The sequence below is a fragment of the Lathyrus oleraceus genome, chromosome 6, assembly GCF_024323335.1.
Source record: "Lathyrus oleraceus cultivar Zhongwan6 chromosome 6, CAAS_Psat_ZW6_1.0, whole genome shotgun sequence".
NCBI lineage: Eukaryota > Viridiplantae > Streptophyta > Magnoliopsida > Fabales > Fabaceae > Lathyrus > Lathyrus oleraceus.
The window spans coordinates 289,617,675-289,689,530 of record NC_066584.1 but is presented as its reverse complement, the minus strand read 5'-3'; the positions used below and the strand labels follow the sequence as shown (position 1 = coordinate 289,689,530).

Below are 71,856 nucleotides of genomic sequence, written 5' to 3'. Positions count from 1 at the left end.
AGGTCAATATGATTAAGTTTATTCACAAGTTTGACTTAAGAAAATGTTTTGAAAATCAATGGCATAAGGCCAAGGTTTCTACTCATTAAAACAAGTCTAAGTTGAAAACACAAACAAATAAATTTTTGAAATGAGAGAGAGATTTTGAAATTTAAGAAGTAAGAGGAGATAAAGGGACTATCCTAGACAATATTTAAAAGTTTATAGTTGAAAAGATCTAACCAATGGGAAGCACCCACAAGACAAGAATGTCAGATAGGAACCCATTTCCTTTGGACTTTTTAGCAAGCAACAAGCATAATCATCCAAACAATTAATACGAATACCAATGGTATCAAATAAAGATAACCAAACATCCAAGCAAGCGCTCCAAAAGCAAGCAGTCTTCAATGTCCTTTAGATGTATCAGATGAAATAATCCTTGAAACATACTCAAAGGGAAAGTATCATATAATCACAATAAGATCAAAATAACAAGTTAAGCACATAGACAAAGATGCATCAGATAAACCAAGGGAGTTCTTAAGCTTCTATCAAATGAATGGCATTGGCCAAGAAAGGTCTCAGAATAATGGCATTGGCCAAGTTACCAAAGCATGAGGATGTTGCCTACTCTAAGACCAAGGATCAAACCAAATCACAGACAAGGGTCCAACAGTCCACCAACATATTTTTTAGGGTTGTTGTTGTTATTAAGTGTTTTAAGGTCCTAACACCACAAGCAAAACAAAATCACAAGCATACAATATAATACAAGCACAAAATATGGCTCAAGTGAGCAAAGTGAAAATGACTGAAACATAAACAAATTGCATGAATGTAAATGACAATGAATGATAAAGTGCTAGAATTTAAATTGCATTAAAGGTAAATGACATTAAAAGTAAATCAATAATAAAGAGATGTTAGTGAGGAATAAAATTGTTTAAGTCATTCTTTGGAGAATACTGAACCATCCACTCACAAGCATGAAGATATGAACCTAGACATCAATCATGAGAAGGGCTTCACTTTGGATAAATCAACAAGTATGCCACTAGCTCTCATAAAAGGAAAAAAAGGTAAAATATTCACACAATACCATGATAAATGGGAGACTTGCAACCTTACTTACAAATATGATATGCCTTTTGGGACAAATTTAGCTCTATGTTAAGCAATCGTAATTGGACTTATGTAGAAGTCACAACTATCGGAGGTCGGGCAATAAAAATATTGGTGTTAATGCATGCTAGAGACATGGTACAAAGAAACAAACTCCTAAATCATACCACACACACAAAAAAATGGGATGGACCTGTAAGTCTGAAATCAGTCTAAGAGGGGGGGGGGGGGGTGAATTAGAAACCTTGAAATTTTCTTGTTGTAAGGATTATTTTTCTGGTTTATAATGGTGTTTAGGAAAGTGGTAAAGTGCAGAAAAATAATGACACGGAGATCTATCCTGGTTCCCTTCACAATCCGAAGGTACATCCAGTCCCCTTTCCAACAAGAAAGAGATTTCCACTATTTGTTTGGACTTGTACAATAACCAACAAAGACCACCAAGAACAAACTCTTGGATTTCCAACAAAGTCCACTTATGAGAACAATCCTCTCAAAGTGACTCTCTTGTTTCTAAACAACAAGGAAACCTTCTTAGTGATAAGAGAACAATCCCCTCCTATGCACCTCTTACTATCAAACAAGTAAGGATAAAACACTCACTATCTTAATTCCACTAATGCTGGAAAAAGTAAGATGTGAAGAACAACAAGTGTATAATTTAAATGGAAGTTTGAATAATCTGGAAATATCTACACATCAATCAAAGGATTGATCTTCTCCTTTTGGAATAATCAATCTCACAATGTTTATAGAAGTGTTCAAATGATGCATATGAATTTTGGACACTTATCTTTGAAAATAGTAAACAAAGAAAGATTGTGAAAATTAATTTTTAAGGAGGTGATTTGCAATCTGAAAATTTTTAGTTTAAATATCTTTCTATGAACCTCTTTAACCAGGTGCAAACAACCAATGGATGCCATGGTTCATAGAGAAGAAGCATGAATTGAAAATATGAAAAGTTGCAATTTTTCTACAAAAATTCCCAGTAGTAACCGGTTACCCAAATTGTGTTAACCGGTTACATTAATTGTAACGTTAAGAAAAAATCAAATTTTAAACTGTGTAACCGGTTACCATGAAAATGTTAACCGATTACATGCTAACAAAATCTGCCCAGAAATTGAATTTTGTTTCGGGTTAACCGGTTACCCTAAAAGTGTTAACCGGTTACCACTATTGAAAAAAGGAAAAATTGAGAACTTTTAAAAGCTGTAACCATTTTGATTAAATTCTAAGTGTCCATATCATATTATGCATGCAACAATCAATTGAACACTTTATATATAAACATTAACTAAGATTAAATTCCAATACCTTTGTGATCAATTTCTCGAGCGACTTTGAGCTATGTATGATTGAAACATTGTGTGAATTTGCTCTATTGAAGTCTTGATCCATTATTTGATGATTGACCCTGTACGTGCATCGTTGTCTTCATCAAAATACTCGAGAAGCCATGTTTTCACATTCTCCCCCTTTTTGATGATGACAACCCGATTCAAAAGGCGATTCTTGAAAGAGTCATCGGACTTGATGTTCTAACACGTTTGCTCCCCCTATGATAATGCTCCCCCTAAATTCTTGATTTATTTGGAGACTTTGAAATTTTGAGTTCCTGCAAGTTTGTTAGATACATACAATATATGCTAGAGAATCTCTTCTCCCCCTTTGTCATTATCGAAAAGGATGGGACAAGACATATTAACAGTTTGGAGATCATGCATATAAAAAGCATACAAAACATCATATAATTAAGAGCCATAATATTTAAAAGATATGAATTTAAAAAAATGAAATTTATTTTTCAAAAAAAAAAACAGAACAGCAGCGAGGTAACCGGTTACAGGAAATGTGGTAACCGGTTACGTTAAACAAAAAGTAACACAGAAGTCAGAAACGCTACTGGTTAACCGGTTAACAGAAATGTGGTAACCGGTTACCTAATAGAAAAAATGCCCCATAATTCAAATTTGCTACTGGTTAACCGGTTAATAAGGATGTGGTAACCGGTTACTTATTAAAAAATTTGTAAAAAAATAGCAATTAAGAGTTCAAAACACCATTTTTTCTATTCTTTGGTAAGATAGTAATGTTTTTGCGTACTTTTTCCCTGGTTCATCATAAGACAGGTTATGACGAGTTTATATGTCACCTTCATCCAATATTCCAAGCTCTCTTCGAATTTTGTAAAACAGTTCCTTTGCGAGAGGCTTGGTGAAAATGTCAGTCAGTTGGTTATGAGTATCCACAAATGTAACTTCAACACCCCCTTTGAGCACGTGGTCACGAAGGAAGTGATGACGGATGTCGATATGCTTCGTTCTTAAGTGCATGACTGGATTTTTCGTAATGTTGATGGCACTTGTGTTGTCACATCTTAGCGGAATACCTCCGAGATCTATTCCGAAATCTCGAAGTTGTTGCTTTAGCCAGAGTATCTGAGCACAAGAGTTGCCTGCTGCTATATATTCTGCTTCGGCTGTACTCAGAGAAACACACGCTTGTTTCTTGCATGCCCATGAAACTAGTGCATTTCCGAGAATGTGACATGTTCCACTCGTGCTTTTCCTATCTGTTTTACTTCCTGCATAATCCGCGTCAGAGTAACCAATTAAATTGCACATACTACCTTTAGGATACCATAGGCCAACATTTTTCGTTCCCTTAAGATACTTCATGATTCATTTGACGGCGGTGAGATGTGATTCCTTTGGATTAGCTTGAAAACAAGCACAGAGACATACACTAAACATTATGTCAGGACGACTTGCCGTCAAATACAACAAGGAACCAATCATACCTCGATATTTGGTGATATCAATTGAAGTACCAGATTCGTCTTGATCAACATAAGTTCCGGATCCCATAGGGGTAGACATTTGCTTGCAACTATCCATGTCGAATCTTTTCAAGAGTTCTTTGCAATACTTGGATTGATTTATGAAGATACCATCGTCTAGTTGCTTGATTTGTAAGCCGAGAAAATAATTCATTTTACCCATCATGGACATCTCGAATTCTCCTTGCATCATTGAGGAGAATTCTTCACACATATCTTTGTTTGTTGATCCGAATATGATATCATCAACGTATACTTGTACCAACAATGTGTTGTTCTTGATTCTTTTGATGAAGAGAGTTTTGTCAACCTTGCCTTTTTCAAAACCTTTTTCACAAAGAAAGTTGCTAAGTCAATCATACCAAGCCCTATGCGCTTGTTTCAATCCATAAAGAGCCTTGCTTAGCTTGAAAACATGTGAGGGATTCTTGAAATCTTCAAAGCCCGGGGGTTGCTTTACGTAAACTTCTTCGTTGATGTAGCCATTAAGGAATGCGCGTTTGACATCCATTTGAAAAAGCTAAAAGTTTAGTGAGCAAGCATAAGCAAGTAAAAGGCGTATAGCTTCTAACCTTGCTACCAGAGCGAATGTTTCCTCGAAATCAATTCCTTCTTCTTGGTTGTAGCCTTGTGCGACCAACCTTGCTTTGTTACGAACAATGATGCCATTTTCGTCAAGTTTGTTTTTGAAGACCCATCGAGTTCCAATGATGTGTTTATTGCTAGGTCTCGGAACAAATTCCCAAACTTGATTTCTTTCAAATTGATTAAGTTCTTCTTGCATAGCAATGATCCATTGGTCTTCTCCTAAGGCTTCATCAACTTTGGAAGGTTCAATTTGAGAGACAAAAGCCATGTTTAAGCAAGCATCCTTTAAATTCAATCTTGTTGAGACTCCTTGACTAATGTCACCAATAATCTTGTCGATTGGATGGTCTCTATGAGTTCTCCATTCTTTAGGTAGATCATTGATGTTTGCGTCTTGTGGATCTTGTTCTTCATGGTGTTCCGGTTGATTTTCATTACCGGATATGAAATCTATCTCTTGAGGAATATCTACTAAATCATCATCATTATCAACAATAATATCCTCCTTGGAGGGGTTAGTTTCATCAAATGATACATGCATAGATTCCTCAATAGTTAAAGTTCTTTTGTTATAAATCCTATAAGCTTTGCTAGAGAGAGAATAACCAAGAAATATACCTTCGGCGGATTTTTCATCGAACTTACCGAGATTATCTTTGTCATTATTGAGGACAAAGCATTTGCATCCGAAGATATGAAAGTAGGCTATGTTCGGTTTTCTTCCCTTGAAAAGTTCATAAGGAGTTTTCTTCAAGATAGGTCTAATATTGACTGGATTACTTACAAAGCATGTTGTGCTTACCGCATCCGCCCAAAAGTATTTTGGAAGATTGGAGTCGCTAAGCATTGTTCTTGCAAGCTCAATGAGAGACCTATTCTTTCTCTCCACCACTCCATTTTGTTGAGGAATCCTTGGTTCTGAGAAGTTGTGAGAGATTCCATTTTCATCGCAAAATTCTTCAAAGGAAGTATTTTGGAATTCTCCACCATGGTCGTTTCTTATGGAGGCAATGGTTAGTGACTTCTCATTTTGGATTTGCTTTGCATACTTCTTAAATGCTTTGAATGCGTCATTTTTCTGCACTAAAAAGAGAGTCCAAGTGTATCTAGAGAAATCATCAACAATGACTAAGGCATAAATATTACCTCTGAAGCTCCTTGTTCATGATGGACCGAATAAGTCCATGTGCATCAGTTGTAATGGCCTTGAAGTGGTCACTACATTTTTGGATTTGAAAGTTGATTTATGTTGTTTCCCCTTTTGGCACGTATCACAAAGTCTATCTTTGATAAACTTCATCTTGGGCAAACCAATGACGATGTCATGCTTGATCAACTTATTCAAATGTTCCATATGAATATGTGCGAATCTTTTGTGCCAAAGCCATGAATCGTTGTTGTTTGCCATGAGACACTTTACCTTTAAAGACAAGTCATTAAGGAAAATCATAAAAATATTGTTAAGGCGTTTACCTTTTAGTTTAACCTCATGTGTGACTTCGTCTTCTATTAAGCACTCATCTTTAGTGAACTTGATCTTGAAGCCCTTGTCACATAGTTGGCTAATACTAAGAAGATTGTGCTTTAGTCCTTCGACATAAAGAACATCTATAATGGATGTGAAAGGTGGTGCATCAACCATGCCTTTGCCAAGAATCTTTCCTTTGTTGTTATCTCCATATGTAACAAAACCCTTGGCTTTAAGCTTTAGATTTGAAAATTTGTTGATGTCTCCCGTCATATGCTTGGAACACCCACTATCGAGATACCATAAGTTTTATGTGGATTCCAAGCAAGCCTACAAAATAGATTAAGTTTTGTTAGGTACCCAAGTTGCTTTGGGTCCTTCATAATTAGTGCCTTTCTTTACCCATACGTAATGCTCATTAGCAACACTAAAGTTTCTAATATAGCAAGCATTAGGTGTATGGCCTTTAATAGCACAATAAAAGCATGTTGGTTCAAAATTACTTCTATACCTAGAAGGATAAGACTTTTTCTTAACAAGGTTTTTATTTTTAGGATAATGATGAACTATTTTAGGTTTGTTCACTTTCTCTTGGATTGGTTGGTCACTTGCCTTAACAAAGATTGTCTTGTTTGAGCTTGGTTTTGAAAACTTTGAGTAACCAAGCCCACTTTTATCATTTGAATATCTTTGTTGGCTAAGTACACCTTCCAATCCAATTTGTCCTTTTTCGTATCTTTCAAGAACTCTTTTTAGTTGGACAATTTGAAAAGAAAGTGACTCACATTTATTGCATACAAAATTTTGTTTTTGATCACTAATCATCTTTTCTTTTTCAACTTCAAAACCTTTTTCCATTTTCTCAATTTTCTCTTCCAAAACTAAGATTTGTTTCTTTTGAGATGATATAGTTTTATACAATATTTTGCATTCATTTAATAATTCATCTATGGCACCTTGCACATCATTATCAAAAAGCGAAAAATCATTACTAACCTCATTTACTTCATCATCGGAATGGTGTGAGACCATTAATGCTAGGTTTGCACTTTCATCACTATCCGAGTCGGATGACGAGCTTATTTCGTTATCTTCCCATGCGACATAAGCCTTTTTGTACTTGTTCTCCTTCTTGCTCTTGAATCCACTTTTCTTAGGTAGTTGAGGACAATCTGGTTTTATGTGGCCTTGCTTACCACATTCATAACATGTTACCTCTTGCATTGAAGTGAAAGCTTCTCTTTTCTTGAAGTGTTTCTTTCTTTTCGCATAGAAGGAAGGTTTGTCATTCTTACCGAAAATTTTGCCTAGCCTTTTAACAAGTAACAAGAAGTTTTCATCCTCCTCCGGATTATCTTCTTTCTCAACATCTTTGGAGTCAAATCTCAGAGCGATGCTTTTGGACTTCTTATCTTGATTCTCATGTTTTTCAAGTCTTCCAAGTTCCGTCTCATATTCTTGAAGTTTTCCAAACAATGTAGCGGAAGTCATTGTGGATAGACTTTTCTTTTGTGATATTGTCGTCACTTTTGGTTGCCATTCCTTGGTTAAAGATCTAAGCACTTTAAGATTCAATTCATCATTACTTAAAGTCTTACCTAGAGCTTTTAGATGATTTGTCAAGTGCACAAATCTTTTCTGCAAGTCAAGGATGGATTCTCCGGGCTGCATTCTGAACAACTCGTATTCTTGACTCAAGGTATTTAATCTTGATCTTTTAACTTCGGCAGTTCCTTCATGAGTTTCTACCAAGGTATCCCATATTTGTTTTGCCGTTGTGCATGCCGAAATGCGAAGAATTCATCCATGCTGAGTGCACTTTGAAGAAGATTTATTGCCTTTTTATCATAGAGGACCTTCTTCTTATCATCATCATCCCATGAGGTTTTAGGCTTTGATGAACCAACACCGTTAACAACCGTTGTAGGAACAAAAGGACCATTTTGGACAGCATCCCATATTTCTTCTCCTTGTGCTTCTAAATGAGCCTTCTTCCGAATTTTCCAGAAGTCAAAGTATTCACCACAGAATAGTGGAGGGTTGTTATTGCTACCACCATCTCTGAAGACTAGATTATTATTTGTGGAAGCCATTTTGGATCGTCTAGGAACAGGTTACCTATAACCTGCTCTGATGCCAATTGTAAATCTGAAATCAGTCTAAGAGGGGGGGGGAGGTGAATTAGAAACCTTGAAATTTTCTTGTTGTAAGGATTAATTTTCTGGTTTATAATGGTGTTTAGGAAAGTGGTAAAGTGCAGAAAAATAATGACACGAAGATTTATCCTGGTTCCCTTCACAATCCGAAGGTACGTCCAGTCCCCTTTCCAACAAGAAAGAGATTTCCACTATTTGTTTGGACTTGTACAATGACCAACAAAGACCACCAAGAACAAACTCTTGGATTTCCAACAAAGTCCACTTATGAGAACAATCCTCTCAAAGTGACTCTCTTGTTTCTAAACAACAAGGAAACCTTCTTAGTGATAAGAGAACAATCCCCTCCTATGCACCTCTTACTATCAAACAAGTAAGGATAAAACACTCACTATCTTAATTCCACTAATGCTGGAAAAATTAAGATGTGAAGAACAACAAGTGTATAATTTAAATGGAAGTTTGAATAATCTGGAAATATCTACACATCAATCAAAGGATTGATCTTCTCCTTTTGGAATAATCAATCTCACAATGTTTATAGAAGTGTTCAAATGATGCATATGAATTTTGGACACTTATCTTTGAAAATAGTAAACATAGAAAGATTGTGAAAATTAATTTTTAAGGAGGTGATTTGCAATCTGAAAAATTTTAGTTTAAATATCCTTCTATGAACCTCTTTAACCAGGTGCAAATAACCAATGGATGCCATGGTTCATAGAGAAGAAGCATGAATTGAAAATATGAAAAGTTGCAATTTTTCTACAAAAATTCCCAGTAGTAACCGGTTACCCAAATTGTGTTAACCAGTTACATTAATTGTAACGTTAAGAAAAATTCAAATTTTAAACTGTGTAACCGGTTACCATGAAAGTGTTAACCGGTTACATGCTAACAAAATCTGCCCAGAAATTGAATTTTGTTTCGGGTTAACCGGTTACCCCAAAAGTGTTAACCGGTTACCACTATTGAAAAAAGGAAAAATTGAGAACTTTTAAAAGCTGTAACCATTTTGAAATAAATTCTAAGTGTCCATGTCATATTATGCATGCAACAATCAATTGAACACTTTATATATAAACATTAACTAAGATTAAATTCCAATACCTTTGTGATCAATTTCTCGAGCGACTTTGAGTTATGTATGATTGAAAGATTGTGTGAATTTTCTCTATTGAAGTCTTGATCCATTCTTTGATGATTGACCCTATACGTGCATCGTTGTCTTCATCAAAATACTCGAGAAGCCATGTCTTCACAGGATCTATCTCAATCAAGCTCATGTTGATTCATTTGACACAAGGTCATAGATGAATCAACTAACATTTGATATTTGAGAAGTCATTGGTCAATGAAAGATTGGGGAAGAAGGAGATGAAGATGAAGATATGAAGTGAAAAGAATAATCCCAAATTGATCAAGGGATGAACCTCAGTTGATCAATACTATCCATTCATCTTAAGGGATGAAGTTCATACTTCATCAACCCCCTAAATCCAATAGTATTGATCAAATTGAAGTCCAATTCAACTAAGATCAAGGCCAAATAGAAGATGAGTCAACACAAAGTCAATCAAATAGCTCAACATAATTTTAAAGAAATTAAACAATTAAAATTCAATTTTTAAATTAATAAAAATGCATTTTAAAAGATGAAAAACCTTAAATCCCTTCAAATCACCAAATAAATGACCAAGGGATTTATCATAGGTCAAACAAGGTCAAAAGACCTTAAACTAGTTTTTTTTGGCATTTTTTTAAAGTCAGAAGTATTTAAAATCAATTAAAAACAAGTCAAAAATCATTAAATTCACTAAAAATGTCAAACCCAATCCAAAAAATAATTTTAATTCAGAAAATGGAAGAGGAAATTATTTGATTTTTTTGGGTGAAAGTACCATATTTTTAGGATTAAAATTGGATTTATAATGAATTAAATGAGAAAAGGCTATTTAAAGTATTAAAACAGAAAATCATATAAATCAAAAAAACAAGAGTCATCAGATCTTCCTCATTAATTAAGGTGGCATATCTAATGGCCACGCGCGTGTCATCTATGGTGCACCCTAGTCAACGCATGTGTATGGATGATAATTAAATTGGATGGAGGAGATTAGAACATGGACCAAAGATCAGATGGTCTAGATTGAACCAGCGGATCACCGGAGCCATAGCTCCGATCATCTTCTCCGGTCACCCTCACCGGACTGGTTCATCAAAAAATGTTCACAAAAATGCATGATCCATATACTATTTTAAAGAGAAAAATGTCAGGATCTCGAATCTGACCTCCAATTTCTCCAATTCACACTATATAGGAAGATATGTGGAATTGAAAAATGAGGTATGTAAACTGAGTTGTTTCGATTCAACCTCAAAGCAACTCAATCTTATTGCTTATATTGGTAGGGCTTCAAGAAAGCAAAAATTTAAGCAAAATTATGGAGAAATGAGAGAGAATCAAAGGCTTGAAAATCTAGAAAAATCACCTTCGAGTTGCAGTGTTTAGGCTCGATCTCGATGTAATTACCAATGGCCTTGCTTCCTCTTGCTTGCAGAAAATGTTTGAGATGAAAAAGGTTGTGAACCCTTAGAGTTTTAGCTCATAAACATAATTTGAACTAAAAATCGATTTCAAAGAAATCTTCAAGGTTGTTCTTTCAATGGAGGTTAGGAGAATTGCAGGGTAGAGCTTGGGTAAGGGTCCTCCTCAATTCTGAGGCCAATGAGCTCATTATATAGGCATTGCAAAGTGATTTTTACACCATTCAAAATTGAATCCAAAAATAACAAGTTGTGTGTATGGGTGCATGTACATGCATTTAGGCCCACATGATGATTGTAATAAGTCCAATTTAATGCACAATTGATGTCGAGATCACTACATGAAGCCATGCAAAGGTGTTTGAAAATTGAGTTCAAACGTTTCCAAATTGGGCCATGCAAGGAAACCATATGCAACCCCTTCAATTCTTATCGGAATGGAATGATCTTGGACTCTTTGGAAAGCTAGCATAAAAATGGAACAACTTTGATGTTGGAAATATTTCTATTTGAAGCTTGGATCATGATGAATTTTGGTGTTAAAGTTGTAGGAATCAATAATACTTGAAAATTTTCTAAGTTAAAAGTCAAATGACCCATTTTTCCACCTTGAATAACTTTTGTTATGAGCTTCAAATGCCTTTTGTTCCTTATTCAAAATTGTATATATTTCAATCATTTTCAATTTTGTCATAAATGTGACACCATTTGGAGCTTTCATGATGCAGTTATGGATTTTAGAAGTTGAGGAAAATTGCTTGTTCAATGATAATGGCTAAAATGGACCTATAATATTTCCTCCTGGAACATGCCCTTGCAAGTGGAATTTGACTTTTCTCAAAGAATCAAAGTTGGAGAATACATATTAAGTTTAATCATGAAACTTATATCATCTTCATATCATAAAAATTGAGCAAGTTATGGTTCTTAGAAGTTGACCTTCTATCTAGGGCACATACAAAATGACCTATAATATTTAACCATAACAAATGACTTTTCAAGCAAAATTGGCTATTAATGCCAACATGAAAGTTGTTTGGAATGTCATAAAGAGTAATGTTTATCTTGGAATAATTTTCATATGACAAAAATTGTAGGAGATAGGGTCTGGGGAACCCTAGATTTGACCAGTTAACCTTTTATGGTCAACCTCCTTGATCCAACTTGCAAACTTGAAGTTATTTTTATCTTTGGGGCTCATGGAGGATCACATATTCTTAGTATGATGTTCAATTAAGTGTCCCATGATATCTTTGATCAATTTTTGAAGAAACTTGCTGAGGAAGGCACATAAGATACCTAGATGAAATAGGGCTTCCTTAACAAACAAGCTTCAAACTCTTGATGAATTATTGATCAAAATAACAAATGAAGAACATGAGGATCCATATATGATGCTTAGAACTCAATTGGATCTTGTCTTGCTTGATACCTTGCACTGAGGGTCTCAAACCCTAGTTGTGAGCTTGGTGAGGCATAGGTGGATGCATACACTATCTACAAAAGAAAAAAAACTACACTAGACATATTTTTGGTATTTTAGTTAGTAAACAAAGAAGAATAAAGTATAATACAATCAAAAATGCTTGGTGATCTCTCCCAATACAAACCCAATGAATGATAGGTGAGGAGGATACCAAGATGTGATCCCAATGCCAATGCAAATATGATGAGATGGTATGAGGGATATTAGGGTCAAAATTGGGGTCTTGCAGGCTATAAGGAGAAAGCCATTTTCATTCCTACTGAAGAAGCTAATCCAGATGATGTGATGACCACCCTTTTGGAAGATATGTTTAACATGATTGATTGTTTGTTTGAGTAAGAAAAATCCTATATCTTGATTCTCACTATGGATTCAACTAAAAGGAAGGATATGTCAATGATTCGTATAGTAAGTGAATTTATTGAAGTATTCCTAGAGGATATCATTTCTCTACCTCTTGAAAGATAAGTGGAATTACATTGATCTAGTTTCGAGAACTGCTTCAGTTTCCATTGCTCTATATAGTATGTTTCCCCCTGAGCTAAGAGATTTGAAAAACCAATTGGAAGATTTACTAGAGAAGAATTTCATCCTCCCATGTGTATCCCCTTGGGGAGTTTCTATCTTGTTAGTGAAAAATAAAGATGGTGGTATGCATTTGTGCATTGACTACCGTCGGTTTAACAAAGTCACTATCAAGAATAAATATCCTCTACATCTAATTGATGACCTCCTAGATAAATTGAAAGAAGCCTATGTGTTCTCTAAGATTGATTTATGGCCAGGATACCATCATATTCAAAAGAAAAGATCTGACATACCGAAGACCGCATTCAGGACTCAATATGGTCTTTACGGATTCCTTGTAATGCCTTTGGAGTGACCAATGCTCACGCAATCTTTATGGATTACATGAACCGGGTTTTCCAACCATATATGGATCAGTTTGTGGTAACCTTTATAGATGATATTCTGATTTACTCATGTACTCCACAAGAGCACAAGGAGCATCTAAAGATTGTGCTATCGGTTTTGTGAGAAAAATAACTCTTTGCAAAACTCAATAAATGTGAGTTCTAGATGTCATACGTGAAGTTCCTTGGTCATGTTATTTCTAGAGGAGGTGTAGTTGTAAATCCTTCAAAGGTAGAAGCTATAATAAACTGGGATGGGCTTAAGAATGCGTCTATTACTGAAGATTCATCAGGGATTATATTAGTTGGCATTGCTTTTGATAATGCTTACTCGTAAGGAAGTTCCTTTCCATTGGAGTCCGGAATGTGAGCGGAGTTTTTGCAAAATCAAAGAAAAGTTAACAACCGCTCCCATTCTAATAACTTCCAATCTAAATTAGCCAAATGAAGTGTTCTGTGATGATTCGAAGAAAGGGTTAGGATGTGTTCTCATGTTGAATATCCAAATGGTGGCGTATGCATCTCAACAATTAAAGACTCGTGAGGAAAACTATCCAACACATGATATTGAGCTAGCTGCTATTAAATTTTCATAAGGTGTGGCAAAATATCTTATATGGAGTACACTTTGAAATATTTAGCGATCATAAGAGTTTGAAATATCTCTTTGATCAGAAGGAGTTGAATATGCGTCAGTGAAGATGGATGAAATATTTGAAAGATTATAACCTTGAGTTTAAGTACCACCTAATGAAAGAAAATAAAGTAGAAGATGATCTAGTAGAAAGGAGATGCATATAGGTGAGTCGGTGATGCTATATCATGATTTGTTGGAAAGATTATGGAACTTTGACCTACAATTTGCATGGACTTAAGCATGAGTTCTAAACACCAGCCTGAGTATCACATATGACCTGAGGGAAAGGGTACGGCAAAGCCAATTGTCGGATGTCGAATTTCAATCTAGGTTTGATCATCCCGACTTCACTCAAGCCATGGATGAAATTATCCTATTTAATTAGAGGATATATGTACCAAATGATTAGGAGTTGAGAAGAACAATCCTAGAAGAGGCGCATAAAAGTGAGTTTACCATTCACCTTGGTTCTTAGAAAATCTACCAAGATTTGAAGAAGAATTTTTTATGGCCTGATATGAAGAAAGACATTGCAGAATATGTGGCTGAATGTCTAATTTTCCAGCAGGTGAAGATTGAACATCATAAATCGAGTGGTATGCTACAACCGTTGGAAATTCCCAAATGGAAATGGGAAAGTTTTTCGATGGATTTCATCACGGGGTTACCTCGTACAGTTGGAAATCATGATAAATTTTGGGTGATTATGGATAGATTAACCAAATCAACCCATTTATTATCCATAAAGACTACATATAAGTTCCTTCACCTAGCAAGGTTATTCATTGCATATATTCTATAATTGTATGGTGTTTCGTCTAGTAATATATTCGACCAGCACCTGAAGTTTACTTATAGGTTTTGGAGAGCAATCCATCACGTGATATGGACGAATTTGAACCTAAATACATCAAATCATCCTCAATCATATGGTTCGACAGAAAGAACCATATAAATCGTTGAAGGTATGTTGCAAGCATGTATCTTGGAAAGTGGGGTAAATTGGAAGGACCACTTACCATTTATAGAATTATCCTACAACAATAGTTACCACTCAAGCATCAATATGACTCCCTATGAAACCTTATATATAAGGAAATATAGAACGCTTTTGTGTTGGGTGGAAGTTGTCGATAAAGGGATTCTTGGACCGGAAGTAATCCAAGAAACCACTAAGAAAATAAGGATGGCCAAGAGAAAATGAAGAAAGCCCAAGACCGTCATAAATGTTATGTGGATTAGCGGAGAAGACTGTTGGAGTTTGAAGAGGAAAACCACATATTCTTGAAGGTCACCCCGAAGCTAAGGAGAAAGTAGTTGTTCAAGGCAACGAAGTTGTGTCTGAGGTACATTGGACTGTATCATATCATAAGTCGGGTAGAAAAACTTTTGGTTGAAACTCCCTGTACATAGACCTTAATATTTTGTTAGCACAATCTTTGTTAGAAAATATTTTTCCCAAATTGCTTAGTTTGTTGATTAAGTGGAGGAATCGAGTTTGCATGGAATGCATGGATTCTCCGGGTTCCATACGAAATAGTTCAAACTCCTTTATAAACATGTTAATCTTAGAATCCTCGACATCATTCGTTCCCCCAGAAAGAGTTTGGAGAGTGTCCCACATAGCTATAGCGCTCTTATGACGTGAAATTGAGTAAAATACTTTTGTGCTTAAAGCTGGTATAAGAATGTTCCTTGCTTTCAAATCTTATGAAGATTGTTTGGTTTCATTATCTATTTAATCCTTTGGGTGTTTAACAATATTGTCATTTCCCTTAGGAATAAGGTCATTCGGGGACGGATACCCATATATTTTGCCAACTGGTAGTAAATGTATAAACATGTTCTCTTTCCAATAAACATAATTCCCACCTTTAAAAATAGGTGATCTATTATATGCTTCATTTGGATCATCATCGTCTGCCATTTTCTCAAACTTTTGGAGTCGATTAGACTTAATTAAAAAATTGGCTCTGATACTAATCGTTAGGTGAGAATATGGAGTAGATAAATAGTATAGAGGGGAGGGGGAGTGAATAGACCCTTATTAAAACAATTCAATCAATTTTGAAAAATAGAATATCACAGGCTTTTCAAATTTGCATGCGAAAGTCTTAAAAGCGAAAATAGAGATCTTATACTTGTATTGGAATTCAACCACGTTGACACGCACACAATTCATAAAATTCACAAATTGTTCAAAGGAAATGATTAATTGAGTAATTGTAGATTACACGAGATGTGCCTGATACAATTGATACAATTAATATCATATTCTAACAACACTAGTTTTTCCAGAATTTAATCTGCACTAAATCTCAATTAGATATCAATTCTAACAAAACCTAACCTTACGTAATAAATCGCTACCAACTGAATAAACTATAAACTACACTAAGAATTGAAAACCTAAACATGCAATCATCCTACAAAAATTAAATGCAAGTGTGTGTGTGTGTGTGTGTGTGTGGGCGTGCGCGCGCGTGTGTGTATGTGTGTGCGTGTGTGTGTGTGTGTGTATGTGTGTGTGTGTGTGTGTGTGTGAGTGAGTGAGTGAGTGAGTGAGAGAGAGAGAGAGAGAGAGAGAGAGAGAGAGAGAGAGAGAGTATACATCGAGATATACAGTGGTTCGACGTCCTTCCTCACTTTGCCTACTCCACTCTTTAATGGTTTCCCATTAGAACCCATTTTGTTCCTTTTTATTTTGAAATTTTTTATAAGAGTTCATACAATCACTAATCTAAAATAATTTTGAGAAAAATAAATCTCTTATCTGGATCTTAACTTGTGTACATCGTAATGCCAAACTCTTATGTGAAATCTTTACTCGATTCTCGCAATCTACGTGTGTGGAAATCACCCCCTTGATCCCATCGATTTCTTGAGTGATGAAATATACGAATATTTGAGATGGACTCCACTTTGTCTATAACCTTCCACACAGTCACTACTAAGGTAACCTGGAGAGAATAACCATCTTCTTTTCACTGGAATTTGGCAACCTCAATCTTACAAGCTTCCTGAAAAACTTTACCAAACTTTCAAATGAGCATGTGAAGTGGAATAAGAAAACATGAAGAACTTGATCCATTTCTCGTGTGATTCGAATCACTTTATAACTCTTATTCGAGTTAGGGAGACTCATGATTCAAATCAAGTACAAAGCCTAATTCGAGTCAATTTGGATAGAGGCAAATTGAGAAATATGAAAAACTATCTGATTCGAGTCAAGTGTAAAGTATGATTCAAATCAAATGAAATAGAGATAACCCCAGTGTTTCTGATTCAAATCAAATGCATCTTGTGACAATTCACAAAGTTGTCTGATTCGAATCAAGTGAAAAATCTTATTCGGGTCAGAGTGTTTGAAAAACTTTGGTTTTCCTTAGTTTAGTTTGATTTGAGTCAGGATATAATACATGATTCAAATCATGCACACAAAATCTCAAATTTTCATGATTTTAAAATACCTTAAGATTTTTCTTTCCACCTAACTTGAATCAATAACACATATGATTTTTGTTTCACTAACTCAAACAATTAACTAAAAACATCATGATCAAATTCATATATAACAATTTATTTATGCATGCTAAAACAAATCGTTTCAAAACTTGATTCAGAGACGTGCAATTATGAAGGAGACTCAATAAAAAAAATGAAACGAAAGGGATAAGACAAATAACAAAACCGTTTTGGGATTCTCCCCCTGAATGTAATTGGGACATGCAACTCGAGTCTCACTCTTTTTGATACTTGACAAGCTTTCACTTGGAATTGAGTCAACTTTAAGGCAAAAGCAAAACATTTATGCTCCCCCTGAAACATTGTACACAAACAACACAACATAAGGCCACATAAAACAATTCTAGACTCACATTAAATTTTTTACCCCATTGTCAACATAAAAAAGAGATTGAGCGAAATGAGTCTAAAAATCAAATAACCAACCAAAAACGAATATTTCCAGATGAACACATGAGTTAAACAACTAAGAAGAATATACAAGAACAAAGATCGGATATGGAACATGAAGATAGACATCATACACGAAACAAAAATGCAATATAGGCATGCAACAACATTCAATGACATACCATTAAGTGATCAAAACTTATGAGATATCAAGTCTTTCCATAAGTACAAATATTGTGAATACTATTTATATTGGATTAATCCATATTAATAATATTAAAGAGTAAATTATTTAAATGTCTTAAGTTATTCTCATAATAATATGGATGTATGTCACCCTTCAATTTGAAACCATGATGGTACCTACAAAATGAGTTGATTATTTTAGTACCATAAAGTCGGTTAGCTAAGTACCCACGAGTAATGAAGAGGGACATGGATGGCCTAGAATGAATTTTCCTATTTTACATATGTCAGAGTAATGTATATGGACTCCTTAATCGAGTATGATTGTAAAATATATGATCATAATCCGTAGTTATTTACTTTAACAGTCAACTAGCATCGATGCATTCTAAAGTTGTATGTACTTAGTAAAGACCCTAAGTTATCATAGTGTTGATGATTTTTATTTTCATTGATGATTCTCGTAGTTCAAAACGATCTTGGCATAGGCATATTTTGTTGTTGCGAATGATTTTGAAAGAACTTGTATGAGTCAATCTCTCGATTATACAACAAAATAACCTTGTGGTAAACCATAAAGAAGCCAGTTAACATTTCGTCTTTAAACATGAGAAATTTCTACATGGTTGGTTTGTATTTGACTGATGATAGGAATCGAAGTTAAATTATTATTAGTAATTTTTTTATTTTTAGTCATATTAAATCCTATTCATTTGAATTATTATACTTGATTAACTATCAGTTTGATTAATATTTCTCCTTGTAGAAGACACCATTATAAAATTTTAGATTATAAGTTACAAAAAAATTTAAACAAACTATCTCAAACAATATCTGATCGGATGTGCAAATTTGTTGACAATAAAAATATCACTACCTCAAACTATATCTCAAATTTTACATATAACAATCTCTAAAAATGAATAATAAAAAACTATCCATTATAATTAAGACGGGTGAAATTACTTTCATCCATGTCAAACACAACTTTCATATAATGTAAACTAATTATACAACTTGTTATGCACAATGCCACATAAATAATATTATGAAAAGAAATATGCAGAATTTCATTTTGGATGAAAAGTGTTAGAACTAATTTATATTTAGTAGTATTAGTAGTAGTTTCGTTAAATTTAACATAGTTAGTGTAGGTTAGTTTTTTGTCTGCGTAATATTATTGTTTATGTATATAAACGGGTGGAGTTGTCAATAGTGGTGTGTACGTAACTACTTGTTGTAATCGTTTTTTGGAAGAATATTGGAAGTTTGTTATTTCAATTCTCTCTCTTCGTCCATCTTCATCTTTTTCATCCTGTGCACCAGCAATTGGAATCTAGAACTCCGGTTTAGATCCACAGGGAAACACAGTAAAACATGAGTGAACGGTGAGGCATTGTGTGATTGATTTCGTTTCTTGAATTTTTTATCAGAATCGTAACAAAATCACATTTCTCGATTCTGCATAATTGGGAAAACACTAGTGTTTGATGAGATATGAGTGAATTGCACAAGGTTGAAGATGAACGAAAATAATAATCTGAGTACTAAGCTTCCAATGTTCGATGGTAATAACTGGAATCGGTGGATGATTAAGATGTGTATGTTGTTTGACGCTCAAGATGTTCTTGATCTCGTCAACGACGATTACGTTTCAGTTTCACTTTCGAAAAATGCAACGTATGCATAGAGGAAGGCATTGTTCTACATCCATTAGTGTGTGGATGCGAATGCGTTTGAGAAAACCGCTCATTCGACAACGGAGAAAGTTGCGTGGGACACACTTGTATGGTGCTACGGGGATAATGCATCACTGAAGAAGGTGAAGGTTCAGTCTTTATGTAAGCAGTATGAGAATCTCAGCGTGAAGAACAATGAGAAGGTACATCACTACATCTCTAGAGTGATTCTGATCACAAATGAGATGAAGTCGTGTGGAGAAACTCTCTTTGAAGAAAATATCATTGAGAAGATACTTAGATACCTTACTCCTCAATTTGATTACATTGTTGTAGAAATTGAGCATTCTAATGATCTTAGCACCATGAGAATTGAAGAGTTGCAAAGCAGTCTAGAGGCACAAAAGTTGCGTTAGACTGAGAGAAACTCTAAAATGGAGGTAAAGCAGCAGGCTCTGAAAGCAGCTTCTGGTAAGAAATATCAGAAGCAGTCTTGGTCAGAAGCCAGGAAGAAATATGATGGTGTTCAGAAGTCAGCAACCTCAACTTCTTAAAGGCAGAAGAGTGCTCATAAAGGAAGGGAGAAGTATGACAAGAGGAAAGTTCAATGCTACTATTGTAAGAAGTTTGGTCACTTTTCAAACAAGGAAAGGAAGTTAGAAAAAGAAAACATATGCAGAGGAGATTTTGATGATGAACTAGTGCTATTGATGGCTTCTGAGTCTGATAGTGCATCTTTGGAAGACTGATGGTACATGGACACTGGTTGTTTAAACCACCTTGCTGGAAATAAGAAATGACTGGTTGAGTTTGAATCTGGTAAGAGGACCAAGATCAAATGTGTTGATGATAAGTATTTGAATGCTGAAGGAATGGAAATATCAGAGTAGTTCTGAATAATGGTAAAACTTCATTGATTCAGAATGTGTGGCATGTCCCTAGCATGAAAAGAAATCTAATGAGTGTAGGTCAATTCATTGACAAAGGATTTTCAGTTACCATGAAGGACAATCTTTTGAAGTTGTATGATTATAATCAGAAGCTGATTATGAAGTCAGAACAGGGAAGGAATATAACATTTAAAGTGAATGTTAAAACTGCAGTCTCTGAATGCCTTACTGCAACAAGTGTTGTGAAGGAAAGTGAGCTCTAGTCCAAAAGATTTAGTCATCTGAATTTCATAAGTTTAAGGCATCTTAATTCAAAGAAGTTGGTACATGGAATTCCTATAATTAAGAAGCCAGAGAAGTCATGCAATGTGTGCATGAGAGGGAAGCAACCAAGACTGCCATTTGCATATGAAATGCCTCCAAGAGCAAAGCATGCTCTAGGTGTAGTGCATTCTGACGTGTGTGGACCATTCTGATGAGTTCACAAGGATGACATGGGTATCCCTTATAAAGTTCAAACACGGGTGTTTGCTGAATTTAAGAAATTCAGAATTAAGGCTGAGAATCAGAGTGGTCAGAAGCTGAAAGTTCTCGAGCATGAGGTGACTACTCCATACACTCCTCAACACAATGGTCTTGATGAAAGAAGAAACCGAACCTTGCTTGATATGACAAGGAGCATGCTAAAGGAGAAGAAGCACTCTTGTACCTTATGGGGAGAAGTTGTTTCCACTGCTGCATATGTGTTTAAAAGGTATCCAACCAAAAAGCTGAAGGAAATTGTTCCTTTAGAGAACTGGACTGGAGATAAGCAAAGTGTGATCCAACTGAAGGTGTTTGGTTATGTTTGTTACAAACATTTTTCAGATTCTAAGAGAAGGAAGTTGGATGACAAAAGCAGAGTTATGTTGCTTGTAGGGTACCACAATACATGTGCTTATAAGATCTATTGTCTTGTCACTAACAAGATTGAAGTCAATAGAGATGTCATTGTGAAAGAATCATAATCGTGGGATTGGAATAAGTCTCAATCCAACTCTCGTGTGGTGTTAACACACGAGTTAACTTCTGAAGATACTTCAGAATTCAAAGGTTCTGAAGATGAGTCAAAATCAGAAGATACTTCTGAAGGTGACTCTGAAAGTGAGTCTGACTCTGAAGATGAGTTTGATTATGAAGGTGAATCTGATTCTGATCCAGATTCTGATGATGATTCAGACTCGTGTGGAGATCTAGACTCAGGTAATATTCTAGACTTTGTAGGTGGTCATGCCTCTTAAGGTGGTACTTCTAGGGTTCCATCATCTAATATTGTTTCAGCGTCCAAAGAAGGTTCTGAACAAGTTAAGAGGCCACAAAGAATCAGAAATATTCCAAGAAGATTTGCAGAGTTTGACATTCTGCAAGATACTGAAATAGACTCTGAGGGAGAAGTCATTATGTGTGATATGTTAGTAGATTCTGAAACAGTTAGTGTTGAAGAAGCACTCAAGACGAAAGTGTGGCTGAAGGCCATGGAAGAAGAACTTAACGCTATAGAAAGACATAAAACTTGGGAGTTGACTGAGCGTCCAAAGGACAAGAAATCCATCAGCGTCATATGGGTTTTTAAGATGAAATTGAAGACATATGGATCATTTGGAAAAAAAAAAAGCAATGTTAGTGGCAAGAGGTTTTCTACAGAAACATGGGTTAGACTACTTTGAGGTGTTTACTCCTGTAACGAGACATGAGACAATTAGACTAGTGATTACGATAACTGCTAACATGAATTGACCTTTGATCCATCTGGATGTGAAATTTGCATTTCTAAACGGTCTATTACAAGAAGAGGTATACGTGTCACAACCTTATGGATTTGCGAAAAATAATCAGAAAGGGATGATGTACAGGTTACATAAAGTGTTGTATGGATTGAAACAAGCTCCTAGAGCCTAAAATCTGAAAATTGATTCATTTTTCAAGCTTCAAGAATTCAGAAAGTGTGAGATGGAGTATGGAGCTTATGTTGAACATACTTATGAAGGCAATAGGATTCTGGTGTGTCTCTATGTTGATGGCATATTGCTGACAAGAAGTTGTTCAGATGAGATAACGGAGTTCAAGAAGGTGCTAATGGTGTGTCTCTACGCACAACCCATTTTATCCCCTCGGAGTCTATGTCTCCCTAGTGAGTTTTCCTTATGGAATGAATTATACTCCTGCGAACTTCTGATCTCTCTGAACTCTTTCCTTTGTGTCAACATTTCCCCACAAAGATTTATTTTAACATTCATATCATATGCATCATGAGGTCTCTTAGGGACCAAAATTTGTTTCTATATATTGTTATTTAAGCCCATTCTGCTGAGTCGATACGAAGATTTTAACCTTCATCTCCTCAGCTAGAATGTCCTTAAATAGGGGCAGCTGTAAGACCCTAATTTTGACCCTAAGATCCCTCATGCTATCTCATCATATGCATTAACATTGGGATCACATCTTGGAATCCTCCTTACCCTTCATTCAGTGGGTTTGCATTGTGAGAGATCACCAAGCATCATTTGATTATATCATACTTTGTATTTTATCATCTTTACTAACCAAAATACCAAAAATATGTCTTTGCATTTTGTCTAACTCTTTTGTAGGTAGTGCACATGCTCACCTTTGATTTATCAAGCTTATATCTAGGGTTTAAGACCCCAATTACAAAGAGCTCAATCAAGAATGATCTACAATGGATCTAAGCATAATATATGAATCCCCATGGTCTTCACATGTTAGTTTGATCAAGAATTCATCAAGAATTTGGAGTTGGTTTGCCTTGGAAACCCCAGTTCATTTGGGTATCTTGTGTAACTTCTTCAACAAGCTTCTTCAACAATTGATCAAATATTTCAAGGGGTACTTCAAATTTCTTCATATTAGGTATATATGATCTCCCATGAGTCCCAAATGTCAATAGAATTGCAAGATAGCAAGTTTTTTCATGGTGGTTGACTAGAGGAATTCATCTGATCAAAACCGGGGTTCCCTAGACCCTATCTCCTACAATTTTTATCGAATGAAAATGATTCCAAGATCAAAGTTACTCTAAGCTATATTGCAAACAACTTTTATGTTAGGGTCTAGAGCTATTTTTGCTTGGAAAGTCAATTTTTATGGTGAAAGATTATAGGTCATTTTGTCTAAACCCTAATTTGGAGGTCAACTTCCCAAGGCCATAACTTGCTCAATTTTTATGAGATGAAATATTTCCAAGTTGAAAAAACAAATTCAATATGTCTAATTCAACTTTGAGTTTTGTAGGAAGAGCTAATTCAACTTTTATGAGCATGTGATATGAGGATACATTATAGGTCATTTTGGACCAATGCCATTGACCAAGTGATTTTACTCAACTTCAAAAATGCATAACTCCTTTATATTAAATCCAAATAAGGTCACATTTGTGACTATTTTGAAGTACTTTGAGATAGATACAACTTTGATGAAAGACCTTTTCTCATTTGAAGCTCACATAAAAAGTTAGCCAAGTGGAATAAGTGAACATATGGCTTGACACTTAGAATTTTTTTTAACATGTTTGATTTTCCCAACTTCCACTTTAAAATTCATCATGATCCGGGATTCAAATGAAAAAGTGTCCAACATGAGAGTTGTTCCTCTTGATCTAACCTTTTCGAAAAGTCCAATTTCATCCAATTTGGACAAGATTTGAATGGGTTGCGCATAGCTTGAACATTGCATCATCATTTGGCAAGATTGAACTTCAAACTCCCCCACACCAATGCATGACATTACAACATGATCTCAGACTTGTTTGTATTCAATTATGGACCAAATGACATGATTTAATGGGCATGTACACGCCTATGCACCCATGCATCACTCTTTGTTATTTTTGGATTCCATGTTCAAGTGTGCAAATATCAATTGGATTGGCTATAAATAGAAACCTCTAGGTTCAGAATTGAGGACCCTGCACGCCAGCTTTGATCCCAAGCATTCAAACCCTCCCATTCCAAAGGATAATCTTGATAATTTCCATTGGAAATTGAGTTTGAATCTCACTATTTTGAGATTCAAAACTCCAAGGATCCAAAGCCTTTTGATCATTCAATTCTACTCTTTCAAGCATCCTGAGTAAGATCAAGCACAAGCAAGAGCAAGATCAATCGAGTTCAGACTTACATTGAAGGTATTTTTCCAGAAAATTTCATCTATTCGGTTCTCACTCAATTCTCCATAATTCTCTTGGATCTTTGGTTGTCTGAAGTCCTACCAATGTAGGCAACAAGATTAAGTTGCTTAGAGGTCAAATCGAAGCAACTCAGATCGTGCACCTAAAATTACAACTCCTTGTATCTCTCAATATACTTGGAGTTAGGATAAATTGAGTCCAGATTCGAGCTCAATGCCATTTTTACTTTAAAATCATGTCCTTCTTTTTAATTTTGGTGATGGTTGTGACTGAACAAGTCCGGTGAGACTCACCGGAGAAGGAGACTGGAGCTTTGGCTCCGGTGGTGAGTTGGCAGTCATCAGAACCATAGGATCCATTTGACTTTATCTAATCTCGCGTGTTAGTTTGAATTACCGTTTGTGTGGCGCACTGACTCAAGACCATGGTGGATTGCACGCTAGAGATCACTTGATCTGCCACCTCAATTAATGAGGGAGATCAAGTGGTCCACGTTTTTTCTGATTTTTTGATTTTCATTTTATTTGTTCTATTTTCATTAATTCATATTAATTTTAATATTGATCCAAAAAACATGAGAGTTTCACCAAAAAAATTTAAATAAATTCCTCTTTCATTTTCTAAATTAAAATTATTTTTTGGATCATTATTAATATTTTTCATGATTTAATTGATTTTGTGATTATTTTTAATTATTTAAAAATAGTTTTAAGTTTCCAAAAATTATGAAAATTTTTCTCCAAGGTCCTTTGACCTTGTTTGACCTATGATAAATCTCATGGCCATTTCTTTGGCGTTTCTATGAGGTTTTAGGAATTTGACAAACCATAATTTAATGTATATTTTATTTGACTTTAATTATTTAAATGCCAAATAAATTGTGTTGAGCTTCTAATTTTGACTTGTTGAGTTTGACTTGTGTTGTTGGGTCTTGGTCAAGGTTGATTTAACTTTGTTGAGTTAAGATCATTGGATTTAGGGGATTGATGAAATGTACATTTCATCTCCCAAAATGAACGAATGATTTTAATTTGGTAAAAGTCTTCCTTTGACCAATTTGTGTTGATTCCATTTCCCCTCCCCCTTCATCTTATTCCCTTTCTCTATTCATTGATATCATGGACCTATGATATCTCCATATCCTAAGGCTAGTTGATTGAAAAATCAACATGAGTGTGGATGAGATTAGATCCACCCTTTTGCATATTCTTTTTAAGTGTGGTATGTTTTAGGAGCATGGTTCATAATACCATGTCTCTAACATGCATTAACACTAAAATTTCTATTGCCCGACCTCAAATAGTTGAGACTTCTACATAAGTCCAATTATGATTGCTTAACATAGTGCTAAATTTGTGACACAAAAAGGCATAGCATTCTAGTAAGTGAGATTGTAAGTCTCCCCTCTTTCATGGTATTATGTGGAAACTTGGCCTTTTTTCCTTCCTTTGGAAGATGTCTTAGTTCAAGGATTCATGCTTGTGATAAGCGGGTTGAGTGTTCTCTAAAGAATGACTTAAACAAAATAAAACAAAAGCAATACTAACTTCTAATCAACTAACAACTAACATTTAATTTCAAATCATTTACTTTTATGCACTTTAATTTTAAGTCTTATTTCATTTTCCATTATCCATACCACTAAATTTGTTTATTTAATGTCATTTTCACTTTGCTCATTTGAGCCTTATCTTGTGATTATATTGTGTTTGTATATACTTGATTGTGTTTGTGGTCTTTTGACCTTAATGTACATAATAAGAACAAAACCCCTAAAAGATATTTTGTGTGGACTATTGGATTTGATCTGAGACATTGGACTTAGAATTAGGCAACACTCCCTATGCAAAGGACTTGGCCAATGCCAACTTTCATGAAACCAAGTGTTTGTGAAGTGAACTTTCATCTGAAGCAAGTATTGAAGATCCATTTGAGTTCATCTGTAACATATTGAAGCTCTTATTTTGAACTTGTGTCTAATGCCTATCTTTGAAGTCATCTGATACATGGGGAATTATGAAGAAGATCATGGAGTTACTAAGCTTGGATGTGACTATCTTTATTTAATGCCTTGCTATTCATCTTGCTATTTGTGTATTGATATTGCTTGATTCTAAAGTCCAAGGGAAATTTGGGTTTCTATATAACATTCTTGTTTATTGGATTGCAGTCCATCGGTCAGATCTTCTCAACTCTTAACTTTTAATTTTTGCTTAGGATTAGCCTCTTCGTCTCCTCCCACTTCTTAAATTTCAAATCTCTTCCCCCCTTTTTAAAAATCTTCTTTGCTTATGTTTTCTAAACTTAGACTTATTGCAAAGTAGAAACTTTGGTCTTATGCCATTGCATTTTAAAAACTCTTTTCTTAATCAAACTTGTAAATGAACTTAACTATACTTGACTTAAAATTTCAAAAGACAAAAAAAAACTAACACTCTTTCAAACCTTTTTAGGCCTCTCGTGGCTCTCTTAAACTTAAAGTTTTGTTAAAAGGTAACTCATTCATTTTGAAAGTTATACCACGAACTACGAGGTTTTGATCCCTCATTTTTATGTTGGTAAGTAGGCAAAAGTCCGAAGGTCTTGTCAAACACAAAAATAATTAATGAATTATTTCCTCATCCCTCCACCCTATTTATTGCAAACATCATTTTGTACAAAAACACATATGCATACAAAAAAGGGCTCCCTAGGAGTACCTGAGACACTTTGGGTACTAACACCTTCCTTCTGTGTAATCAACCCCCTTACGTGTAATCTCTAGCATTTTATTACTTTTGATTTAAAAAACTTCTTATATTTGGGTTTTTTTTGTACTTTTCCATTTTCCCTTAGAAACAATAAAAGCGTGGTGGCGACTCTGGTTTAATTGACGTCTAGCTTATCCATAACTTGACGGTCATGAATTTACAACAACAATAAAGAATAAAATAAACTTCACCATAACTCCAAAAATCAAGCAGAAAATGTAAATTACAAAATAATAAAGCATTCATATTTACTTGCGAATTTGAGTTTCAACAACCATTTACAAATCTTAATAATAACTTTTACAATCTTAAAGTCGATCATTTGCTACCATAATATTCATTTCTTCATCAACTTATACAATGTGACATAACCAATAATTGAATTCTAAAAAACTAAATATGTAATCAATTCATTAGAAAAAAATATATAGTTTAACAAAGTTAACATAAACCAAAACAAATTTGTGTTTCCTCATTAATCCATACAATTAGAAAAATAATGTCAAAATAATTGAAAATAATCAAATAAATAGGGAGAAACATACATCATATCAGCGTAACAGTGACCAAACTATAATCAAATTTAAGAAATAAAAACTTATGTGAATATATATTAATTTTCTTTCTTTATTTGGAAAAGCATCATCATTGGGTCCATAGCTCAGCGGTAGAGCATTTGACTGCAGATCAAGAGGTCACCGTTTCGAACCCGGTTGGGCCTTATTTTAATAAGTTGTCAAGATATTTTATAGAGAATTATAATGAGTTGCAAGACTATGGAAAAATCAAGACGGGTAAATAGGGGTGTAACGATTTGGTTTGGATCAGGGAATGGAGTGCTAGAAGTTATGCTCTGTAGCACCCAGAAGCAGCTGGCAGATGTTCTGACGAAAGCGATCAAGACTCGTCAATTTCTCCACTTGAGGGATGAAATTTGTGTTGTTAGCTTTGATTAGTTGAATATGAATTAAGGGATGATATTAGAAGTAATTCATATTCAATAGTAGTAGTATTAATTTTGTTAAGCTTAACCTAGCTAGTGTAGGTTAGCATTTTGCCTACATGGCATTATTATTTGTGTATATAAACTAGTGTAGTTACGTAGCCATTTGATGTAACTGTTTTAGAAGAGTAGCAGAAGTTTGTATTTCAATTTTCTCTCTTATCTCTCTTCTTCGATATTCATCTTCTTCATCTTGTGTACCAACAAAAAGAAAGTAATCATGAAAAATATTCAAATTATTTTACGAGGAAAGTTTATATAGTAAATAAGTAAATAAATAGGGAAATATCATAGAAGAAAACTTTGACAAAAATGTTAAGAGTAGGTTGATTGGATAGTAATACCACCATTTGATCCTTAACTCAGTGGTATAACATTTGACTGTAGACCAAGAGATCGCAATTTTAAACTGGTTGGGTCCTTTTTTTATAAGTTCTCAAAAGATATTTTAGTAAGAATTGATGTTAATTGCAAGATTGGGGAAAAAGAAAAGGGGTCAAATTTACCTACCAAGAACACACATGAGAACATCGCAAGAACAAACAAAGAAAAGGATAAGGGAAAGAAAAGATGACAAGATAATGAAGGGCATATAAATAAAAGGAAGAGAATAAGAAAACAAAGGAGTTAAATAATGAAGAAAATTCTCTAAGAGCATATAAAACAATAACCTATCATTATTGAACAACATCAGCATAACACCAAAGTGATAGCACATGTTCACATCATAAAGAATAAAACAAACTTCACCATAACTCCAAAAATCAAGCAGAAAATGTAAATTACAAAATAATAAAGCATTCATATTTACTTCCGAATTTGAGTTTCAACAACCATTTACAAATCTTAATAATAACTTTTACAATCTTATAGTCACTCATTTGCTACCATAATCTTCATTTCTTCATCAACTTATACAATGTGACATAACCTATAATTGAATTCTAAAAAACTAAATATGTAATCAATTCATTAGAAAAATATATATAGTGTAACAAAGTTAACATAAACCAAAACAAATATGTGTTTCCTCTTTAATCCATACAATTAGAAAAATAATGTCAAAATAATTGAAAATAATCAAATAAATAGGGAGAAACATACATCATATCAGCGTAACAGTGACCAGACTCTAATCAAATTTAAGAAATAAAAACTTATGTGAATATATCTTAATGTTGGTTCTTTATTTGGAAAAGCATCATCATTGGGTCCACAGCTCAGTGGTAGAGCATTTAACTGCAGATCAAGAGGTCACCGGTTTGAACCCGGTTGGGCCCTTTTTTAATAAGTTGTCAAGATATTTTATAGAGAATTATTGTGAGTTGCAAGACTATAGAAACATCCAGAGGAGGTAAATAGGGGTGTAACGATTTGGTTTGGATCAGGGAATGGAGTGCTAGAAGTTATGCTCTGTAGCCACCCAGAAGCAGCTGGCAGATATTCTGACGAAAGCGATCAAGACTCATCAATTTCTCCACTTGAGGGATGAAATTTGTGTTGTTAGCTTTGATTAGTTGAATATGAATTAAGGGATGGTATTAGAAGTAATTCATATTCAATAGTAGTAGTATTAATTTTGTTAAGCTTAACCTAGCTAGTGTAGGTTAGCATTTTGCGTACATGGCATTATTATTTGTGTATATAAACTAGTGTAGTTACGTAGCCATTTGATGTAACTGTTTTAGAAGAGTAACAGAAGTTTGTATTTCAATTTTCTCTCTTATCTCTCTTCTTCGATATTCATCTTCTTCATCTTGTGTACCAACAAAAAGAAAGTATTCATGAAAAATATTCAAATTATTTTACGAGGAAAGTTTATATAGTAAATAAGTAAATAAATAGGGAAATATCATAGAAGAAAACTTTGACAAAAATGTTAAGAGTATGTTGATTGGATAGTAATACCACCATTTGATCCTTAACTCAGTGGTATAACATTTGACTGTAGACCAAGAGATCGCAATTTTAAACTGGTTGGGTCCTTTTTTTATAAGTTCTCAAAATATATTTTAGTAAGAATTGATGTTAATTGCAAGATTGGGGAAAAAGAAAAGGGGTCAAATTTACCTACCAAGAACACACATGAGAACATCGCAAGAACAAACAAAGAAAAGGATAAGGGAAAGAAAAGATGGCAAGATAATGAAGGGCGTATAAATAAAAGGAAGAGAATAAGAAAACAAAGGAGTTAAATAATGAAGAAAATTCTCTAAGAGCATATAAAACAATAACCTATCATTATTGAACAACATCAGCATAAGACCAAAGTGATAGCACATGTTCACATCATAAAGAATAAAACAAACTTCACAATAACTCCAAAAATGAAGCAGAAAATGTAAATTACAAAATAATAAAGCATTCATATTTACTTCCGATTTTGAGTTTCAACAACCATTTACAAATCTTAATAATAACTTTTACAATCTTATAGTCACTCATTTGCTACCATAATCTTCATTTCTTCATCAACTTATACAATGTGACATAACCTATAATTGAATTCTAAAAAACTAAATACGTAATCAATTCATTAGAAAAACATATATAGTGTGACAAAGTTAACATAAACCAAAACAAATATGTGTTTCCTCTTTAATCCATACAATTAGAAAAATAATGTCAAAATAATTGAAAATAATCAAATAAATAGGGAGAAACATACATCATATCATCGTAACAGTGACCAGACTCTAATCAAATTTAAGAAATAAAAACTTATGAGAATATATCTTAATGTTGGTTCTTTATTTGGAAAAGCATCATCATTGGGTCCATAGCTCAGTGGTAGAGCATTTGACTGCAGATCAAGAGGTCACCGGTTCGAACCCGGTTGGGCCCTTTTTTAATAAGTTGTCAAGATATTTTATAGAGAATTATTGTGAGTTGCAAGACTATGGAAAAATCAAGAGGGGGTAAATAGGGGTGTAACGATTTGGATTGGATCAGGGAATGGAGTGCTAGAAGTTATGCTCTATAGCCACCCAGAAGCAGCTGGCAGATGTTCTGACGAAAGCGATCAAGACTCGTCAATTTCTCCACTTGAGAGATGAAATTTGTGTTGTTAGCTTTGATTAGTTGAATATGAATTAAGGGATGGTATTAGAAGTAATTCATATTCAATAGTAGTAGTATTAATTTTGTTAAGCTTAACGTAGCTAGTGTAGGTTAGCATTTTGCGTACATGGCATTATTATTTGTGTATATAAACTAGTGTAGTTACGTAGCCATTTGATGTAACTGTTTTAGAAGAGTAACAGAAGTTTGTATTTCAATTTTCTCTCTTATCTCTCTTCTTCGATATTCATCTTCTTCATCTTGTGTACCAACAAAAAGAAAGTAATCATGAAAAATATTCAAATTATTTTACGAGGAAAGTTTATATAGTAAATAAGTAAATAAATAGGGAAATATCATAGAAGAAAACTTTGACAAAAATGTTAAGAGTATGTTGATTGGATAGTAATACCACCATTTGATCCTTAACTCAGTGGTATAACATTTGACTGTAGACCAAGAGAGATCGCAATTTTAAACTGGTTGGGTCCTTTTTTTATAAGTTCTCAAAAGATATTTTAGTAAGAATTGATGTTAATTGCAAGATTGGGGAAAAAGAAAAGGGGTCAAATTTACCTACCAAGAACACACATGAGAACATCGCAAGAACAAACAAAGAAAAGGATAAGGGAAAGAAAAGATGGCAAGATAATGAAGGGCGTATAAATAAAAGGAAGAGAATAAGAAAACAAAGGAGTTAAATAATGAAGAAAATTCTCTAAGAGCATATAAAACAATAACCTATCATTATTGAACAACATCAGCATAACACGAAAGTGATAGCACATGTTCACATCATAAAGAATAAAACAAACTTCACCATAACTCCAAAAATCAAGCAGAAAATGTAAATTACAAAATAATAAAGCATTCATATTTACTTCCGAATTTGAGTTTCAACAACCATTTACAAATCTTAATAATAACTTTTACAATCTTATAGTCACTCATTTGCTACCATAATCTTCATTTCTTCATCAACTTATACAATGTGACATAACCTATAATTGAATTCTAAAAAACTAAATATGTAATCAATACATTAGAAAAACATATATAGTGTAACAAAGTTAACATAAACCAAAACAAATATGTGTTTCCTCTTTAATCCATACAATTAGAAAAATAATGTCAAAATAATTGAAAATAATCAAATAAATAGGGAGAAACATACATCATATCAGCGTAACAGTGACCAGACTCTAATCAAATTTAAGAAATAAAAACTTATGTGAATATATCTTAATGTTGGTTCTTTATTTGGAAAAGCATCATCATTGGGTCCATAGCTCAGTGGTAGAGCATTTGACTGCAGATCAAGAGGTCACCGGTTCGAACCCGGTTGGGCCCTTTTTTAATAAGTTGTCAAGATATTTTAATGAGAATTATTGTGAGTTGCAAGACTATGGAAAAATCAAGAGGGGGTAAATAGGGGTGTAACGATTTGGTTTGGATCAGGGAATGGAGTGCTAGAAGTTATGCTCTGTAGCCACCCAGAAGCAGCTGGCAGATGTTCTGACGAAAGCGATCAAGACTCGTCAATTTCTCCACTTGAGGGATGAAATTTGTGTTGTTAGCTTTGATTAGTTGAATATGAATTAAGGGATGGTATTAGAAGTAATTCATATTCAATAGTAGTAGTATTAATTTTGTTAAGCTTAACCTAGCTAGTGTAGGTTAGCATTTTGCCTACATGGCATTATTATTTGTGTATATAAACTAGTGTAGTTACGTAGCCATTTGATGTAACTGTTTTAGAAGAGTAGCAGAAGTTTGTATTTCAATTTTCTCTCTTATCTCTCTTTTGGATATTCATCTTCTTCATCTTTTGTACCAACAAAAAGAAAGTAATCATGAAAATATTCAAATTATTTTACGAGGAAAGTTTATATAGTAAATAAGTAAATAAATAGGGAAATATCATAGAATAAAACATTGACAAAAATGTTAAGAGTAGGTTGATTGGATAATAATACCACCATTTGATCCTTAACTCAGTGGTATAACATTTGACTGTAGACCAAGAGAGATCGCAATTTTAAACTGGTTGGGTCCTTTTTTTATAAGTTCTCAAAAGATATTTTAGTAAGAATTGATGTTAATTGCAAGATTGGGGAAAAAGAAAAGGGGTCAAATTTACCTACCAAGAACACACATGAGAACATCGCAAGAACAAACAAAGAAAAGGATAAGGGAAAGAAAAGATGGCAAGATAATGAAGGGCGTATAAATAAAAGGAAGAGAATAAGAAAACAAAGGAGTTAAATAATGAAGAAAATTCTCTAAGAGCATATAAAACAATAACCTATCATTATTGAACAACATCAGCATAACACGAAAGTGATAGCACATGTTCACATCATAAAGAATAAAACAAACTTCACCATAACTCCAAAAATCAAGCAGAAAATGTAAATTACAAAATAATAAAGCATTCATATTTACTTCCGAATTTGAGTTTCAACAACCATTTACAAATCTTAATAATAACTTTTACAATCTTATAGTCACTCATTTGCTACCATAATCTTCATTTCTTCATCAACTTATACAATGTGACATAACCTATAATTGAATTCTAAAAAACTAAATATGTAATCAATTCATTAGAAAAACATATATAGTGTAACAAAGTTAACATAAACCAAAACAAATATGTGTTTCCTCTTTAATCCATACAATTAGAAAAATAATGTCAAAATAATTGAAAATAATCAAATAAATAGGGAGAAACATACATCATATCAGCGTAACAGTGACCAGACTCTAATCAAATTTAAGAAATAAAAACTTATGTGAATATATCTTAATGTTGGTTCTTTATTTGGAAAAGCATCATCATTGGGTCCATAGCTCAGTGGTAGAGCATTTGACTGCAGATCAAGAGGTCACCGGTTCGAACCCGGTTGGGCCCTTTTTTAATAAGTTGTCAAGATATTTTATAGAGAATTATTGTGAGTTGCAAGACTATGGAAAAATCAAGAGGGGGTAAATAGGGGTGTAACGATTTGGTTTGGATCAGGGAATGGAGTGCTAGAAGTTATGCTCTGTAGCCACCCAGAAGCAGCTGGCAGATGTTCTGACGAAAGCGATCAAGACTCGTCAATTTCTCCACTTGAGGGATGAAATTTGTGTTGTTAGCTTTGATTAGTTGAATATGAATTAAGGGATGGTATTAGAAGTAATTCATATTCAATAGTAGTAGTATTAATTTTGTTAAGCTTAACCTAGCTAGTGTAGGTTAGCATTTTGCCTACATGGCATTATTATTTGTGTATATAAACTAGTGTAGTTACGTAGCCATTTGATGTAACTGTTTTAGAAGAGTAGCAGAAGTTTGTATTTCAATTTTCTCTCTTATCTCTCTTCTTCGATATTCATCTTCTTCATCTTGTGTACCAACAAAAAGAAAGTAATCATGAAAATATTCAAATTATTTTACGAGGAAAGTTTATATAGTAAATAAGTAAATAAATAGGGAAATATCATAGAAGAAAACTTTGACAAAAATGTTAAGAGTAGGTTGATTGGATAGTAATACCACCATTTGATCCTTAACTCAGTGGTATAACATTTGACTGTAGACCAAGAGATCGCAATTTTAAACTGGTTGGGTCCTTTTTTTATAAGTTCTCAAAAGATATTTTAGTAAGAATTGATGTTAATTGCAAGATTGGGGAAAAAGAAAAGGGGTCAAATTTACCTACCAAGAACACACATGAGAACATCGCAAGAACAAACAAAGAAAAGGATAAGGGAAAGAAAAGATGGCAAGATAATGAAGGGCGTATAAATAAAAGGAAGAGAATAAGAAAACAAAGGAGTTAAATAATGAAGAAAATTCTCTAAGAGCATATAAAACAATAACCTATCATTATTGAACAACATCAGCATAACACCAAAGTGATAGCACATGTTCACATCATAAAGAATAAAACAAACTTCACCATAACTCCAAAAATCAAGCAGAAAATGTAAATTACAAAATAATAAAGCATTCATATTTACTTCCGAATTTGAGTTTCAACAACCATTTACAAATCTTAATAATAACTTTTACAATCTTATAGTCACTCATTTGCTACCATAATCTTCATTTCTTCATCAACTTATACAATGTGACATAACCTATAATTGAATTCTAAAAAACTAAATATGTAATCAATTCATTAGAAAAACATATATAGTGTAACAAAGTTAACATAAACCAAAACAAATATGTGTTTCCTCTTTAATCCATACAATTAGAAAAATAATGTCAAAATAATTGAAAATAATCAAATAAATAGGGAGAAACATACATCATATCAGCGTAACAGTGACCAGACTCTAATCAAATTTAAGAAATAAAAACTTATGTGAATATATCTTAATGTTGGTTCTTTATTTGGAAAAGCATCATCATTGGGTCCATAGCTCAGTGGTAGAGCATTTGACTGCAGATCAAGAGGTCACCGGTTCGAACCCGGTTGGGCCCTTTTTTAATAAGTTGTCAAGATATTTTATAGAGAATTATTGTGAGTTGCAAGACTATGGAAAAATCAAGAGGGGGTAAATAGGGGTGTAACGATTTGGTTTGGATCAGGGAATGGAGTGCTAGAAGTTATGCTCTGTAGCCACCCAGAAGCAGCTGGCAGATGTTCTGACGAAAGCGATCAAGACTCGTCAATTTCTCCACTTGAGGGATGAAATTTGTGTTGTTAGCTTTGATTAGTTGAATATGAATTAAGGGATGGTATTAGAAGTAATTCATATTCAATAGTAGTAGTATTAATTTTGTTAAGCTTAACCTAGCTAGTGTAGGTTAGCATTTTGCCTACATGGCATTATTATTTGTGTATATAAACTAGTGTAGTTACGTAGCCATTTGATGTAACTGTTTTAGAAGAGTAGCAGAAGTTTGTATTTCAATTTTCTCTCTTATCTCTCTTCTTCGATATTCATCTTCTTCATCTTGTGTACCAACAAAAAGAAAGTAATCATGAAAATATTCAAATTATTTTACGAGGAAAGTTTATATAGTAAATAAGTAAATAAATAGGGAAATATCATAGAAGAAAACTTTGACAAAAATGTTAAGAGTAGGTTGATTGGATAGTAATACCACCATTTGATCCTTAACTCAGTGGTATAACATTTGACTGTAGACCAAGAGAGATCGCAATTTTAAACTGGTTGGGTCCTTTTTTTATAAGTTCTCAAAAGATATTTTAGTAAGAATTGATGTTAATTGCAAGATTGGGGAAAAAGAAAAGGGGTCAAATTTACCTACCAAGAACACACATGAGAACATCGCAAGAACAAACAAAGAAAAGGATAAGGGAAAGAAAAGATGGCAAGATAATGAAGGGCGTATAAATAAAAGGAAGAGAATAAGAAAACAAAGGAGTTAAATAATGAAGAAAATTCTCTAAGAGCATATAAAACAATAACCTATCATTATTGAACAACATCAGCATAACACGAAAGTGATAGCACATGTTCACATCATAAAGAATAAAACAAACTTCACCATAACTCCAAAAATCAAGCAGAAAATGTAAATTACAAAATAATAAAGCATTCATATTTACTTCCGAATTTGAGTTTCAACAACCATTTACAAATCTTAATAATAACTTTTACAATCTTATAGTCACTCATTTGCTACCATAATCTTCATTTCTTCATCAACTTATACAATGTGACATAACCTATAATTGAATTCTAAAAAACTAAATATGTAATCAATTCATTAGAAAAACATATATAGTGTAACAAAGTTAACATAAACCAAAACAAATATGTGTTTCCTCTTTAATCCATACAATTAGAAAAATAATGTCAAAATAATTGAAAATAATCAAATAAATAGGGAGAAACATACATCATATCAGCGTAACAGTGACCAGACTCTAATCAAATTTAAGAAATAAAAACTTATGTGAATATATCTTAATGTTGGTTCTTTATTTGGAAAAGCATCATCATTGGGTCCATAGCTCAGTGGTAGAGCATTTGACTGCAGATCAAGAGGTCACCGGTTCGAACCCGGTTGGGCCCTTTTTTAATAAGTTGTCAAGATATTTTAATGAGAATTATTGTGAGTTGCAAGACTATGGAAAAATCAAGAGGGGGTAAATAGGGGTGTAACGATTTGGTTTGGATCAGGGAATGGAGTGCTAGAAGTTATGCTCTGTAGCCACCCAGAAGCAGCTGGCAGATGTTCTGACGAAAGCGATCAAGACTCGTCAATTTCTCCACTTGAGGGATGAAATTTGTGTTGTTAGCTTTGATTAGTTGAATATGAATTAAGGGATGGTATTAGAAGTAATTCATATTCAATAGTAGTAGTATTAATTTTGTTAAGCTTAACCTAGCTAGTGTAGGTTAGCATTTTGCCTACATGGCATTATTATTTGTGTATATAAACTAGTGTAGTTACGTAGCCATTTGATGTAACTGTTTTAGAAGAGTAGCAGAAGTTTGTATTTCAATTTTCTCTCTTATCTCTCTTTTTGGATATTCATCTTCTTCATCTTTTGTACCAACAAAAAGAAAGTAATCATGAAAATATTCAAATTATTTTACGAGGAAAGTTTATATAGTAAATAAGTAAATAAATAGGGAAATATCATAGAATAAAACATTGACAAAAATGTTAAGAGTAGGTTGATTGGATAATAATACCACCATTTGATCCTTAACTCAGTGGTATAACATTTGACTGTAGACCAAGAGAGATCGCAATTTTAAACTGGTTGGGTCCTTTTTTTATAAGTTCTCAAAAGATATTTTAGTAAGAATTGATGTTAATTGCAAGATTGGGGAAAAAGAAAAGGGGTCAAATTTACCTACCAAGAACACACATGAGAACATCGCAAGAACAAACAAAGAAAAGGATAAGGGAAAGAAAAGATGGCAAGATAATGAAGGGCGTATAAATAAAAGGAAGAGAATAAGAAAACAAAGGAGTTAAATAATGAAGAAAATTCTCTAAGAGCATATAAAACAATAACCTATCATTATTGAACAACATCAGCATAACACGAAAGTGATAGCACATGTTCACATCATAAAGAATAAAACAAACTTCACCATAACTCCAAAAATCAAGCAGAAAATGTAAATTACAAAATAATAAAGCATTCATATTTACTTCCGAATTTGAGTTTCAACAACCATTTACAAATCTTAATAATAACTTTTACAATCTTATAGTCACTCATTTGCTACCATAATCTTCATTTCTTCATCAACTTATACAATGTGACATAACCTATAATTGAATTCTAAAAAACTAAATATGTAATCAATTCATTAGAAAAACATATATAGTGTAACAAAGTTAACATAAACCAAAACAAATATGTGTTTCCTCTTTAATCCATACAATTAGAAAAATAATGTCAAAATAATTGAAAATAATCAAATAAATAGGGAGAAACATACATCATATCAGCGTAACAGTGACCAGACTCTAATCAAATTTAAGAAATAAAAACTTATGTGAATATATCTTAATGTTGGTTCTTTATTTGGAAAAGCATCATCATTGGGTCCATAGCTCAGTGGTAGAGCATTTGACTGCAGATCAAGAGGTCACCGGTTCGAACCCGGTTGGGCCCTTTTTTAATAAGTTGTCAAGATATTTTAATGAGAATTATTGTGAGTTGCAAGACTATGGAAAAATCAAGAGGGGGTAAATAGGGGTGTAACGATTTGGTTTGGATCAGGGAATGGAGTGCTAGAAGTTATGCTCTGTAGCCACCCAGAAGCAGCTGGCAGATGTTCTGACGAAAGCGATCAAGACTCGTCAATTTCTCCACTTGAGGGATGAAATTTGTGTTGTTAGCTTTGATTAGTTGAATATGAATTAAGGGATGGTATTAGAAGTAATTCATATTCAATAGTAGTAGTATTAATTTTGTTAAGCTTAACCTAGCTAGTGTAGGTTAGCATTTTGCCTACATGGCATTATTATTTGTGTATATAAACTAGTGTAGTTACGTAGCCATTTGATGTAACTGTTTTAGAAGAGTAGCAGAAGTTTGTATTTCAATTTTCTCTCTTATCTCTCTTTTTGGATATTCATCTTCTTCATCTTTTGTACCAACAAAAAGAAAGTAATCATGAAAATATTCAAATTATTTTACGAGGAAAGTTTATATAGTAAATAAGTAAATAAATAGGGAAATATCATAGAATAAAACATTGACAAAAATGTTAAGAGTAGGTTGATTGGATAATAATACCACCATTTGATCCTTAACTCAGTGGTATAACATTTGACTGTAGACCAAGAGAGATCGCAATTTTAAACTGGTTGGGTCCTTTTTTTATAAGTTCTCAAAAGATATTTTAGTAAGAATTGATGTTAATTGCAAGATTGGGGAAAAAGAAAAGGGGTCAAATTTACCTACCAAGAACACACATGAGAACATCGCAAGAACAAACAAAGAAAAGGATAAGGGAAAGAAAAGATGGCAAGATAATGAAGGGCGTATAAATAAAAGGAAGAGAATAAGAAAACAAAGGAGTTAAATAATGAAGAAAATTCTCTAAGAGCATATAAAACAATAACCTATCATTATTGAACAACATCAGCATAACACGAAAGTGATAGCACATGTTCACATCATAAAGAATAAAACAAACTTCACCATAACTCCAAAAATCAAGCAGAAAATGTAAATTACAAAATAATAAAGCATTCATATTTACTTCCGAATTTGAGTTTCAACAACCATTTACAAATCTTAATAATAACTTTTACAATCTTATAGTCACTCATTTGCTACCATAATCTTCATTTCTTCATCAACTTATACAATGTGACATAACCTATAATTGAATTCTAAAAAACTAAATATGTAATCAATTCATTAGAAAAACATATATAGTGTAACAAAGTTAACATAAACCAAAACAAATATGTGTTTCCTCTTTAATCCATACAATTAGAAAAATAATGTCAAAATAATTGAAAATAATCAAATAAATAGGGAGAAACATACATCATATCAGCGTAACAGTGACCAGACTCTAATCAAATTTAAGAAATAAAAACTTATGTGAATATATCTTAATGTTGGTTCTTTATTTGGAAAAGCATCATCATTGGGTCCATAGCTCAGTGGTAGAGCATTTGACTGCAGATCAAGAGGTCACCGGTTCGAACCCGGTTGGGCCCTTTTTTAATAAGTTGTCAAGATATTTTAATGAGAATTATTGTGAGTTGCAAGACTATGGAAAAATCAAGAGGGGGTAAATAGGGGTGTAACGATTTGGTTTGGATCAGGGAATGGAGTGCTAGAAGTTATGCTCTGTAGCCACCCAGAAGCAGCTGGCAGATGTTCTGACGAAAGCGATCAAGACTCGTCAATTTCTCCACTTGAGGGATGAAATTTGTGTTGTTAGCTTTGATTAGTTGAATATGAATTAAGGGATGGTATTAGAAGTAATTCATATTCAATAGTAGTAGTATTAATTTTGTTAAGCTTAACCTAGCTAGTGTAGGTTAGCATTTTGCCTACATGGCATTATTATTTGTGTATATAAACTAGTGTAGTTACGTAGCCATTTGATGTAACTGTTTTAGAAGAGTAGCAGAAGTTTGTATTTCAATTTTCTCTCTTATCTCTCTTTTTGGATATTCATCTTCTTCATCTTTTGTACCAACAAAAAGAAAGTAATCATGAAAATATTCAAATTATTTTACGAGGAAAGTTTATATAGTAAATAAGTAAATAAATAGGGAAATATCATAGAATAAAACATTGACAAAAATGTTAAGAGTAGGTTGATTGGATAATAATACCACCATTTGATCCTTAACTCAGTGGTATAACATTTGACTGTAGACCAAGAGAGATCGCAATTTTAAACTGGTTGGGTCCTTTTTTTATAAGTTCTCAAAAGATATTTTAGTAAGAATTGATGTTAATTGCAAGATTGGGGAAAAAGAAAAGGGGTCAAATTTACCTACCAAGAACACACATGAGAACATCGCAAGAACAAACAAAGAAAAGGATAAGGGAAAGAAAAGATGGCAAGATAATGAAGGGCGTATAAATAAAAGGAAGAGAATAAGAAAACAAAGGAGTTAAATAATGAAGAAAATTCTCTAAGAGCATATAAAACAATAACCTATCATTATTGAACAACATCAGCATAACACGAAAGTGATAGCACATGTTCACATCATAAAGAATAAAACAAACTTCACCATAACTCCAAAAATCAAGCAGAAAATGTAAATTACAAAATAATAAAGCATTCATATTTACTTCCGAATTTGAGTTTCAACAACCATTTACAAATCTTAATAATAACTTTTACAATCTTATAGTCACTCATTTGCTACCATAATCTTCATTTCTTCATCAACTTATACAATGTGACATAACCTATAATTGAATTCTAAAAAACTAAATATGTAATCAATTCATTAGAAAAACATATATAGTGTAACAAAGTTAACATAAACCAAAACAAATATGTGTTTCCTCTTTAATCCATACAATTAGAAAAATAATGTCAAAATAATGAAAATAATCAAATAAATAGGGAGAAACATACATCATATCAGCGTAACAGTGACCAGACTCTAATCAAATTTAAGAAATAAAAACTTATGTGAATATATCTTAATGTTGGTTCTTTATTTGGAAAAGCATCATCATTGGGTCCATAGCTCAGTGGTAGAGCATTTGACTGCAGATCAAGAGGTCACCGGTTCGAACCCGGTTGGGCCCTTTTTTAATAAGTTGTCAAGATATTTTAATGAGAATTATTGTGAGTTGCAAGACTATGGAAAAATCAAGAGGGGGTAAATAGGGGTGTAACGATTTGGTTTGGATCAGGGAATGGAGTGCTAGAAGTTATGCTCTGTAGCCACCCAGAAGCAGCTGGCAGATGTTCTGACGAAAGCGATCAAGACTCGTCAATTTCTCCACTTGAGGGATGAAATTTGTGTTGTTAGCTTTGATTAGTTGAATATGAATTAAGGGATGGTATTAGAAGTAATTCATATTCAATAGTAGTAGTATTAATTTTGTTAAGCTTAACCTAGCTAGTGTAGGTTAGCATTTTGCCTACATGGCATTATTATTTGTGTATATAAACTAGTGTAGTTACGTAGCCATTTGATGTAACTGTTTTAGAAGAGTAGCAGAAGTTTGTATTTCAATTTTCTCTCTTATCTCTCTTTTTGGATATTCATCTTCTTCATCTTTTGTACCAACAAAAAGAAAGTAATCATGAAAATATTCAAATTATTTTACGAGGAAAGTTTATATAGTAAATAAGTAAATAAATAGGGAAATATCATAGAATAAAACATTGACAAAAATGTTAAGAGTAGGTTGATTGGATAATAATACCACCATTTGATCCTTAACTCAGTGGTATAACATTTGACTGTAGACCAAGAGAGATCGCAATTTTAAACTGGTTGGGTCCTTTTTTTATAAGTTCTCAAAAGATATTTTAGTAAGAATTGATGTTAATTGCAAGATTGGGGAAAAAGAAAAGGGGTCAAATTTACCTACCAAGAACACACATGAGAACATCGCAAGAACAAACAAAGAAAAGGATAAGGGAAAGAAAAGATGGCAAGATAATGAAGGGCGTATAAATAAAAGGAAGAGAATAAGAAAACAAAGGAGTTAAATAATGAAGAAAATTCTCTAAGAGCATATAAAACAATAACCTATCATTATTGAACAACATCAGCATAACACGAAAGTGATAGCACATGTTCACATCATAAAGAATAAAACAAACTTCACCATAACTCCAAAAATCAAGCAGAAAATGTAAATTACAAAATAATAAAGCATTCATATTTACTTCCGAATTTGAGTTTCAACAACCATTTACAAATCTTAATAATAACTTTTACAATCTTATAGTCACTCATTTGCTACCATAATCTTCATTTCTTCATCAACTTATACAATGTGACATAACCTATAATTGAATTCTAAAAAACTAAATATGTAATCAATTCATTAGAAAAACATATATAGTGTAACAAAGTTAACATAAACCAAAACAAATATGTGTTTCCTCTTTAATCCATACAATTAGAAAAATAATGTCAAAATAATTGAAAATAATCAAATAAATAGGGAGAAACATACATCATATCAGCGTAACAGTGACCAGACTCTAATCAAATTTAAGAAATAAAAACTTATGTGAATATATCTTAATGTTGGTTCTTTATTTGGAAAAGCATCATCATTGGGTCCATAGCTCAGTGGTAGAGCATTTGACTGCAGATCAAGAGGTCACCGGTTCGAACCCGGTTGGGCCCTTTTTTAATAAGTTGTCAAGATATTTTAATGAGAATTATTGTGAGTTGCAAGACTATGGAAAAATCAAGAGGGGGTAAATAGGGGTGTAACGATTTGGTTTGGATCAGGGAATGGAGTGCTAGAAGTTATGCTCTGTAGCCACCCAGAAGCAGCTGGCAGATGTTCTGACGAAAGCGATCAAGACTCGTCAATTTCTCCACTTGAGGGATGAAATTTGTGTTGTTAGCTTTGATTAGTTGAATATGAATTAAGGGATGGTATTAGAAGTAATTCATATTCAATAGTAGTAGTATTAATTTTGTTAAGCTTAACCTAGCTAGTGTAGGTTAGCATTTTGCCTACATGGCATTATTATTTGTGTATATAAACTAGTGTAGTTACGTAGCCATTTGATGTAACTGTTTTAGAAGAGTAGCAGAAGTTTGTATTTCAATTTTCTCTCTTATCTCTCTTTTTGGATATTCATCTTCTTCATCTTTTGTACCAACAAAAAGAAAGTAATCATGAAAATATTCAAATTATTTTACGAGGAAAGTTTATATAGTAAATAAGTAAATAAATAGGGAAATATCATAGAATAAAACATTGACAAAAATGTTAAGAGTAGGTTGATTGGATAATAATACCACCATTTGATCCTTAACTCAGTGGTATAACATTTGACTGTAGACCAAGAGAGATCGCAATTTTAAACTGGTTGGGTCCTTTTTTTATAAGTTCTCAAAAGATATTTTAGTAAGAATTGATGTTAATTGCAAGATTGGGGAAAAAGAAAAGGGGTCAAATTTACCTACCAAGAACACACATGAGAACATCGCAAGAACAAACAAAGAAAAGGATAAGGGAAAGAAAAGATGGCAAGATAATGAAGGGCGTATAAATAAAAGGAAGAGAATAAGAAAACAAAGGAGTTAAATAATGAAGAAAATTCTCTAAGAGCATATAAAACAATAACCTATCATTATTGAACAACATCAGCATAACACGAAAGTGATAGCACATGTTCACATCATAAAGAATAAAACAAACTTCACCATAACTCCAAAAATCAAGCAGAAAATGTAAATTACAAAATAATAAAGCATTCATATTTACTTCCGAATTTGAGTTTCAACAACCATTTACAAATCTTAATAATAACTTTTACAATCTTATAGTCACTCATTTGCTACCATAATCTTCATTTCTTCATCAACTTATACAATGTGACATAACCTATAATTGAATTCTAAAAAACTAAATATGTAATCAATTCATTAGAAAAACATATATAGTGTAACAAAGTTAACATAAACCAAAACAAATATGTGTTTCCTCTTTAATCCATACAATTAGAAAAATAATGTCAAAATAATTGAAAATAATCAAATAAATAGGGAGAAACATACATCATATCAGCGTAACAGTGACCAGACTCTAATCAAATTTAAGAAATAAAAACTTATGTGAATATATCTTAATGTTGGTTCTTTATTTGGAAAAGCATCATCATTGGGTCCATAGCTCAGTGGTAGAGCATTTGACTGCAGATCAAGAGGTCACCGGTTCGAACCCGGTTGGGCCCTTTTTTAATAAGTTGTCAAGATATTTTAATGAGAATTATTGTGAGTTGCAAGACTATGGAAAAATCAAGAGGGGGTAAATAGGGGTGTAACGATTTGGTTTGGATCAGGGAATGGAGTGCTAGAAGTTATGCTCTGTAGCCACCCAGAAGCAGCTGGCAGATGTTCTGACGAAAGCGATCAAGACTCGTCAATTTCTCCACTTGAGGGATGAAATTTGTGTTGTTAGCTTTGATTAGTTGAATATGAATTAAGGGATGGTATTAGAAGTAATTCATATTCAATAGTAGTAGTATTAATTTTGTTAAGCTTAACCTAGCTAGTGTAGGTTAGCATTTTGCCTACATGGCATTATTATTTGTGTATATAAACTAGTGTAGTTACGTAGCCATTTGATGTAACTGTTTTAGAAGAGTAGCAGAAGTTTGTATTTCAATTTTCTCTCTTATCTCTCTTTTTGGATATTCATCTTCTTCATCTTTTGTACCAACAAAAAGAAAGTAATCATGAAAATATTCAAATTATTTTACGAGGAAAGTTTATATAGTAAATAAGTAAATAAATAGGGAAATATCATAGAATAAAACATTGACAAAAATGTTAAGAGTAGGTTGATTGGATAATAATACCACCATTTGATCCTTAACTCAGTGGTATAACATTTGACTGTAGACCAAGAGAGATCGCAATTTTAAACTGGTTGGGTCCTTTTTTTATAAGTTCTCAAAAGATATTTTAGTAAGAATTGATGTTAATTGCAAGATTGGGGAAAAAGAAAAGGGGTCAAATTTACCTACCAAGAACACACATGAGAACATCGCAAGAACAAACAAAGAAAAGGATAAGGGAAAGAAAAGATGGCAAGATAATGAAGGGCGTATAAATAAAAGGAAGAGAATAAGAAAACAAAGGAGTTAAATAATGAAGAAAATTCTCTAAGAGCATATAAAACAATAACCTATCATTATTGAACAACATCAGCATAACACGAAAGTGATAGCACATGTTCACATCATAAAGAATAAAACAAACTTCACCATAACTCCAAAAATCAAGCAGAAAATGTAAATTACAAAATAATAAAGCATTCATATTTACTTCCGAATTTGAGTTTCAACAACCATTTACAAATCTTAATAATAACTTTTACAATCTTATAGTCACTCATTTGCTACCATAATCTTCATTTCTTCATCAACTTATACAATGTGACATAACCTATAATTGAATTCTAAAAAACTAAATATGTAATCAATTCATTAGAAAAACATATATAGTGTAACAAAGTTAACATAAACCAAAACAAATATGTGTTTCCTCTTTAATCAATACAATTAGAAAAATAATGTCAAAATAATCAAATAAATAGGGAGAAACATACATCATATCAGCGTATTAGTGACCAGACTCTAATCAAATTTAAGAAATAAAAACTTATGTGAATATATCTTAATGTTGGTTCTTTATTTGGAAAAGCATCATCATTGGGTCCATAGCTCAGTGGTAGAGCATTTGACTGCAGATCAAGAGGTCACCGGTTCGAACCCGGTTGGGCCCTTTTTTAATAAGTTGTCAAGATATTTTATGAGAATTATTGTGAGTTGCAAGACTATGGAAAAATCAAGAGGGGGTAAATAGGGGTGTAACGATTTGGTTTGGATCAGGGAATGGAGTGCTAGAAGTTATGCTCTGTAGCCACCCAGAAGCAGCTGGCAGATGTTCTGACGAAAGCGATCAAGACTCGTCAATTTCTCCACTTGAGGGATGAAATTTGTGTTGTTAGCTTTGATTAGTTGAATATGAATTAAGGGATGGTATTAGAAGTAATTCATATTCAATAGTAGTAGTATTAATTTTGTTAAGCTTAACCTAGCTAGTGTAGGTTAGCATTTTGCCTACATGGCATTATTATTTGTGTATATAAACTAGTGTAGTTACGTAGCCATTTGATGTAACTGTTTTAGAAGAGTAGCAGAAGTTTGTATTTCAATTTTCTCTCTTATCTCTCTTTTGGATATTCATCTTCTTCATCTTGTGTACCAACAAAAAGAAAGTAATCATGAAAATATTCAAATTATTTTACGAGGAAAGTTTATATAGTAAATAAGTAAATAAATAGGGAAATATCATAGAAGAAAACATTGACAAAAATGTTAAGAGTAGGTTGATTGGATAGTAATACCACCATTTGATCCTTAACTCAGTGGTATAACATTTGACTGTAGACCAAGAGATCGCAATTTTAAACTGGTTGGGTCCTTTTTTTATAAGTTCTCAAAAGATATTTTAGTAAGAATTGATGTTAATTGCAAGATTGGGGAAAAAGAAAAGGGGTCAAATTTACCTACCAAGAACACACATGAGAACATCGCAAGAACAAACAAAGAAAAGGATAAGGGAAAGAAAAGATGGCAAGATAATGAAGGGCGTATAAATAAAAGGAAGAGAATAAGAAAACAAAGGAGTTAAATAATGAAGAAAATTCTCTAAGAGCATATAAAACAATAACCTATCATTATTGAACAACATCAGCATAACACCAAAGTGATAGCACATGTTCACATCATAAAGAATAAAACAAACTTCACCATAACTCCAAAAATCAAGCAGAAAATGTAAATTACAAAATAATAAAGCATTCATATTTACTTCCGAATTTGAGTTTCAACAACCATTTACAAATCTTAATAATAACTTTTACAATCTTATAGTCACTCATTTGCTACCATAATCTTCATTTCTTCATCAACTTATACAATGTGACATAACCTATAATTGAATTCTAAAAAACTAAATATGTAATCAATTCATTAGAAAAACATATATAGTGTAACAAAGTTAACATAAACCAAAACAAATATGTGTTTCCTCTTTAATCCATACAATTAGAAAAATAATGTCAAAATAATCAAATAAATAGGGAGAAACATACATCATATCAGCGTAACAGTGACCAGACTCTAATCAAATTTAAGAAATAAAAACTTATGTGAATATATCTTAATGTTGGTTCTTTATTTGGAAAAGCATCATCATTGGGTCCATAGCTCAGTGGTAGAGCATTTGACTGCAGATCAAGAGGTCACCGGTTCGAACCCGGTTGGGCCCTTTTTTAATAAGTTGTCAAGATATTTTATAGAGAATTATTGTGAGTTGCAAGACTATGGAAAAATCAAGAGGGGGTAAATAGGGGTGTAACGATTTGGTTTGGATCAGGGAATGGAGTGCTAGAAGTTATGCTCTGTAGCCACCCAGAAGCAGCTGGCAGATGTTCTGACGAAAGCGATCAAGACTCGTCAATTTCTCCACTTGAGGGATGAAATTTGTGTTGTTAGCTTTGATTAGTTGAATATGAATTAAGGGATGGTATTAGAAGTAATTCATATTCAATAGTAGTAGTATTAATTTTGTTAAGCTTAACCTAGCTAGTGTAGGTTAGCATTTTGCCTACATGGCATTATTATTTGTGTATATAAACTAGTGTAGTTACGTAGCCATTTGATGTAACTGTTTTAGAAGAGTAGCAGAAGTTTGTATTTCAATTTTCTCTCTTATCTCTCTTCTTGGATATTCATCTTCTTCATCTTGTGTACCAACAAAAAGAAAGTAATCATGAAAATATTCAAATTATTTTACGAGGAAAGTTTATATAGTAAATAAGTAAATAAATAGGGAAATATCATAGAAGAAAACTTTGACAAAAATGTTAAGAGTAGGTTGATTGGATAGTAATACCACCATTTGATCCTTAACTCAGTGGTATAACATTTGACTGTAGACCAAGAGATCGCAATTTTAAACTGGTTGGGTCCTTTTTTTATAAGTTCTCAAAAGATATTTTAGTAAGAATTGATGTTAATTGCAAGATTGGGGAAAAAGAAAAGGGGTCAAATTTACCTACCAAGAACACACATGAGAACATCGCAAGAACAAACAAAGAAAAGGATAAGGGAAAGAAAAGATGGCAAGATAATGAAGGGCGTATAAATAAAAGGAAGAGAATAAGAAAACAAAGGAGTTAAATAATGAAGAAAATTCTCTAAGAGCATATAAAACAATAACCTATCATTATTGAACAACATCAGCATAACACCAAAGTGATAGCACATGTTCACATCATAAAGAATAAAACAAACTTCACCATAACTCCAAAAATCAAGCAGAAAATGTAAATTACAAAATAATAAAGCATTCATATTTACTTCCGAATTTGAGTTTCAACAACCATTTACAAATCTTAATAATAACTTTTACAATCTTATAGTCACTCATTTGCTACCATAATCTTCATTTCTTCATCAACTTATACAATGTGACATAACCTATAATTGAATTCTAAAAAACTAAATATGTAATCAATTCATTAGAAAAACATATATAGTGTAACAAAGTTAACATAAACCAAAACAAATATGTGTTTCCTCTTTAATCCATACAATTAGAAAAATAATGTCAAAATAATTGAAAATAATCAAATAAATAGGGAGAAACATACATCATATCAGCGTAACAGTGACCAGACTCTAATCAAATTTAAGAAATAAAAACTTATGTGAATATATCTTAATGTTGGTTCTTTATTTGGAAAAGCATCATCATTGGGTCCATAGCTCAGTGGTAGAGCATTTGACTGCAGATCAAGAGGTCACCGGTTCGAACCCGGTTGGGCCCTTTTTTAATAAGTTGTCAAGATATTTTATAGAGAATTATTGTGAGTTGCAAGACTATGGAAAAATCAAGAGGGGGTAAATAGGGGTGTAACGATTTGGTTTGGATCAGGGAATGGAGTGCTAGAAGTTATGCTCTGTAGCCACCCAGAAGCAGCTGGCAGATGTTCTGACGAAAGCGATCAAGACTCGTCAATTTCTCCACTTGAGGGATGAAATTTGTGTTGTTAGCTTTGATTAGTTGAATATGAATTAAGGGATGGTATTAGAAGTAATTCATATTCAATAGTAGTAGTATTAATTTTGTTAAGCTTAACCTAGCTAGTGTAGGTTAGCATTTTGCCTACATGGCATTATTATTTGTGTATATAAACTAGTGTAGTTACGTAGCCATTTGATGTAACTGTTTTAGAAGAGTAGCAGAAGTTTGTATTTCAATTTTCTCTCTTATCTCTCTTTTGGATATTCATCTTCTTCATCTTGTGTACCAACAAAAAGAAAGTAATCATGAAAATATTCAAATTATTTTACGAGGAAAGTTTATATAGTAAATAAGTAAATAAATAGGGAAATATCATAGAAGAAAACTTTGACAAAAATGTTAAGAGTAGGTTGATTGGATAGTAATACCACCATTTGATCCTTAACTCAGTGGTATAACATTTGACTGTAGACCAAGAGATCGCAATTTTAAACTGGTTGGGTCCTTTTTTTATAAGTTCTCAAAAGATATTTTAGTAAGAATTGATGTTAATTGCAAGATTGGGGAAAAAGAAAAGGGGTCAAATTTACCTACCAAGAACACACATGAGAACATCGCAAGAACAAACAAAGAAAAGGATAAGGGAAAGAAAAGATGGCAAGATAATGAAGGGCGTATAAATAAAAGGAAGAGAATAAGAAAACAAAGGAGTTAAATAATGAAGAAAATTCTCTAAGAGCATATAAAACAATAACCTATCATTATTGAACAACATCAGCATAACACCAAAGTGATAGCACATGTTCACATCATAAAGAATAAAACAAACTTCACCATAACTCCAAAAATCAAGCAGAAAATGTAAATTACAAAATAATAAAGCATTCATATTTACTTCCGAATTTGAGTTTCAACAACCATTTACAAATCTTAATAATAACTTTTACAATCTTATAGTCACTCATTTGCTACCATAATCTTCATTTCTTCATCAACTTATACAATGTGACATAACCTATAATTGAATTCTAAAAAACTAAATATGTAATCAATTCATTAGAAAAACATATATAGTGTAACAAAGTTAACATAAACCAAAACAAATATGTGTTTCCTCTTTAATCCATACAATTAGAAAAATAATGTCAAAATAATTGAAAATAATCAAATAAATAGGGAGAAACATACATCATATCAGCGTAACAGTGACCAGACTCTAATCAAATTTAAGAAATAAAAACTTATGTGAATATATCTTAATGTTGGTTCTTTATTTGGAAAAGCATCATCATTGGGTCCATAGCTCAGTGGTAGAGCATTTGACTGCAGATCAAGAGGTCACCGGTTCGAACCCGGTTGGGCCCTTTTTTAATAAGTTGTCAAGATATTTAATGAGAATTATTGTGAGTTGCAAGACTATGGAAAAATCAAGAGGGGGTAAATAGGGGTGTAACGATTTGGTTTGGATCAGGGAATGGAGTGCTAGAAGTTATGCTCTGTAGCCACCCAGAAGCAGCTGGCAGATGTTCTGACGAAAGCGATCAAGACTCGTCAATTTCTCCACTTGAGGGATGAAATTTGTGTTGTTAGCTTTGATTAGTTGAATATGAATTAAGGGATGGTATTAGAAGTAATTCATATTCAATAGTAGTAGTATTAATTTTGTTAAGCTTAACCTAGCTAGTGTAGGTTAGCATTTTGCCTACATGGCATTATTATTTGTGTATATAAACTAGTGTAGTTACGTAGCCATTTGATGTAACTGTTTTAGAAGAGTAGCAGAAGTTTGTATTTCAATTTTCTCTCTTATCTCTCTTTTGGATATTCATCTTCTTCATCTTTTGTACCAACAAAAAGAAAGTAATCATGAAAATATTCAAATTATTTTACGAGGAAAGTTTATATAGTAAATAAGTAAATAAATAGGGAAATATCATAGAATAAAACATTGACAAAAATGTTAAGAGTAGGTTGATTGGATAATAATACCACCATTTGATCCTTAACTCAGTGGTATAACATTTGACTGTAGACCAAGAGAGATCGCAATTTTAAACTGGTTGGGTCCTTTTTTTATAAGTTCTCAAAAGATATTTTAGTAAGAATTGATGTTAATTGCAAGATTGGGGAAAAAGAAAAGGGGTCAAATTTACCTACCAAGAACACACATGAGAACATCGCAAGAACAAACAAAGAAAAGGATAAGGGAAAGAAAAGATGGCAAGATAATGAAGGGCGTATAAATAAAAGGAAGAGAATAAGAAAACAAAGGAGTTAAATAATGAAGAAAATTCTCTAAGAGCATATAAAACAATAACCTATCATTATTGAACAACATCAGCATAACACCAAAGTGATAGCACATGTTCACATCATAAAGAATAAAACAAACTTCACCATAACTCCAAAAATCAAGCAGAAAATGTAAATTACAAAATAATAAAGCATTCATATTTACTTCCGAATTTGAGTTTCAACAACCATTTACAAATCTTAATAATAACTTTTACAATCTTATAGTCACTCATTTGCTACCATAATCTTCATTTCTTCATCAACTTATACAATGTGACATAACCTATAATTGAATTCTAAAAAACTAAATATGTAATCAATTCATTAGAAAAACATATATAGTGTAACAAAGTTAACATAAACCAAAACAAATATGTGTTTCCTCTTTAATCCATACAATTAGAAAAATAATGTCAAAATAATTGAAAATAATCAAATAAATAGGGAGAAACATACATCATATCAGCGTAACAGTGACCAGACTCTAATCAAATTTAAGAAATAAAAACTTATGTGAATATATCTTAATGTTGGTTCTTTATTTGGAAAAGCATCATCATTGGGTCCATAGCTCAGTGGTAGAGCATTTGACTGCAGATCAAGAGGTCACCGGTTCGAACCCGGTTGGGCCCTTTTTTAATAAGTTGTCAAGATATTTTATAGAGAATTATTGTGAGTTGCAAGACTATGGAAAAATCAAGAGGGGGTAAATAGGGGTGTAACGATTTGGTTTGGATCAGGGAATGGAGTGCTAGAAGTTATGCTCTGTAGCCACCCAGAAGCAGCTGGCAGATGTTCTGACGAAAGCGATCAAGACTCGTCAATTTCTCCACTTGAGGGATGAAATTTGTGTTGTTAGCTTTGATTAGTTGAATATGAATTAAGGGATGGTATTAGAAGTAATTCATATTCAATAGTAGTAGTATTAATTTTGTTAAGCTTAACCTAGCTAGTGTAGGTTAGCATTTTGCCTACATGGCATTATTATTTGTGTATATAAACTAGTGTAGTTACGTAGCCATTTGATGTAACTGTTTTAGAAGAGTAGCAGAAGTTTGTATTTCAATTTTATCTCTTATCTCTCTTCTTCGATATTCATCTTCTTCATCTTGTGTACCAACAAAAAGAAAGTAATCATGAAAAATATTCAAATTATTTTACGAGGAAAGTTTATATAGTTCGAACCGGTTGGGCCCTTTTTTAATAAGTTGTCAAGATATTTTATAGAGAATTGTTGTGAGTTGTAAGACAATGGAAAAATCAAGAGGGGGTAAATAGGGGTGTAACGATTTGGTTTGGATCAGGGAATGGAGTGCTAGAAGTTACGCTCTGTAGCCACCCAGAAGCAGCTGGCAGATGTTCTGACGAAAGCGATCAAGACTCGTCAATTTCTCCACTTGAGGGATGAAATTTGTGTTGTTAGCTTTGATTAGTTGAATATGAATTAAGGGATGGTATTAGAAGTAATTCATATTCAATAGTAGTAGTATTAATTTTGTTAAGCTTAACCTAGCTAGTGTAGGTTAGCATTTTGCCTACATGGCATTATTATTTGTGTATATAAACTAGTGTAGTTACGTAGCCATTTGATGTAACTGTTTTAGAAGAGTAGCAGAAGTTTGTATTTCAATTTTATCTCTTATCTCTCTTCTTCGATATTCATCTTCTTCATCTTGTGTACCAACAAAAAGAAAGTAATCATGAAAAATATTCAAATTATTTTACGAGGAAAGTTTATATAGTTCGAACCGGTTGGGCCCTTTTTTAATAAGTTGTCAAGATATTTTATAGAGAATTGTTGTGAATTGTAAGACAATGGAAAAATCAAGAGGGGGTAAATAGGGGTGTAACGATTTGGTTTGGATCAGGGAATGGAGTGCTAGAAGTTACGCTCTGTAGCCACCCAGAAGCAGCTGGCAGATGTTCTGACGAAAGCGATCAAGACTCGTCAATTTCTCCACTTGAGGGATGAAATTTGTGTTGTTAGCTTTGATTAGTTGAATATGAATTAAGGGATGGTATTAGAAGTAATTCATATTCAATAGTAGTAGTATTAATTTTGTTAAGCTTAACCTAGCTAGTGTAGGTTAGCATTTTGCCTACATGGCATTATTATTTGTGTATATAAACTAGTGTAGTTACGTAGCCATTTGATGTAACTGTTTTAGAAGAGTAGCAGAAGTTTGTATTTCAATTTTCTCTCTTATCTCTCTTCTTCGATATTCATCTTCTTCATCTTGTGTACCAACAAAAAGAAAGTAATCATGAAAAATATTCAAATTATTTTACGAGGAAAGTTTATATAGTAAATAAGTAAATAAATAGGGAAATATCATAGAAGAAAACTTTGACAAAAATGTTAAGAGTAGGTTGATTGGATAGTAATACCACCATTTGATCCTTAACTCAGTGGTATAACATTTGACTGTAGACCAAGAGATCGCAATTTAAAACTGGTTGGGCCCTTTTTTTATAAGTTCTCAAAAGATATTTTAGTAAGAATTGATGTTAATTGCAAGATTGGGGAAAAAGAAAAGGGGTCAAATTTACCTACCAAGAACACACATGAGAACATCGCAAGAACAAACAAAGAAAAGGATAAGGGAAAGAAAAGATGGCAAGATAATGAAGGGCGTATAAATAAAAGGAAGAGAATAAGAAAACAAAGGAGTTAAATAATGAAGAAAATTCTCTAAGAGCATATAAAACAATAACCTATCATTATTGAACAACATCAGCATAACACGAAAGTGATAGCACATGTTCACATCATAAAGAATAAAACAAACTTCACCATAACTCCAAAAATCAAGCAGAAAATGTAAATTACAAAATAATAAAGCATTCATATTTACTTCCGAATTTGAGTTTCAACAACCATTTACAAATCTTAATAATAACTTTTACAATCTTATAGTCACTCATTTGCTACCATAATCTTCATTTCTTCATCAACTTATACAATGTGACATAACCTATAATTGAATTCTAAAAAACTAAATATGTAATCAATTCATTAGAAAAACATATATAGTGTAACAAAGTTAACATAAACCAAAACAAATATGTGTTTCCTCTTTAATCCATACAATTAGAAAAATAATGTCAAAATAATTGAAAATAATCAAATAAATAGGGAGAAACATACATCATATCAGCGTAACAGTGACCAGACTCTAATCAAATTTAAGAAATAAAAACTTATGTGAATATATCTTAATGTTGGTTCTTTATTTGGAACAGCATCATCATTGGGTCCATAGCTCAGTGGTAGAGCATTTGACTGCAGATCAAGAGGTCACCGGTTCGAACCCGGTTTGGCCCTTTTTTAATAAGTTGTCAAGATATTTTATAGAGAATTATTGTGAGTTGCAAGACTATGGAAAAATCAAGAGGGGGTAAATAGGTGTGTAACGATTTGGTTTGGATCAGGGAATGGTATGCTAGAAGTTATGCTCTGTAGCCACCCAGAAGCAGCTGGCAGATGTTCTGACGAAAGCGATCAAGACAGGTCAATTTCTCCACTTGAGGGATGAAATTTGTGTTGTTAGCTTTGATTAGTTGAATATGAATTAAGGGATGGTATTAGAAGTAATTCATATTCAATAGTAGTAGTATTAATTTTGTTACGCTTAACCTAGCTAGTGTAGGTTAGCATTTTGCCTACATGGCATTATTATTTGTGTATATAAACTAGTGTAGTTACGTAGCCATTTGATGTAACTGTTTTAGAAGAGTAGCAGAAGTATGTATTTCAATTTTCTCTGTTATCTCTCTTCTTCAATATTCATCTTCTTCATCTTGTGTACCAACAAAAAGAAAGTAATCATGAAAAATATTCAAATTATTTTACGAGGAAAGTTTATATAGTAAATAAGTAACAAAATAGGGAAATATCATAGAAGAAAACTTTGACAAAAATGTTAAGAGTAGGTTGATTGGATAGTAATACCACCATTTGATCCTTAACTCAGTGGTATAACATTTGACTGTAGACCAAGAGATCGCAATTTTAAACTGGTTGGGTCCTTTTTTTATAAGTTCTCAAAAGATATTTTAGTAAGAATTGATGTTAATTGCAAGATTGGGGAAAAATAAAAGGGGTCAAATTTACCTACCAAGAACACACATGAGAACATCGCAAGAACAAACAAAGAAAAGGATAAGGGAAAGAAAAGATGGCAAGATAATGAAGGGCGTATAAATAAAAGGAAGAGAATAAGAAAACAAAGGAGTTAAATAATGAAGAAAATTCTCTAAGAGCATATAAAACAATAACCTATCATTATTGAACAACATCAGCATAACACCAAAGTGATAGCACATGTTCACATCATAAAGAATAAAACAAACTTCACCATAACTCCAAAAATCAAGCAGAAAATGTAAATTACAAAATAATAAAGCATTCATATTTACTTCCGAATTTTAGTTTCAACAACCATTTACAAATCTTAATAATAACTTTTACAATGTTATAGTCACTCATTTGCTACCATAATCTTCATTTCTTCATCAACTTATACAATGTGACATAACCTATAATTGAATTCTAAAAAACTAAATATGTAATCAATTCATTAGAAAAACATATATAGTGTAACAAAGTTAACATAAACCAAAACAAATATGTGTTTCCTCTTTAATCCATACAATTAGAAAAATAATGTCAAAATAATTGAAAATAATCAAATAAATAGGGAGAAACATACATCATATCAGCGTAACAGTGACCAGACTCTAATCAAATTTAAGAAATAAAAACTTATGTGAATATATCTTAATGTTGGTTCTTTATTTCAAAAAGCATCGTCATTGGGTCCATAGCTCAGTGGTAAAGCATTTGACTACAGATCAAGAGGTCACCGGTTCGAACTCGGTTGGTCCCTTTTTTAATAAGTTGTCAAGATATTTTATAGAGAATTATTGTGAGTTGCAAGACTATGGAAAAATCAAGAGGGGGTAAATAGGGGTGTAACGATTTGGTTTGGATCAGGGAATGGAGTGCTAGAAGTTATGCTCTGTAGCCACCCAGAAGCAGCTGGCAGATGTTCTGACGAAAGCGATCAAGACTCGTCAATTTCTCCACTTGAGGGATGAAATTTGTGTTGTTAGTTTTGATTAGTTGAATATGAATTAAGGGATGGTGTTAGAAGTAATTCATATTTAATAGTAGTAGTATTAATTTTGTTAAGCTTAACCTAGCTAGTGTAGGTTAGCATTTTGCCTACATGGCATTATTATTTGTGTATATAAACTAGTGTAGTTACGTAGCCATTTGATGTAACTGTTTTAGAAGAGTAGCAGAAGTTTGTATTTCAATTTTCTCTCTTATCTCTCTTTTTGGATATTCATCTTCTTCATCTTGTTTACCAACAAAAAGAAAGTAATCATGAAAAACATTCAAATTATTTTACGAGGAAAGATTATATAGTAAATAAATAAATAAATAGGGAAATATCATAGAAGAAAACTTTGACAAAAATGTTAAGAGTAGGTTGATTGGATACTAATACCACCATTTGATCCTTAACTCAGTGGTATAACATTTGACTGTAGACCAAGAGATCGCAATTTTAAACTGGTTGGGTCCTTTTTTTTATAAGTTCTCAAAAGATATTTTAGTAAGAATTGATGTTAATTGCAAGATTGGGGAAGAAGAAAAGGGGTCAAATTTACCTACCAAGAACACACATGAGAACATCGCAAGAACAAACAAAGAAAAGGATAAGGGAAAGAAAAGATGGCAAGATAATGAAGGGCGTATAAATAAAAGGAAGAGAATAAGAAAACAAAGGAGATAAATAATGAACAAGATTCTCTAAGAGCATATAAAACAATAACCTATCATTATTGAACAACATCAGCATAACACCAAAGTGATAGCACATGTTCACATCATAAAGAATAAAACTAACTTCACCATAACTCCAAAAATCACGCAGAAAATGTAAATTACAAAATAATAAAGCATTCATATTTACTTCCGAATTTGAGTTTCAACAACCATTTACAAATCTTAATAATAACTTTTACAATCTTATAGTCACTCATTTGCTACCATAATCTTCATTTCTTCATCAACTTATACAATGTGACATAACCTATAATTGAATTCTAAAAAACTAAATATGTAATCAATTCATTAGAAAAACATATATAGTGTAACAAAGTTAACATAAACCAAAACAAATATGTGTTTCCTCTTTAATCCATACAATTAGAAAAATAATGTCAAAATAATTGAAAATAATATAATAAATAGGGAGAAACATACATCATATCAGCGTAACAGTGACCAGACTCTAATCAAATTTAAGAAATAAAAACTTATGTAAATATATCTTAATGTTGGTTCTTTATTTCGAAAAGCATCGTCATTGGGTCCATAGCTCAGTGGTAAAGCATTTGACTGCAGATCAAGAGGTCACTAGTTCGAACCCGGTTGGGCCCTTTTTTAATAAGTTGTCAAGATATTTTATAGAGAATTATTGTGAGTTGCAAGACTATGGAAAAATCAAGAGGGGGTAAATAGGGGTGTAACTATTTGGTTTGGATCAGGGAATGGAGTGCTAGAAGTTATGCTCTGTAGCCACCCAGAAGCAGCTGGCAGATGTTCTGACGAAAGCGATCAAGACTCGTCAATTTCTCCACTTGAGGGATGAAATTTGTGTTGTTAGTTTTGATTAGTTGAATATGAATTAAGGGATGGTGTTAGAAGTAATTCATATTCAATAGTAGTAGTATTAATTTTGTTAAGCTTAACCTAGCTAGTGTAGGTTAGCATTTTGCCTACATGGCATTATTATTTGTGTATATAAACTAGTGTAGTTACGTAGCCATTTGATGTAACTGTTTTAGAAGAGTAGCAGAAGTTTGTATTTCAATTTTCTCTCTTATCTCTCTTTTTGGATATTCATCTTCTTCATCTTGTTTACCAACAAAAAGAAAGTAATCATGAAAAACATTCAAATTATTTTACGAGGAAAGTTTATATAGTAAATAAGTAAATAAATAGGGAAATATCATAGAAGAAAACTTTGACAAAAATGTTAAGAATAGGTTGATTGGATACTAATACCACCATTTGATCCTTAACTCAGTGGTATAACATTTGACTGTAGACCAAGAGATCGCAATTTTAAACTGGTTGGGTCCTTTTTTTTATAAGTTCTCAAAAGATATTTTAGTAAGAATTGATGTTAATTGCAAGATTGGGGAAAAAGAAAAGGGGTCAAATTTACCTACCAAGAACACACATGAGAACATCGCAAGAACAAACAAAGAAAAGGATAAGGGAAAGAAAAGATGGCAAGATAATGAAGGGCGTATAAATAAAAGGAAGAGAATAAGAAAACAAAGGAGATAAATAATGAAGAAAATTCTCTAAGAGCATATAAAACAATAACCTATCATTATTGAACAACATCAGCATAACACCAAACTGATAGCACATGTTCACATCATAAAGAATAAAACAAACTTCACCATAACTCCAAAAATCAAGCAGAAAATGTAAATTACAAAATAATAAAGCATTCATATTTACTTCCGAATTTGAGTTTCAACAACCATTTACAAATCTTAATAATAACTTTTACAATCTTATAGTCACTCATTTGCTACCATAATCTTCATTTCTTCATCAACTTATACAATGTGACATAACCTATAATTGAATTCTAAAAAACTAAATATGTAATCAATTCATTAGAAAAACATATATAGTGTAACAAAGTTAACATAAACCAAAACAAATATGTGTTTCCTCTTTAATCCATACAATTAGAAAAATAATGTCAAAATAATTGAAAATAATCAAATAAATAGGGAGAAACATACATCATATCAGCGTAACAGTGACCAGACTCTAATCAAATTTAAGAAATAAAAACTTATGTGAATATATCTTAATGTTGGTTCTTTATTTCGAAAAGCATCATCATTGGGTCCATAGCTCAGTGGTAAAGCATTTGACTGCAGATGAAGAGGTCACCGGTTCGAACCCGGTTGGGCCCTTTTCTAATAAGTTGTCAAGATATTTTATAGAGAATTATTGTGAGTTGCAAGGCTATGGAAAAATCAAGAGGGGGTAAATAGGGGTGTAACGATTTGGTTTGGATCAGGGAATGAAGTGCTAGAAGTTATGCTCTGTAGCCACCCAGAAGCAGCTGGCAGATGTTCTGACGAAAGCGATCAAGACTCGTCAATTTCTCCACTTTGATTAGTTGAATATGAATTAAGGGATGGTGTTAGAAGTAATTCATATTCAATAGTAGTAGTATTAATTTTGTTAAGCTTAACCTAGCTAGTGTAGGTTAGCATTTTGCCTACATGGCATTATTATTTGTGTATATAAACTAGTGTAGTTACGTAGCCATTTGATGTAACTGTTTTAGAAGAGTAGCAGAAGTTTGTATTTCAATTTTCTCTCTTATCTCTCTTTTTGGATATTCATCTTCTTCATCTTGTGTACCAACAAAAAGAAAGTAATCATGAAAAATATTCAAATTATTTTACGAGGAAAGTTTATATAGTAAATAAGTAAATAAATAGGGAAATATCATAGAAGAAAACTTTGACAAAAATGTTAAGAGTAGGTTGATTGGATAGTAATACCACCATTTGATCCTAAACTCAGTGGTATAACATTTTACTGTAGACCAAGAGATCGCAATTTTAAACTGGTTGGGTCCTTTTTTTATAAGTTCTCAAAAGATATTTTAGTAAGAATTGATGTTAATTGCAAGATTGGGGAAAAAGAAAAGGGGTCAAATTTACCTACCAAGAACACACATGAGAACATCGCAAGAACAAACAAAGAAAAGGATAAGGGAAAGAAAAGATGGCAAGATAATGAAGGGCGTATAAATAAAAGGAAGAGAATAAGAAAACAAAGGAGTTAAATAATGAAGAAAATTCTCTAAGAGCATATAAAACAATAACCTATCATTATTGAACAACATCGGCATAACACCAAAGTGATAGCACATGTTCACATCATAAAGAATAAAACAAACTTCACCATAACTCCAAAAATCAAGCAAAAAATGTAAATTACAAAATAATAAAGCATTCATATTTACTTCCGAATTTGAGTTTCAACAACCATTTACAAATCTTAATAATAACTTTTACAATCTTATAGTCACTCATTTGCTACCATAATCTTCATTTCTTCATCAACTTATACAATGTGACATAACCTATAATTGAATTCTAAAAAACTAAATATGTAATCAATTCATTAGAAAAACATATATAGTGTAACAAAGTTAACATAAACCAAAACAAATATGTGTTTCCTCTTTAATCCATACAATTAGAAAAATAATGTCAAAATAATTGAAAATAATCAAATAAATAGGGAGAAACATACATCATATCAGCGTAACAGTGACCAGACTCTAATCAAATTTAAGAAATAAAAACTTATGTGAATATATCTTAATGTTGGTTCTTTATTTGGAAAAGCATCATCATTGGGTCCATAGCTCAGTGGTAGAGCATTTGACTGCAGATCAAAAGGTCACCGGTTTGAACCCGGTTGGGCCCTTTTTTAATAAGTTGTCAAGATATTTTATAGAGAATTATTGTGAGTTGCAAGACTATGGAAAAATCAAGAGGGGGTAAATAGGGGTGTAACGATTTGGTTTGGATCAGGGAATGGAGTGCTAGAAGTTATGCTCTGTAGCCACCCAGAAGCAGCTGACAGATGTTCTGACGAAAGCGATCAAGACTGGTCAATTTCTCCACTTAAGGGATGAAATTTGTGTTGTTAGCTTTGATTAGTTGAATATGAATTAAGGGATGGTATTAGAAGTAATTCATATTCAATAGTAGTAGTATTAATTTTGTTAAGCTTTACCTAGCTAGTGTAGGTTAGCATTTTACCTACATGGCATTATTATTTGTGTATATAAACTAGTGTAGTTACGTAGCCATTTGATGTAACTGTTTTAGAAGAGTAGCAGAAGTTTGTATTTCAATTTTCTCTCTTATCTCTCTTTTTGGATATTCATCTTCTTCATCTTGTGTACCAACAAAAAGAAAGTAATCATGAAAAACATTCAAATTATTTTACGAGGAAAGTTTATATAGTAAATAAGTAAAGAAATAGTAAAATATCATAGAAGAAAACTTTGACAAAAATGTTAAGAGTAGGTTGATTGGATACTAATACCACCATTTGATCCTTAACTCAGTGGTATAACATTTGACTGTAGACCAAGAGATCGCAATTTTAAACTGGTTGGGTCCTTTTTTTATAAGTTCTCAAATAATATTTTAGTAAGAATTGATGTTAATTGCAAGATTGGGGAAAAAGAAAAGGGGTCAAATTTACCTACCAAGAACACACATGAGAACATCGCAAGAACAAACAAAGAAAAGGATAAGGGAAAGAAAAGATGGCAAGATAATGAAGGGCGTATAAATAAAAGGAAGAGAATAAGAAAACAAAGGAGTTAAATAATGAAGAAAATTCTCTAAGAGCATATAAAACAATAACCTATCATTATTGAACAACATTAGCATAACACCAAAGTGATTGCACATGTTCACATCATAAAGAATATAACAAACTTCACCATAACTCCAAAAATCAAGCAGAAAATGTAAATTACAAAATAAAAAAGCATTCATATTTACTTCCGAATTTGAGTTTCAACAACCATTTACAAATCTTAATAATAACTTTTACAATCTTATAGTCACTCATTTGCTACCATAATCTTCATTTCTTCATCAACTTATACAATGTGACATAACCTATAATTGAATTCTCAAAAACTAAATATGTAATCAATTCATTAGAAAAATATATATAGTGTAACAAAGTTAACTGATCGGAAAAATAGCAAGTGTACTATTTTTACCGATGTAGTAATAAGGAGTTTTATTTCCAAGTATCGATCTCAAGGATTGCGTAGGAAATACTTATTTTAATTGGATTCTATCAGAACAAAAAGATAATGGTTTGGTTGTTTAGAAATAGTAAACACGAAAAAAGTAAAAATAATTGATTACGATAAAAGATGCTAGGGTGAGTGGTTGAGTTACCCGGTTGTGAATTCAGTCAAGATTTCCTTAATACATATGAAACATTCAATCACCTAACCTCAGAATGTTCTTACTTAAGTCCTTAAGGAAGAAACTATTAAACTACCAATTCTTACTCAAATGTCCATTCAATTAATCATTGGTTTTAATCATACAAGATATCAAGGTTTACGGTGATTTACGAAAGTTACTAGTCCTAGATGATGCATTCATAAACCCAATTGTGTGAAAACCCTAACAATCACAGTCCTGTTATTGAAAGTCGTAGATCAATTTGTATTTGTCTGATACAAACGCATAATAACATCACACAATTGAATTGAAATACGTAACATAGTAATCAAGAAATCATTTGTTCAAATTCATAACATGCGATAACATCAGGACCACCCCCTAGCATCAGGGGGTTTAGCCTCTCATAGTACTTAAAGAACTCATAAAGTAAAGATTAGACATTACAAAGAATTAGGAGATTTTGATCTTCAATGGTTGATACCCTTGAATCTCGCCGTCTTCAAATCCGTCGTATTCGCTATCTTCTCCAATGCAATGCTTTCGTTCATCTGTAAAAAGGTCCTCTCTTCTTTCTCTTCCAAGCCTTCTTATAGCTTCAGATCACTCTCTTCCAAGATAAAGGTCCAAACTACCCTTAATGAGCAGAATCGATTCACACAGCAAAAATTAGGTTTTCCAAGCTGCGTTCAATCAACACGGCCGTGTGGTGGCACACGGGTGGCCGTGTTGTTCTTCAGCATTAATTATTTTCAGCATAAGTTACAGTGGCAACAACACGGGCCGTGTCCCTACACACGGGTGCCCGTGTTAATGCACTATTTTAATCAACACGGCCGTGTGGTGGCACACAGGTGGCCGTGTTGATCTCAGTTTTCTGCTCCCTCTCTGCTCTGCTTGATCAACAACACGGGCAGTGTTGTGGCACACGGGTGCCCGTGTTGACCTGCTGTTTTTGCATTTTTTTGTCCTTCAGAGTGTCCAGAACTTCACCATTCTTGTTTTTAAACCTGTAACAATGACACTACCAAACGAAGCATAAACGAGATCTGTTTGACATAAACTCATAATCGAATGCGATGCACTACCATACCAACAAAACATGCTAATTGACTCAAATGCAACTAAGAACAAACATAAATCTTACCAAGGTGATGAAAATATGTCGGATTAGCGGCGGGAATTCAATGGAAATGGTGACCGATCACAACCCTAAACTTGTCTCATTGCTTGTCCTCAAGTGATGTATTGAGTCCAAACAAAGGTCACCCTCGAATTCGTTTTCCACAATGCAACCTAGTCTTTCACCATTTGTGTTCTTCCTTTCCAGTCGAGTTTCAGGTCTCTCCGATTCAGGCAGTTTACCATATTTCCACATCCGAAACCTCTTCACCTGTAAGCTTTTCACACACTCACAATATCTCTCAGGGTTAGGTGTATACACTCACAGCACAGTATGCAATACCAAACTCTTAACTTTGAATACATTCTAATGTCACTACCACAGCAGATTCCACACACTTTTTGAGGTCTTTTTAGGTTGTAACGGGGCTTGGGTACGGTGGGATAAACAAAAAAAATTGGATAACAAAGGGTTTTGAACTCGGTAGTCCTGTTGTGTGATTTTTCTTTTTTTTTTCCTGTGCATCACATATACTCTGGGGGTTAATTTCACTCATTTGACTCTTTTGACTCTTTTTTTACTCAAATCTTCCGAGCATTTTATATTTGTTAGAATCTAAGGTCTCGGCAAGTGCATTTTTCTCTTTTTTTTTTCTTTTTTTTTTCTTTTTTTTTCTCTTTTTTTCTTTTAAAGAAAATACATACTATTTTTCTTTTTGTATGATCTCATCTTATGCACTTGCCTTCTCTTTTAAGATTTCCACCCCAAACTTAGTTTTATTTGACATCTTGCAATTCACACAATCATACCGAATTTTTATTTGACATCTTGCAATTCACACAATCATACCGAGTTATGACACAAAAGGAAATGGATGATTAAAAGTTAACAGGGGTTCATGATGAATAATGCTTAAACGTTAACATGGGGTTTACAATGAATAAAATGGCTAAGGCTCAACGGGGTTTACGAAGGGAAACATACATATAGGGATGGCTAGAAAGGCCCTGGCTAAACAAACAACTTGCCTCAATGTGTGTTGTCATGTTGTGACGTGTCAACAGAACATACGCAAAATCAGAGTGATAAAGTCATACCTGGCTGAACTCTCATGTTGATATTTCGTGTTTGGCTTTTTGTGATCTCACCATGTTGGTTAGCTTGCAAGCTCTGAAGTCTCTTCGTGTTATGTGGTTCTTTCCTGACTTGGTCTTTCCATACCGCTTTCTTGGTCCGGTGTCCCCAAAATGTGTCCGACTTCTTTTCTCAAGGTTGCATCAACTTCCGGGGTGCCTTATCAGCCTTAGTTTGAGGGGTGTCATTCATCCACTACCATTGACCCCGGGCTCGTCCAACCGTTTCTCATCACCCTGTACACACAGTAGGTCCAAAAGAACAGAAAACAAACAAAACAAACAAACATACTAATATAATGATAACATAACAAAAACAAAACAAATTGAAAGAAAATAAAACATGAAAGGAGAAAAACCCCCCCACACTTGAACTAAACATTGACCTCAATGTTTAAATTCAAACACGAAGGGGACTTACAGTGCTCACTGTTGAGGAGGAGGCGGAGGATCGTGCGGGAAATGCAACATCAGACGTTGCATCATGGCCTGCATATCATCTATGACTGTCCCTTGCCGGAACAGTTCCACACTCTGTCTATCAAGTTCCACACCTTGCCTGGTCTGCTCGGTGCAGAGAGTTCCCATCTCCGTCTGGATCCAACCCCACTGATCCTGAGACATAAAAGAGGAGCCTTCACCCGATAGGCTCGAATCATGTGGGGGTGGCATACCGTGAGTAGCTTGCCTTTCGTCTTCTTCCATGTCCTCACTTGAAAGGTCATGGTCAAACTGTGTATCTTCCCCTACCGCTTGGGCTGAACCTGTGTACAACCAATTAGCAGCATTGGCAATGCAAATGGACCCAGGTGTCGGAAGTGCGAGCACTTCCACATTGTGAATCATCAGAGCGTAATGAGTCAGCCTGATGGCAATCATTTGTTGATTGACTAGCGTGTGCATGTCAATCCTATTCTTGCCCATTACTGCAGTCTCTTCCATCAGCAGTTGATCATACCCGAAGTGGCCCGCAATCTGCGTGATCATACCACCTACAGAAATATCCCCAGTAGTTGCATGGCCAACCTGTTTCAGATGATTGGCGGCGAAAGCCGCTGCATTGATTCATTCATTGTGAGCCATGCAATACAGAAAATTTAATTCTCTCTTTGCCGCAAGGTGTATGCTAACCCTTTTTGTGCATACCTAAAGCACGGGTTGTGAATTCCAGAAGCCTTTCCCGAGCTGGGGTTATACCCAGTTTTACCTGTAATAGCTTGCAAGAAATCAACAGCAGAAAAAGTGTCCGGAGGGGATCCGGGTCCAGATACCGGGAGTTTCAGAATACTCCCCAGTTCCGCAACCGATAACTCATGATCTTCATCAAACATGCAGAAAGTAATTTGCCCATAAAACTCCAACTCCGACCCTGTCCACCTTCTCCTCATCTTGAACTCAACCGTACTCAAGAATTCAAGGGTTATCCGAGCGAAGGTCGGTGCCTCAAATTGCATGTATTCCAACATACCAATGTTGTGGAACATGCGGTGCACCTCTTCTTTCAAACCTAACTCATCCAGGGTGGCATCACACATATATCTGGTCGGAATAAGCTTACGCTTCGCTAGAATAACATACCTCTCTTGATGCTCCGGTTGGTCAAACAAAATGCCATGATTGTTTGTAGAGCGTCTAACCCGTTGCTTTGGTCGAGAAGACGTGGCTACCTCCTTCTCCTTGCTTGCACGCTTTGGAGGCATAATGTACCTGACAAAAATTTCTCAAAATCCAATGAAAAGGTTAGTGAAAACTGCAACCGTCACTGTGTAGAGGACGGCGAGGGGAACACTTTTTGTGAAGGTGAGTGGATGTGAAAGTGAGTGGAGCTAGGAGAAAATTGAAGCTTAGCTTGATGGAGGCTAGGTTAACAATGGAGGAAGTGGGAGAGAGAGGTTGCCAAAATCAGAAAAAGTGAAAATGAGTGGTGAGGAAGAGAGATAATAGCAAGTGGGGCCCATTACTTAAAATACCCAAAATCAAAAAATTTGAAAATTTTACCCGTTACAAACAACACGGTCGTGTTCTTGCACACGGGCACCCGTGTTAATCTTCTGTTTTAATTAACACGGCCGTGTGTCAGCACACGGGTGCCCATGTTAACTCACTGTTTTAATTAACACGGTCGTGTGTCAGCACACGAGCGCCCGTGTTAACTCACTGTTTTACTTAACACGGCCGTGTGTCAGCACACGGGTGGTCGTGTGGATGCCCCTGTTTTTCACATTTTCTGAATTCGGAAATGCTTCTTTGGTCTGACATCCTGTCACTGCGACGTGATTATGATTATGGTATCCTTTCTCCTTACCTGCAACAACATTTCACACCCATACAGAAAAGAAAAGAAAAAGCAAAATAAGTTAGCAATCGAACACGTGGGTTGCCTCCCACGAAGCGCTCCGTTTAACGTCGCATGGCTCGACGGTTGCCCACCTCATTAGGCGAGGCGCATATGGTCAATCAAACCCGGTTGTTGGCCTCTGTAGTATGGCTTCAGCCTCTGGCCATTCACCTTGAATATATCTCCATTATCTTGGTTCTTAATCTCTATTGCTCCGTGTGGAAAAACCTTATGCACGACAAATGGCCCGGACCATCTGGACTTTAATTTCCCAGGAAAAAAGTTCAGCCGCGAATTGAACAACAATACCAGTTATCCTTCCCAGAAATATTTCCTGATGATTCTCTGATCATGCCACTTCCGTGTTTGCTTCTTGTACATCTTTGCATTCTCATATGCCTGATTACGAAATTCTTCTAACTCGTGAAGTTGAAGAATTCGGGATTCACCAGCTTTTGCAAGATCACAATTTAAGAACTTGGATGCCCAAAAGGCTTTGTGCTCCAAATCCGAAGGAAGATGACAAGCCTTACCATAAATCAGCTGATACGGAGACATGCCAATTGGTGTTTTGAAAGTGGTTCGGTACGCCCATAACGCGTCATCCAATTTGATTGCCCAATCTTTCCGTGAAGCACTGCCTGTTTTTTCCAAAATCTTTTTAATTTGCCGATTAGACACTTCAACTTGCCCACTCGTTTGGGGATGATATGGTGTGGCAATCTTGTGCTTCACATTATATTTCTTCAATAAGTTCTCCATGAGCTTATTCAAGAAATGTGTTCCTTCATCACTGATAAGTGCTCGAGGCACACCAAACCTTGAGAAGATATTTTGTTTAAGGAAGCTTTCCACTGCTCTAGCGTCATTAGAGGGGAGAGCTACGGCCTCCACCCATTTGGAGACGTAGTCCACAACCACCAGAATATAATTTTTCCCAAATGAGGGTGGAAATGGTCCCATAAAGTCTATTCCCCAAACATCAAATAATTCCACTTCAAGCATGCCCTTTTAAGGCATCTGATTCTTTCTAGAGATATTTCCTGTCCGTTGGCATCTGTCACATTCCTTCACCACGACTTGGGCATCCTTAAACAACGTGGGCCAGTACAACCCGGATTGGAGGACTTTTGCGGCTGTCCTGTCTCCACTAAAGTGTCCCCCATAATCTGAGTCATGACAAGCCTTTAAGACTTCATTTTGTTCTTCCTCAGGGACACATCGACGAATTAGTCCGTCTACCCCTTTCTTATACAAGAATGGTTCGTCCCACAAATAAAACCTGCAATCATGAAGAAACTTTTTCTTTTTGTTATAATCAAAGTCGTCAGGAATTATACCACCTACCAGGTAGTTTGCATAGTCCGCAAACCAAGGAACACCCACCACCACGAGGATTCTTTCATCTATAAACTCATCCTTTATGGGATGGTCCTCTTCCGTCTCTTCAATCGGAGACATTCGAGACAGATGGTCAGCAACGGTGTTTTCACACCCCTTTTTATCTCGAATTTCAAGGTCAAATTCTTGCAACAGCAAGATCCATCTGAGCAGCCTTGGCTTCGAGTCTTGTTTAGAAAAAAGATATTTCAACGCATCATGGTCAGTATAAACAATTACCTTTGTTCCCAACAAGTATTGCCGAAATTTGTCAAAGGCATAAACCACCGCCAGTAACTCCTTCTCTGTGGTTGCATAATTCATCTGGGTTGGATTCAACACATGGCTAGCATAGTAGATGACGTGGAGGCGTTTGTCTTTTCTTTGCCCCAAGACTTCCCCTACTGCTATATCGCTCGCATCGCACATTATCTCAAAGGGAAGAGACCAGTTAGGCGAGATCACTATAGGAGCAGACACCAATTTATTTTTCAGAATCTCGAAGGCTTCGTTGCACTTTTTATCAAAAAGAAACGGAGTATCCTTCACAAGCAGGCTAGTCAAAGGTATTGCGATCTTGGAGAAATCTTTGATGAATCTACGATAGAACCCTGCATGTCCCAAGAAACTTCGTATACCTTTCTCATTCACAGGGTGAGGGAGATTAGCGATCACTTCCACTTTTGCCTTGTCAACTTCTATCCCTTGATGGGAAATTTTATGACCTAGTACTATCCCTTCTCTCACCATGAAGTGACACTTTTCCCAATTCAGAATTAGATTGGTTTGTTGACACCTTTCCAGCACAAGTGACAGATTATACAAACAATTTTCGAAGGAAGATCCAAAAACCGAAAAATCATCCATAAACACTTCCATGTGCTTTTCAAGCATATCGGAAAATATGGATGTCATGCACCTCTGAAATGTTGCAGGTGCGTTGCATAACCCAAATGGCATTCTTCGATAAGCAAAGATTCCGTATGGGCATGTGAATGCTGTTTTTTCTTGATCCTCAGGTGCCATCGCAATTTGGTTGTACCCTGAGTACCCATCCAGAAAACAGTAGAAATCATGACCTGCCAATCTTTCCAACATCTGATCGATAAACGGTAAAGGAAAATGATCCTTCCTTGTAGCAGTGTTTAGTCTTCTATAGTCTATGCAAACTCTCCATCCTGTAACAGTACGGGTGGGGATCAACTCATTTTTCTCATTTTTTATCACAGTTGTCCCTCCCTTCTTTGGTACCACATGAACTGGGCTCACCCACGAACTATCAGATATTGGGTAAATTAACCCCACATCTAAAAGTTTCACAACCTCCTTGCGAACAACTTCTTTCATAGCCGGATTCAATCTTCTTTGAGGTTGGACGACCGGTTTCTGATCATCCTCCATCAAAATCTTGTGCATACACATTGTCGGGCTGATTCCTTTCAAATCGTCCATCGCCCACCCAATAGCACCCTTGTATTTCTTTAGGACTTTGATTAGCTCTCCTTCTTGGGTCTCTCTCAAGCCTGAATTGATGATTGCTGGACATTTTTCCTCATTGTCAAGAAAAACATATTTGAGATGTTCTGGTAATTGTTTCAACTCTATCCCCTTTCTTATATCCTGTTTTGATTCTGAAGATGTTTTAGGTCGAAGCTCCTCCCACTGTTGCGGTCTGGAGCGAACCCAAGGCGGTTGTTCCTTTAACATTGCTACCACTTAGGATTCTTCCTCATCAATTCCTTCAGTATCCTCCACAATAGATAAACTCAAAACTCTCTCCAAAGGAAGCCTGGGTGTTGTAATCTGCATAGATTGAGCAAAAACTGTATCTAACACTTCAATACTTTTACTCGCCCCTTCGTCCTCCTTGAATTTCATAGTATCCCTCACATCAATTTTGAGCTTTTCATCATAAACTTTGAGGGTCACGGTTCCTTCCTCAATATCTATCATGCATCTTCCCGTTTCCAGGAAAGGTCTTCCCAATATGAGAGGAATCTCCTCATCTTCTGGCATCTCGAGTATCACAAAATCCACCAGAAATACAAATTTATCAATCTTCACCAAAACATTTGTTGATATACCATAGGGTCTCTTCATAGAATGATCCGCAAACTGCAGTGTCATGTGAGTATCCTGCACCTCCCCTAACTCAAGTTTTTTGTAAATTGAGAGGGGCATTAGACTCACACTTGCTCCCAAATCAATCAGTGCCTTTTTGAAGGATCTATCTCCAATGCTACAAGGAATAGTGACTGCACCTCTATCTTTTTTCTTGATCGGAAATTTTAGGCCCTGCAAAATAGCACTACAAGTTTCAGTTAGCATAACTGGCTCGCTGTCGATCGACCTCTTCTTTGATATGAT

General features: G+C 33.7%; 1 protein-coding gene and 22 non-coding genes across 23 annotated transcripts; all 23 read left to right on the top strand.

The window, feature by feature from the left end:
• The first annotated feature begins 19,959 nt into the window (after positions 1-19,959).
• LOC127095246 (uncharacterized) lies at positions 19,960-22,121 on the top strand. Its single transcript, XM_051033961.1, has 3 exons — positions 19,960-20,047; positions 21,490-21,657; positions 21,736-22,121. Exons 1-3 carry the CDS (start codon positions 19,960-19,962, stop codon positions 22,119-22,121), a joined length of 642 nt encoding a protein of 213 aa, XP_050889918.1.
• Positions 22,122-28,001: 5,880 nt separating this feature from the next.
• TRNAC-GCA (transfer RNA cysteine (anticodon GCA)) lies at positions 28,002-28,073 on the top strand. Its single transcript has one exon. It is a non-coding gene; the product is annotated as a tRNA-Cys (tRNA).
• Positions 28,074-29,563: 1,490 nt separating this feature from the next.
• TRNAC-GCA (transfer RNA cysteine (anticodon GCA)) lies at positions 29,564-29,635 on the top strand. Its single transcript has one exon. It is a non-coding gene; the product is annotated as a tRNA-Cys (tRNA).
• Positions 29,636-31,127: 1,492 nt separating this feature from the next.
• TRNAC-GCA (transfer RNA cysteine (anticodon GCA)) lies at positions 31,128-31,199 on the top strand. The gene has a single exon. It is a non-coding gene; the product is annotated as a tRNA-Cys (tRNA).
• A 1,494-nt stretch (positions 31,200-32,693) lies between these two features.
• On the top strand, positions 32,694-32,765 carry TRNAC-GCA (transfer RNA cysteine (anticodon GCA)). Its single transcript has one exon. It is a non-coding gene; the product is annotated as a tRNA-Cys (tRNA).
• A 1,492-nt stretch (positions 32,766-34,257) lies between these two features.
• TRNAC-GCA (transfer RNA cysteine (anticodon GCA)) lies at positions 34,258-34,329 on the top strand. Its single transcript has one exon. It is a non-coding gene; the product is annotated as a tRNA-Cys (tRNA).
• A 1,491-nt stretch (positions 34,330-35,820) lies between these two features.
• TRNAC-GCA (transfer RNA cysteine (anticodon GCA)) lies at positions 35,821-35,892 on the top strand. The gene has a single exon. It is a non-coding gene; the product is annotated as a tRNA-Cys (tRNA).
• Positions 35,893-37,385: 1,493 nt separating this feature from the next.
• On the top strand, positions 37,386-37,457 carry TRNAC-GCA (transfer RNA cysteine (anticodon GCA)). The gene has a single exon. It is a non-coding gene; the product is annotated as a tRNA-Cys (tRNA).
• Positions 37,458-38,950: 1,493 nt separating this feature from the next.
• TRNAC-GCA (transfer RNA cysteine (anticodon GCA)) lies at positions 38,951-39,022 on the top strand. The gene has a single exon. It is a non-coding gene; the product is annotated as a tRNA-Cys (tRNA).
• Positions 39,023-40,515: 1,493 nt separating this feature from the next.
• On the top strand, positions 40,516-40,587 carry TRNAC-GCA (transfer RNA cysteine (anticodon GCA)). The gene has a single exon. It is a non-coding gene; the product is annotated as a tRNA-Cys (tRNA).
• A 1,492-nt stretch (positions 40,588-42,079) lies between these two features.
• Positions 42,080-42,151, top strand: TRNAC-GCA (transfer RNA cysteine (anticodon GCA)). Its single transcript has one exon. It is a non-coding gene; the product is annotated as a tRNA-Cys (tRNA).
• A 1,493-nt stretch (positions 42,152-43,644) lies between these two features.
• Positions 43,645-43,716, top strand: TRNAC-GCA (transfer RNA cysteine (anticodon GCA)). The gene has a single exon. It is a non-coding gene; the product is annotated as a tRNA-Cys (tRNA).
• A 1,493-nt stretch (positions 43,717-45,209) lies between these two features.
• Positions 45,210-45,281, top strand: TRNAC-GCA (transfer RNA cysteine (anticodon GCA)). The gene has a single exon. It is a non-coding gene; the product is annotated as a tRNA-Cys (tRNA).
• Positions 45,282-46,764: 1,483 nt separating this feature from the next.
• Positions 46,765-46,836, top strand: TRNAC-GCA (transfer RNA cysteine (anticodon GCA)). The gene has a single exon. It is a non-coding gene; the product is annotated as a tRNA-Cys (tRNA).
• Positions 46,837-48,315: 1,479 nt separating this feature from the next.
• Positions 48,316-48,387, top strand: TRNAC-GCA (transfer RNA cysteine (anticodon GCA)). The gene has a single exon. It is a non-coding gene; the product is annotated as a tRNA-Cys (tRNA).
• Positions 48,388-49,878: 1,491 nt separating this feature from the next.
• Positions 49,879-49,950, top strand: TRNAC-GCA (transfer RNA cysteine (anticodon GCA)). Its single transcript has one exon. It is a non-coding gene; the product is annotated as a tRNA-Cys (tRNA).
• Positions 49,951-51,440: 1,490 nt separating this feature from the next.
• TRNAC-GCA (transfer RNA cysteine (anticodon GCA)) lies at positions 51,441-51,512 on the top strand. Its single transcript has one exon. It is a non-coding gene; the product is annotated as a tRNA-Cys (tRNA).
• A 1,491-nt stretch (positions 51,513-53,003) lies between these two features.
• On the top strand, positions 53,004-53,075 carry TRNAC-GCA (transfer RNA cysteine (anticodon GCA)). The gene has a single exon. It is a non-coding gene; the product is annotated as a tRNA-Cys (tRNA).
• A 2,620-nt stretch (positions 53,076-55,695) lies between these two features.
• TRNAC-GCA (transfer RNA cysteine (anticodon GCA)) lies at positions 55,696-55,767 on the top strand. The gene has a single exon. It is a non-coding gene; the product is annotated as a tRNA-Cys (tRNA).
• A 1,492-nt stretch (positions 55,768-57,259) lies between these two features.
• TRNAC-ACA (transfer RNA cysteine (anticodon ACA)) lies at positions 57,260-57,331 on the top strand. The gene has a single exon. It is a non-coding gene; the product is annotated as a tRNA-Cys (tRNA).
• Positions 57,332-58,824: 1,493 nt separating this feature from the next.
• Positions 58,825-58,896, top strand: TRNAC-GCA (transfer RNA cysteine (anticodon GCA)). The gene has a single exon. It is a non-coding gene; the product is annotated as a tRNA-Cys (tRNA).
• A 1,493-nt stretch (positions 58,897-60,389) lies between these two features.
• Positions 60,390-60,461, top strand: TRNAC-GCA (transfer RNA cysteine (anticodon GCA)). The gene has a single exon. It is a non-coding gene; the product is annotated as a tRNA-Cys (tRNA).
• A 1,465-nt stretch (positions 60,462-61,926) lies between these two features.
• On the top strand, positions 61,927-61,998 carry TRNAC-GCA (transfer RNA cysteine (anticodon GCA)). Its single transcript has one exon. It is a non-coding gene; the product is annotated as a tRNA-Cys (tRNA).
• Positions 61,999-71,856: the final 9,858 nt, after the last annotated feature.

Coding starts and splice junctions, on each gene's coding strand:
- LOC127095246 (XM_051033961.1), top strand. CDS start 19,960: ATGGAGGTAAAGCAGCAGGCTCTGAAAGCAGCTTCTGGTAAGAAATAT. Junction 20,048..21,489: donor AGCCAGGAAGAAATATGATG/GTGTTCAGAAGT, acceptor TAACTTCTGAAG/ATACTTCAGAATTCAAAGGT. Junction 21,658..21,735: donor GTGTGGAGATCTAGACTCAG/GTAATATTCTAG, acceptor ATATTGTTTCAG/CGTCCAAAGAAGGTTCTGAA.